This window comes from Pan troglodytes, chromosome 18, assembly GCF_028858775.2.
Source record: "Pan troglodytes isolate AG18354 chromosome 18, NHGRI_mPanTro3-v2.0_pri, whole genome shotgun sequence".
Classification (NCBI taxonomy): domain Eukaryota; kingdom Metazoa; phylum Chordata; class Mammalia; order Primates; family Hominidae; genus Pan; species Pan troglodytes.
In genome coordinates, this window is record NC_072416.2 from 92,392,645 (window position 1) to 92,464,733 (window position 72,089).

Genomic DNA, 72,089 nt, shown 5'->3' on the forward strand with positions numbered 1-72,089 from the left:
AGATGACGGTGTAGATATTTCCATGTTTATAGAGATGGCGGTGTAGATATTTCCATGTTTATAGAGATAGCGGTGTAGATATATCAATGTCCATAGAGATAGCAGTGAGGATATTTCCATGTTTATACAGATAGCAGTGTAGATATTTCCACTTTTATAGAGATAGCGGTTTAGATAGTTCATATTTATACAGAGAGCGGTGTAGACATTTTCATGTTAATACAGATTGCGGTGTCGATATTTCCATGTTTATACAGATAGCGGTGTAGGTATTTCCACGTTTATTCAGATGGCGGTGTAGATATTTCCAACTTTCTACAAATGGCAGTGTAGATATTTCCATGTTTATAGAGATGGCGGTGTAGATATTTCCATGTTTATAGAGATGGCAGTGTAGATATTTTCTTGTTTATGTAGATGGCGTTGTAGATACCTCCATGTTTAAAGAGATGGCGGTGTGTATATTTCCATGTTGATGGAGATAGCAGTGTAGATATTTCCATGTTTATAGAGATAGCGGTGTAGTTATTTCCATGTTTATAGAGATAACGGTGTAGATATTTCCATGTTTCTACAGATGACTGTGTAGATATTTCCATGTTTGTACAGATGGCAGTGTAGATATTTCCATGTTTATAGAGATAGAAGTGTAGAAATTTTCATGTTTATACATATTGCGGTGGAGATTTGTCCATGTTTATACAGATAGCAAAGGAGATATTTCCACGTTAATACACATAGCGGTGTAGATATTTCCATGATTCTACAGATGACTGTGTAGATATTTCCATGTTTGTACAGATGGCAGTGTAGATATTTCCATGTTTATAGAGATAGAAGTGTAGATATTTTCATGTTTATACATATTGCGGTGGAGATTTGTCCATGTTTATAGAGATAGCAAAGGAGATATTTCCACGTTAATACACATAGCGGTGTAGATATTTCCATGTTTATACAGATAGCGTTGTAGATATTTCCATGTTTATACAGATGGCTGTGCCGATATTTCCATGTTTATAGAGAGTTCTCTGTAGATATTTCCATGTTTATATAGATGACAGTGCAGATATTTCCAGGTTTATACAGATGGCTGTGTAGATATTTCCATGTTTATACAGACGGGTGTGTAGATATTTCCATGTTTATACAGATGACTTTGTAGGTATTTCCTTGTTTGTACAGATGGCGGTGTAGATATTTCCATGTTTATAGAGGTAGCTGTGTAGATATTTCCATGTTTACACAGATAGTGGTTTAGATATTTAGATGTTTATACAGATCGCGGTGAAGATATTTCCATGTTTATACAGATCGCGGTGTAGATATTTCCATGTTTATACAGATAGCGGTGTGGATATTTCCATGTTTATACAGATGACGGTGTAGATATTTCCATGTTTATAGAGATGGCGGTGTAGATATTTCCATGTTTATAGAGATAGCGGTGTAGATATATCAATGTGCATAGAGATAGCAGTGAGGATATTTCCATGTTTATACAGATAGCAGTGTAGATATTTCCACTTTTATAGAGATAGCGGTTTAGATATTTCATATTTATACAGAGAGCGGTGTAGATATTTCCATGTTTATACAGATGGCTGTGTAGATATTTCCATGTTTATACAGATGGCTGTGTAGATATTTCCATGTTTATACAGATGACTTTGTAGGTATTTCCATGTTTATACAGATGGCGGTGTATATATTTCCATGTTTATAGAGATAGCTGTGTAGATATTTCCATGTTTACACAGATAGCGGTTTAGATATTTCCATGTTTATACAGATCGCGGTGTAGATATTTCCATGTTTATACAGATCACGGTGTAGATATTTCCATGTTTATAGAGATAGCGGTGTAGATATGTCAATGTTCATAGAGATAGAAGTGAGGATATTTCCATGTTTATACAGATAGCAGTGTAGATATTTCCACTTTTATAGAGATAGCGGTTCAGATATTTCATATTTATACAGAGAGCGGTGTAGATACTTCCATGTTTATACAGATTGCGGTGTAGATATTTCCATGTTTATACAGATAGCGGTGTAGGTATTTCCACGTTTATACAGATGGCGGTGTAGATATTTCCATCTTTCTACAAATGGCAGTGTAGATATTTCCATGTTTATAAAGATGGCGGTGTAGATATTTCCATGTTTATATAGATGGCAGTGTAGATATTTTCTTGTTTATGTAGATGGCGTTGTAGATACCTCCATGTTTAAAGAGATGGCGGTGTGTATATTTCCATGTTGATGGAGATAGCGGTGTAGATATTTCCATGTTTATAGAGATAGCGGTGTAGTTATTTCCATGTTGATGGAGATAGCGGTGTAGATATTTCCATGTTTCTACAGATGACTGTGCAGATATTTCCATGTTTGTACAGATGGCAGTGTAGATATTTCCATGTTTATAGAGATAGAAGTGTAGATATTTTCATGTTTATACATATTGCGGTGGAGATTTGTCCATGTTTATACAGATAGCAATGGAGATGTTTCCACGTTAATACACATAGCGGTGTAGATATTTCCATGTTTATACAGATAGCGTTGTAGATATTTCCAAGTTTATACAGATGGCTGTGCCAATATTTCCATGTTTATACAGAGTTCTCTGTAGATATTTCCATGTTTATATAGATGACAGTGCAGATATTTCCAGGTTTATACAGATGGCTGTGTAGATATTTCCATGTTTATACAGATAGCTGTGTAGATATTACCATGTTTATACATATGACTTTGTAGGTATTTCCATGTTTATACAGATGGCGGTGTAGATATTTCCATGTTTACACAGATAGCGGTTTAGATATTTCCATGTTTATACAGATCGCGGTGTAGTTATTTCCATGTTTATACAGATCGCGGTGTAGATATTTCCATGTTTATACAGATAGCGGTGTAGATATTTCCATGTTTACACAGATGACGGTGTAGATATTTCCATGTTTATAGAGATGGCTGTGTAGATATTTCCATGTTTATAGAGATAGCGGTGTAGATATATCAATGTTCATAGAGATAGCAGTGAGGATATTTCCATGTTTATACAGATAGCAGTGTAGACATTTCCACTTTTATAGAGATAGCGGTTTAGATAGTTCATATTTATACAGAGAGCGGTGTAGATATTTTCATGTTAATACAGATTGCGGTGTAGATATTTCCATGTTTATACAGATAGCGGTGTAGGTATTTCCACGTTTATACAGATGGCGGTGTAGATATTTCCATCTTTCTACAAATGGCAGTGTAGATATTTCCATGTTTATAGAGATGGCGGTGTAGATATTTCCATGTTTATATAGATGGCAGTGTAGATATTTTCTTGTTTATGTAGATGGCGTTGTAGATACCTCCATGCTTAAAGAGATGGCCGTGTGTATATTTCCATGTTGATGGAGATAGCGGTGTAGATATTTCCATGTTTATAGAGATAGCGGTGTAGTTATTTCCATGTTTATAGAGATAGCGGTGTAGTTATCTCCATGTTTCTACAGATGACTTTGTAGATATTTCCATGTTTGTACAGATGGCAGTGTAGATATTTCCATGTTTATAGAGATAGAAGTGTAGATATTTTCATGTTTATACATATTGCGGTGGAGATTTGTCCATGTTTATACAGATAGCAATGGAGATACTTCCACGTTAATACACATAGCGGTGTAGATATTTCCATGTTTATACAGATAGCGTTGTAGATATTTCCATGTTTATACAGATGGCTCTCCCGATATTTCCATGTTTATACAGAGTTCTCTGTAGATATTTCCATGTTTATATAGATGACAGTGCAGATATTTCCAGGTTTATACAGATGGCTGTGTAGATATTTCCATGTTTATACAGATGGCTGTGTAGATATTTCCATGTTTATACAGATGACTTTGTAGGTATTTCCATGTTTATACAGATGGCGGTGTAGATATTTCCATGTTTATAGTGATAGCTGTGTAGATATTTCCATGTTTACACAGATAGCGGTTTACATATTTCCATGTTTATACAGATCGCGGTGTAGATATTTCCATGTTTATACAGATCGCGGTGTAGATATTTCCATGTTTATACAGATAGCGGTTTAGATATTTCCATGTTTATACAGATGACGGTGTAGATATTTCCATGTTTATAGAGATGGCGGTGTAGATATTTCCATGTTTATAGAGATAGCGGTGTAGATATATCAATGTCCATAGAGATAGCAGTGAGGATATTTCCATGTTTATACAGATAGCAGTGTAGATATTTCCACTTTTATAGAGATAGCGGTTTAGATAGTTCATATTTATACAGAGAGCGGTGTAGACATTTTCATGTTAATACAGATTGCGGTGTAGATATTTCCATGTTTATACAGATAGCGGTGTAGGTATTTCCACGTTTATACAGATGGCGGTGTAGATATTTCCAACTTTCTACAAATGGCAGTGTAGATATTTCCATGTTTATAGAGATGGCGGTGTAGATATTTCCATGTTTATATAGATGGCAGTGTAGATATTTTCTTGTTTATGTAGATGGCGTTGTAGATACCTCCATGTTTAAAGAGATGGCAGTGTGTATATTTCCATGTTGATGGAGATAGCGGTGTAGATATTTCCATGTTTATAGAGATAGTGGTGTACTTATTTCCATGTTTATAGAGATAGCGGTGTAGATATCTCCATGTTTCTACAGATGACTGTGTAGATATTTCCATGTTTGTACAGATGGCAGTGTAGATATTTCCATGTATATAGAGATAGAAGTGTAGATATTTTCATGTTTACACATATTGCGGTGGAGATTTGTCCATGTTTATACAGATAGCAATGGAGATATTTCCACGTTAATACACATAGCTGTGTAGATATTTCCATGTTTATACAGATAGCGTTGTAGATATTTCCATGTTTATACAGATGGCTGTGCCGATATTTCCATGTTTATACAGAGTTCTCTGTAGATATTTCCATGTTTATATAGATGACAGTGCAGATATTTCCAGGTTTATACAGATGGCTGTGTAGATATTTCCATGTTTATACAGATGGCTGTGTAGATATTTCCATGTTTATACAGATGACTTTGTAGGTATTTCCATGTTTATACAGATGGCGGTGTAGATATTTCCTTGTTTATAGAGATAGCTGTGTAGATATTTCCATGTTTACAAAGATATTTCCATGTTTATACAGTTCGCGGTTTAGATATTTCCATGTTTATACAGATCGCGGTGTAGATATTTCCATGTTTATACCGATAGCGGTGTGGATATTTCCATGTTTATACAAATGACGGTGTAGATATTTCCATGTTTATAGAGATGGCGGTGTAGATAGTTCCATGTTTATAGAGATAGCGGTGTAGATATGTCAATGTTCATAGAGACAGCAGTGAGGATATTTCCATGTTTATACTGATAGCAGTGTAGATATTTCCAATTTTATAGAGATAGCGGTTTAGATATTTCATATTTGTACAGAGAGCGGTGTACATATTTCCATGTTTATACAGATTGCGGTGTAGATATTTCCATGTTTATACAGATAGCGGTGTAGATATTTCCACGTTTATACAGATGGCGGTGTAGATATTTCCATCTTTCTACAAATGGCAGTGTAGATATTTCCATGTTTATAGAGATGGCGGTGTAGATATTTCCATGTTTATATAGATGGCAGTGTAGATATTTTCTTGTTTATGTAGATGGCGTTGTAGATACCTCCATGTTTAAAGAGATGGCCATGTGTATATTTCCATGTTGATGGAGATAGCGGTGTAGATATTTCCATGTTTATAGAGATAGCGGTGTAGTTATTTCCATGTTTATAGAGATAGCGGTGTAGATATTTCCATGTTTCTACAGATGACTGTGTAGATATTTCCATGTTTGTACAGATGGCAGTGTAGATATTTCCATGTTTATAGAGATAGAAGTGTAGATATTTTCATGTTTATACATATTGCGGTGGAGATTTGTCCATGTTTATACAGATAGCAATGGAGATATTTCCACGTTAACACACATAGCGGTGTAGATATTTCCATGTTTATACAGATAGCGTTGTAGATATTTCCATGTTTATACAGATGGCTGTGCCGATATTTCCATGTTTATACAGAGTTCTCTGTAGATATTTCCATGTTTATATAGATGACAGTGCAGATATTTCCAGGTTTATACAGATGGCTGTGTAGATATTTCCATGTTTATACAGATGGCTGTGTAGATATCTCCATGTTTATACAGATTACTTTGTAGGTATTTCCATGTTTATACAGATGGTGGTGTAGATATTTCCATGTTTATGGAGATAGCTGTGTAGATATTTCCATGTTTACACAGATAGCGGTTTAGATATTTCCATGTTTATACAGATCGCGGTGTAGATATTTCCATGTTTATACAGATCGCGGTGTAGATATTTCCATGTTTATACCGATAGCGGTGTAGATATTTCCATGTTTATACAGATGACGGTGTAGATATTTCCATGTTTATAGAGATGGCGGTGTAGATATTTCCATGTTTATAGAGATAGCGGTGTAGGTATATCAATGTTCATAGAGATAGCAGTGAGGATATTTCCATGTTTATACAGATAGCAGTGTAGATATTTCCACTTTTATAGAGATAGCGGTTCAGATATTTCATATTTATACAGAGAGCAGTGTAGATATTTCCATGTTTATACAGATTGCGGTGTAGATATTTCCATGTTTATACAGATAGCGGTGTAGATATTTCCACGTTTATACAGATGGCGGTGTAGATATTTCCATCTTTCTACAAATGGCAGTGTAGATATTTCCATGTTTATAGAGATGGCGGTGTAGATATTTCCATGTTTATATAGATGGCAGTGTAGATATTTTCTTGTTTATGTAGATGGCGTTGTAGATACCTCCATGTTTAAAGAGATGGCGGTGTGTATATTTCCATGTTGATGGAGATAGCGGTGTAGATATTTCCATGTTTATAGAGATAGCGTTGTAGTTATTTCCATGTTTATAGAGATAGCGGTGTAGATATTTCCATGTTTCTACAGATGACTGTGTAGATATTTCCAAGTTTGTACAGATGGCAGTGTAGATATTTCCATGTTTATAGAGATAGAAGTGTAGTTTTTTTCATGTTTATACATATTGCGGTGGAGATTTGTCCATGTTTATACAGATAGCAATGGAGATACTTCCACGTTAATACACATAGCGGTGTAGATATTTCCATGTTTATACAGATAGCGTTGTAGATATTTCCATGTTTATACAGATGGCTCTCCCGATATTTCCATGTTTATACAGAGTTCTCTGTAGATATTTCCATGTTTATATAGATGACAGTGCAGATATTTCCAGGTTTATACAGATGGCTGTGTAGATATTTCCATGTTTATACAGATGGCTGTGTAGATATCTCCATGTTTATACAGATTACTTTGTAGGTATTTCCATGTTTATACAGATGGTGGTGTAGATATTTCCATGTTTATGGAGATAGCTGTGTAGATATTTCCATGTTTACACAGATAGCGGTTTAGATATTTCCATGTTTATACAGATCGCGGTGTAGATATTTCCATGTTTATACAGATCGCGGTGTAGATATTTCCATGTTTATACCGATAGCGGTGTAGATATTTCCATGTTTATACAGATGACGGTGTAGATATTTCCATGTTTATAGAGATGGCGGTGTAGATATTTCCATGTTTATAGAGATAGCGGTGTAGGTATATCAATGTTCATAGAGATAGCAGTGAGGATATTTCCATGTTTATACAGATAGCAGTGTAGATATTTCCACTTTTATAGAGATAGCGGTTCAGATATTTCATATTTATACAGAGAGCAGTGTAGATATTTCCATGTTTATACAGATTGCGGTGTAGATATTTCCATGTTTATACAGATAGCGGTGTAGATATTTCCACGTTTATACAGATGGCGGTGTAGATATTTCCATCTTTCTACAAATGGCAGTGTAGATATTTCCATGTTTATAGAGATGGCGGTGTAGATATTTCCATGTTTATATAGATGGCAGTGTAGATATTTTCTTGTTTATGTAGATGGCGTTGTAGATACCTCCATGTTTAAAGAGATGGCGGTGTGTATATTTCCATGTTGATGGAGATAGCGGTGTAGATATTTCCATGTTTATAGAGATAGCGTTGTAGTTATTTCCATGTTTATAGAGATAGCGGTGTAGATATTTCCATGTTTCTACAGATGACTGTGTAGATATTTCCAAGTTTGTACAGATGGCAGTGTAGATATTTCCATGTTTATAGAGATAGAAGTGTAGTTTTTTCATGTTTATACATATTGCGGTGGAGATTTGTCCATGTTTATACAGATAGCAATGGAGATACTTCCACGTTAATATACATAGCGGTGTAGATATTTCCATGTTTATACAGATAGCGTTGTAGATATTTCCATGTTTATACAGATGGCTCTCCCGATATTTCCATGTTTATACAGAGTTCTCTGTAGATATTTCCATGTTTATATAGATGACAGTGCAGATATTTCCAGGTTTATACACATGGCTGTGTAGATATTTCCATGTTTATACAGATGGCTGTGTAGATATCTCCATGTTTATACAGATTACTTTGTAGGTATTTCCATGTTTATACAGATGGTGGTGTAGATATTTCCATGTTTATGGAGATAGCTGTGTAGATATTTCCATGTTTACACAGATAGCGGTTTAGATATTTCCATGTTTATACAGATCGCGGTGTAGATATTTCCATGTTTATACAGATCGCGGTGTAGATATTTCCATGTTTATACCGATAGCGGTGTAGATATTTCCATGTTTATACAGATGACGGTGTAGATATTTCCATGTTTATAGAGATGGCGGTGTAGATATTTCCATGTTTATAGAGATAGCGGTGTAGGTATATCAATGTTCATAGAGATAGCAGTGAGGATATTTCCATGTTTATACAGATAGCAGTGTAGATATTTCCACTTTTATAGAGATAGCGGTTCAGATATTTCATATTTATACAGAGAGCAGTGTAGATATTTCCATGTTTATACAGATTGCGGTGTAGATATTTCCATGTTTATACAGATAGCGGTGTAGATATTTCCACGTTTATACAGATGGCGGTGTAGATATTTCCATCTTTCTACAAATGGCAGTGTAGATATTTCCATGTTTATAGAGATGGCGGTGTAGATATTTCCATGTTTATATAGATGGCAGTGTAGATATTTTCTTGTTTATGTAGATGGCGTTGTAGATACCTCCATGTTTAAAGAGATGGCGGTGTGTATATTTCCATGTTGATGGAGATAGCGGTGTAGATATTTCCATGTTTATAGAGATAGCGTTGTAGTTATTTCCATGTTTATAGAGATAGCGGTGTAGATATTTCCATGTTTCTACAGATGACTGTGTAGATATTTCCAAGTTTGTACAGATGGCAGTGTAGATATTTCCATGTTTATAGAGATAGAAGTGTAGATATTTTCATGTTTATACATATTGCGGTGGAGATTTGTCCATGTTTATACAGATAGCAATGGAGATACTTCCACGTTAATACACATAGCGGTGTAGATATTTCCATGTTTATACAGATAGCGTTGTAGATATTTCCATGTTTATACAGATGGCTCTCCCGATATTTCCATGTTTATACAGAGTTCTCTGTAGATATTTCCATGTTTATATAGATGACAGTGCAGATATTTCCAGGTTTATACACATGGCTGTGTAGATATTTCCATGTTTATACAGATGGCTGTGTAGATATTTCCATGTTTATACAGATGACTTTGTAGGTATTTCCATGTTTATACAGATGGCGGTGTAGATATTTCCATGTTTATAGTGATAGCTGTGTAGATATTTCCATGTTTACACAGATAGCGGTTTACATATTTCCATGTTTATACAGATCGCGGTGTAGATATTTCCATGTTTATACAGATCGCGGTGTAGATATTTCCATGTTTATACAGATAGCGGTGTAGATATTTCCATGTTTATACAGATGACGGTGTAGATATTTCCATGTTTATAGAGATGGCGGTGTAGATATTTCCATGTTTATAGAGATAGCGGTGTAGATATATCAATGTTCATAGAGATAGCAGTGAGGATATTTCCATGTTTATACAGATAGCAGTGTAGATATTTCCACTTTTCTGGAGATAGCGGTTTAGATATTTCATATTTATACAGAGAGCGGTGTAGATATTTCCATGTTTATACAGATTGCGGTGTAGATATTTCCATGTTTATACAGATAGCGGTGTAGATATTTCCACGTTTAAACAGATGGCGGTGTAGATATTTCCATCTTTCTACAAATGGCAGTGTAGATATTTCCATGTTTATAGAGATGGCGGTGTAGATATTTCCATGTTTATATAGATGGCAGTGTAGATATTTTCTTGTTTATGTAGATGGCGTTGTAGATTCCTCCATGTTTTAAGAGATGGTGTTGTGTATATTTCCATGTTGATGGAGATAGCGGTGTAGATATTTCCATGTTTATAGAGATAGCGGTGTAGTTATTTCCATGTTTATAGAGATAGCGGTGTAGATATTTCCATGTTTCTACAGATGACTGTGAAGATATTTCCATGTTTGTACAGATGGCAGTGTTGATATTTCCATGTTTATAGAGATAGAAATGTAGATATTTTCATGTTTATACATATTGAGGTGGAGATTTGTCCATGTTTATCCAGATAGCAATGGAGATATTTCCACGTTAATACACATAGCGGTGTAGGTATTTCCATGTTTATACAGATAGCGTTGTAGATATTTCCATGTTTACACAGATGGCTGTGCCGATATTTCCATGTTTATACAGAGTTCTCTGTAGATATTTCCATGTTTATACAGATGACAGTGCAGATATTTCCAGGTTTATACAGATGGCTGTGTAGATATTTCCACGTTTATACAGATGGCTGTGTAGATATTTCCATGTTTATACAGATGACTTTGTAGGTATTTCCATGTTTATACAGATGGCGGTGTAGATATTTCCATGTTTATAGAGATAGCTGTGTAGATATTTCCATGTTTACACAGAGAGCGGTTTAGATATTTCCATGTTTATACAGATCACGGTGTAGATATTTCCATGTTTATACAGATCGCGGTGTAGATATTTCCATGTCTATACAGATAGCGGTGTAGATATTTCCATGTTTATACAGATGACGGTGTAGATATTTCCATGTTTATAGAGATGGCGGTGTAGGTATTTCCATGTTTATAGAGATAGCGGTGTAGATATATCAATGTTCATAGAGATAGCAGTGAGGATATTTCCATGTTTATACAGATAGCAGTGTGGATATTTCCACTTTTATAGAGATAGCGGTTTAGATATTTCATATGTATACAGAGTGCGGTGTAGATATTTCCGTGTTTATACAGATTGCGGTGTATATATTTCCATGTTTATACAGATAGCGGTGTAGATATTTCCACGTTTATACAGATGGCGGTGTAGATATTTCCATCTTTCTACAAATGGCAGTGTAGATATTTCCATGTTTATAGAGATGGCGGTGTAGATATTTCCATGTTTATATAGATGGCAGTGTAGATATTTTCTTGTTTATGTAGATGTTGTTGAAGATACCTCCATGTTTAAAGAGATGGTGGTGTGTATATTTCCATGTTGATGGAGATAGCGGTGTAGATATTTCCATGTTTATAGAGATAGCGGTGTAGTTATTTCCATGTTTATAGAGATAGCGGTGTAGATATTTCCATGTTTCTACAGATGACTGTGTAGATATTTCCATGTTTGTACAGATGGCAGTGTAGATATTTCCATGTTTATAGAGATAGAAGTGTAGATATTTTCATGTTTATACATATTGCGGTGGAGATTTCTCCATGTTTATACAGATAGCAATGGAGATATTTCCACGTTAATACACATAGCGGTGTAGATATTTCCATGTTTATACAGATAGCGTTTTAGATATTTCCATGTTTATACAGAGTTCTCTGTAGATATTTCCATGTTTATATAGATGACAGTGCAGATATTTCCAGGTTTATACAGATGGCTGTGTAGATATTTCCATGTTTATACAAATGGCTGTGTAGATATTTCCATGTTTATACAGATGACTTTGTAGGTATTTCCATGTTTATACAGATGGCGGTGTAGATATTTCCATGTTTATACAGATAGCTGTGTAGATATTTCCATGTTTACACAGAGAGCGGTTTAGATATTTCCATGTTTATACAGATCGCGGTGTTGATATTTCCATGTTTATACAGATCGCCGTGTAGATATTTCCATGTTTATACAGATAGCGGTGTAGATATTTCCATGTTTATACAGATGACGGTGTAGATATTTCCATGTTTATAGAGATGGCGGTGTAGGTATTTCCATGTTTATAGAGATAGCGGTGTAGATATATCAATGTTCATAGAGATAGCAGTGAGGATATTTCCATGTTTATACAGATAGCAGTGTAGATATTTCCACTTTTATAGAGATAGCGGTTTAGATATTTCATATTTATACAGAGAGCGGTCTAGATATTTCCATGTTTATACAGATTGCGGTGTAGATATTTCCATGTTTATAGAGATAGCGGTGTAGATATATCAATGTTCATAGAGATAGCAGTGAGGATATTTCCATGTTTATACAGATAGCAGTGTAGATATTTCCACTTTTATAGAGATAGCGGTTTAGATATTTCATATTTATACAGACAGCGGTCTAGATATTTCCATGTTTATACAGATTGCAGTGTCGATATTTCCATGTTTATACAGATAGCGGTGTAGATATTTCCATGTTTATATAGATGGCAGTGTAGATATTTTCTTGTTTATGTAGATGGCGTTGTAGATACCTCCATGTTTAAAGAGATGGCGGTGTGTATATTTCCATGTTGATAGAGATAGCGGTGTAGATATTTCCATGTTTATAGAGATAGCGGTGTGGTTATTTCCATGTTTATAGAGATAGCGGTGTAGGTATACCAATGTTCACAGAGATAGCAGTGAGGATATTTCCATGTTTACACAGATAGCAGTGTAGATATTTCCGCTTTCATAGAGATAGCGATTTAGATATTTCATATTTATACAGAGAGCGGTGTATATATTTCCATGTTTATACAGATTGCGGTGTAGATATTTCCATGTTTATACAGATAGCGGTGTAGATATTTCCACGTTTATACAGATGGCGGTGTAGATATTTCCGTCTTTCTACAAATGGCAGTGTAGATATTTCCATGTTTATAGAGATGGCGGTGTAGATATTTCCATGTTTATATAGATGGCAGTGTAGATATTTTCTTGTTTATGTAGATGGCGTTGTAGATACCTCCATGTTTAAAGAGATGGCGCTGTGTATATTTCCATGTTGATGGAGATAGCGGTGTAGATATTTCCATGTTTATAGAGATAGCGGTGTAGTTATTTCCATGTTTATAGAGATAGCGGTGTAGATATTTCCATGTTTCTACAAATGACTGTGTAGATATTTCCATGTTTGTACAGATGGCAATTTAGATATTTCCATGTTTATAGAGATAGAAGTGTAGATATTTTCATGTTTATACATATTGCGTTGGAGATTTGTCCATGTTTATACATATTGCGTTGGAGATTTGTCCATGTTTATACAGATAGCAATGGAGATATTTCCACGTTAATACACATAGCGGTGTAGGTATTTACATGTTTATACAGATAGCGTTGTAGATATTTCCATGTTTATACAGATGGCTGTGCCTATATTTCCATGTTTATACAGAGTTCTCTGTAGATATTTCCAAGTTTATATATGACAGTGCAGATATTTCCAGGTTTATACAGATGGCTGTGTAGATATTTCCATGTTTATACAGATGGCTGTGTAGATATTTCCATGTTTATACAGATGAATTTGTAGGTATTTCCATGTTTATACTGATGGCGGTGTAGTTATTTCCATGTTTATAGAGATAGCTGTGTACATATTTCCATGTTTACACAGATAGCGGTTTAGATATTTCCATGTTTATACAGATCACGGTGTAGATATTTCCATGTTTATACAGATCGCGGTGTAGATATTTCCATGTTTATACAGATAGCGGTGTAGATATTTCCATGTTTATACAAATGACGGTGTAGATATTTCCATGTTTATAGAGATGGCGGTGTAGATATTTCCATGTTTATAGAGATAGCGGTGTAGATATATCAATGTTCATAGAGATAGCAGTGAGGATATTTCCATGCTTATACACATAGCAGTGTAGATATTTCCACTTTTATAGAGATAGCGGTTTAGATATTTCATATTTATACAGAGAGCGGTGTAGATATTTCCATGTTTATACAGATTGCGGTGTAGATATTTCCATGTTTATATAGATGGTGGTGTAGATATTACCATGTTTATACAGATAGCGGTGTAGATATTTCCATGTTTATACAGATCGTGGTGAAGGTATTTCCATGTTTATACAGATCGTGGTGTAGATATCTCCATGTTTATACAGATAGCGGTGTAGATATTTATATGTTTACACAGATAGCGGTGTAGATATTTCCATGTTTATAGAGATAGCGGTGTAGATATTTCCATGTTTATAGAGATGGCGGTGTAGATATTTCCATGGTTATATAGATGGCAGTGTAGATATTTTCTTGTTTATGTAGATGGCGTTGTAGATACCTCCATGTTTAAATAGATGGCGGTGTGTATATTTCCATGTTGATGGAGATAGCGGTGTAGATATTTCCATGTTTATAGAGATAGCGGTGTAGTTATTTCCATGCTTATAGAGATAGCGGTGTAGATATTTCCATGTTACTACAGATGACTGTGTAGATATTCCCATGTTTGTACAGATGGCAGTGTAGATATTTCCATGTTTATAGAGATAGAAGTGTAGATATTTTCATGTTTATACATATTGCGGTGGAGATTTGTCCATGTTTATACAGATAGCAATGGAGATATTTCCACGTTAATACACATAGCGGTGTAGATATTTCCATGTTTATACAGATAGCGTTGTAGATATTTCCATGTTTATACAGATGGCTGTGCCGATATTTCCATGTTTATACAGAGTTCTCTGTAGATATTTCCATGTTTATATAGATGACAGTGCAGATATTTCCAGGTTTATACAGATGGCTGTGTAGATATTACCACGTTTATACAGATGGCTGTGTAGATATTTCCATGTTTATACAGATGACTTTGTAGGTATTTCCATGTTTATACAGATGGCGGTGTAGATATTTCCATGTTTATAGAGATAGCTGTGTAGATATTTCCATGTTTACACAGATAGCGGTTTAGATATTTCCATGTTTATACAGATCACGGTGTAGATATTTCCATGTTTATACAGATCGCGGTGTAGATATTTCCATGTCTATACAGATAGCGGTGTAGATATTTCCATGTTTATACAGATGACGGTGTAGATATTTCCATGTTTATAGAGATGGCGGTGTAGATATTTCCATGTTTATAGAGATAGAAGTGTAGATATATCAATGTTCATAGAGATAGCAGTGAGGATATTTCCATGTTTATACAGATAGCAGTGTAGATATTTCCACTTTTATAGAGATAGCGGTTTAGATATTTCATATTTATACAGAGTGCGGTGTAGATATTTTCGTGTTTATACAGATTGAGGTGTATATATTTCCATGTTTATACAGATAGCGGTGTAGATATTTCCACGTTTATACAGATGGCGGTGTAGTTATTTCCACCTTTCTACAAATGGCAGTGTAGATATTTCCATGTTTATAGAGATGGCGGTGTAGGTATTTCCATGTTTATATAGATGGCAGTGTAGATATTTTCTTGTTTATGTAGATGGCGTTGAAGATACCTCCATGTTTAAAGAGATGGCGGTGTGTATATTTCCATGTTGATGGAGATAGCGGTGTAGATATTTCCATGTTTATAGAGATAGCGGTGTAGTTATTTTCATGTTTATAGAGATAGCGGTGTAGATATTTCCATGTTTCTACAGATGACTGTGTAGATATTTCCATGTTTGTACAGATGGCAGTGTAGACATTTCCATGTTTATAGAGATAGAAGTGTAGATATTTTCATGTTTATACATATTGCGGTGGAGATTTGTCCATGTTTATACAGATAGCAATGGAGATATTTCCACGTTAATACACATAGCGGTGTAGATATTTCCATGTTTATACAGATAGCGTTGTAGTTATTTCCATGTTTATACAGAGTTCTCTGTAGATATTTCCATGTTTATATAGATGACAGTGCAGATATTTCCAGGTTTATACAGATGGCTGTGTAGATATTTCCATGTTTATACAAATGGCTGTGTAGATATTTCCATGTTCATACAGATGACTTTGTAGGTATTTCCATGTTTATACAGATGGCGGTGTAGATATTTCCATGCTTATAGAGATAGCTGTCTAGATATTTCCATGTTTACACAGATAGCGGTTTAGATATTTCCATGTTTATACAGATCGCGGTGTTGATATTTCCATGTTTATACAGATCGCGGTGTTGATATTTCCATGTTTATACAGATCGCCGTGTAGATATTTCCATGTTTATACAGATAGCGGTGTAGATATTTCCATGTTTATACAGATGACGGTGTAGATATTTCCATGTTTATAGAGATGGCGGTGTAGATATTTCCATGTTTATAGAGATAGCGGTGTAGATATTTCCATGTTTATACAGATAGCGGTGTAGATATTTCCACGTTTATGCAGATGGCGGTGTAGATATTTCCATCTTTCTACAAATGGCAGTGTAGGTATTTCCATGTTTATAGAGATGGCGGTGTAGATATTTCCATGTTTATATAGATGGCAGTGTAGATATTTTCTTGTTTATGTAAATGGCGTAGATACCTCCATGTTTAAAGAGATGGCGGTGTGTATATTTCCATGTTGATGGAGATAGCGGTGTAGATATTTCCATGTTTATAGAGATAGCGGTGTAGTTATTTCCATGTTGATGGATATAGCGGTGTAGATATTTCCATGTTTCTACAGATGACTGTGCAGATATTTCCATGTTTGTACAGATGGCAGTGTAGATATTTCCATGTTTATAGAGATAGAAGTGTAGATATTTTCATGTTTATACATATTGCGGTGGAGATTTGTCCATGTTTATACAGATAGCAATGGAGATATTTCCACGTTAATACACATAGCGGTGTAGATATTTCCATGTTTATACAGATTGCGTTGTAGATATTTCCATGTTTATACAGATGGCTGTGCCGATATTTCCATGTTTATACAGAGTTCTCTGTAGATATTTCCATGTTTATATAGATGACAGTGCAGATATTTCCAGGTTTATACAGATGGCTGTGTAGATATTTCCATGTTTATACAGATGGCTGTGTAGATATTTCCATGTTTATACAGATGACTTTGTAGGTATTTCCATGTTTATACAGATGGCGGTGTAGATATTTCCATGTTTATAGTGATAGCTGTGTAGATATTTCCATGTTTACACAGATAGCGGTTTAGATATTTCCATGTTTATACAGATCGCGGTGTAGTTATTTCCATGTTTATACAGATCGCGGTGTACGTATTTCCATGTTTATACAGATAGCGGTGTAGATATTTCCATGTTTATACAGATGACGGTGTAGATATTTCCATGTTTATAGAGATGGCTGTGTAGATATTTCCATGTTTATAGAGATAGCGGTGTAGATATATCAATGTTCATAGAGATAGCAGTGAGGATATTTCCATGTTTATACAGATAGCAGTGTAGATATTTCCACTTTTATAGAGATAGCGGTTTAGATAGTTCATATTTATACAGAGAACGGTGTAGATACTTTCATGTTAATACAGATTGCGGTGTAGATATTTCCATGTTTATACAGATAGCGGTGTAGGTATTTCCACGTTTATACAGATGGCGGTGTAGATATTTCCATCTTTCTACAAATGGCAGTGTAGATATTTCCATGTTTGTAGAGATGGCGGTGTATATATTTCCATGTTTATATAGATGGCAGTGTAGATATTTTCTAGTTTATGTAGATGGCGTTGTAGATACCTCCATGTTTAAAGAGATGGCGGTGTGTATAATTCCATGTTGATGGAGATAGCGGTGTAGATATTTCCATGTTTATAGAGATAGCGGTGTAGTTATTTCCATGTTGATGGAGATAGTGGTGTAGATATTTCCATGTTTCTACAGATGACTGTGTAGATATTTCCATGTTTGTACAGATGGCAGTGTAGATATTTCCATGTTTATAGAGATAGAAGTGTAGATATTTTCATGTTTATACATATTGCGGTGGAGATTTGTCCATGTTTATACAGATAGCAATGGAGTTATTTCCACGTTAATACACATAGCGGTGTAGATATTTCCATGTTTATACAGATTGCGTTGTAGATATTTCCATGTTTATACAGATGGCTGTGCCGATATTTCCGTGTTTATACAGAGTTCTCTGTAGATATTTCCATGTTTATATAGATGACAGTGCCGATATTTCCAGGTTTATACAGATGGCTGTGTAGATATTTCCATGTTTATACAGATGGCTGTGTAGATATTTCCATGTTTATACAGATGACTTTGTAGGTATTTCCATGTTTATACAGATGGCGGTGTAGATATTTCCATGTTTATAGTGATAGCTGTGTAGATATTTCCATGTTTACACAGATACCGGTTTAGATATTTCCATGTTTATACAGATCGCGGTGTAGTTATTTCCATGTTTATACAGATCGCGGTGTAGATATTTCCATGTTTATACAGATAGCGGTGTAGATATTTCCATGTTTATACAGATGACGGTGTAGATATTTCCATGTTTATAGAGATGGCTGTGTAGATATTTCCATGTTTATAGAGATAGCGGTGTAGATATATCAATGTTCATAGAGATAGCAGTGAGGATATTTCCATGTTTATACAGATAGCAGTGTAGATATTTCCACTTTTATAGAGATAGCGGTTTAGATAGTTCATATTTATACAGAGAGCGGTGTAGATATTTTTATGTTAATACAGATTGCGGTGTAGATATTTCCATGTTTATACAGATAGCGGTGTAGGTATTTCCACGTTTATACAGATGGCGGTGTAGATATTTCCATCTTTCTACAAATGGCAGTGTAGATATTTCCATGTTTATAGAGATGGCGGTGTAGATATTTCCATGTTTATATAGATGGCAGTGTAGATATTTTCTTGTTTATGTAGATGGCGTTGTAGATACCTCCATGTTTAAAGAGATGGCGGTGTGTATATTTCCATGTTGATGGAGATAGCGGTGTAGATATTTCCATGTTTATAGAGATAGCGGTGTAGATATTTCCATGTTTATAGAGATAGCGGTGTAGTTATTTCCATGTTTATAGAGATAGCCGTGTAGATATTTCCATGTTTCTACAGATGACTGTGTAGATATTTCCATGTTTGTACAGATGGCAGTGTAGATATTTCCATGTTTATAGAGATAGAAGTGTAGATATTTTCATGTTTATACATATTGCGGTGGAGATTTGTCCATGTTTATACAGATAGCAATGGAGATATTTCCACGTTAATACACATAGCGGTGTAGATATTTCCATGTTTATACAGATAGCGTTGTAGATATTTCCATGTTTATACAGATGGCTGTGCCGATATTTCCATGTTTGTAGAGAGTTCTCTGTAGATATTTCCATGTTTATATTGATGACAGTGCAGATATTTCCAGGTTTATACAGATGGCTGTGTAGATATTTCCATGTTTATACAGATGGCGGTGTAGATATTTCCATGTTTATAGAGATAGCTGTGTAGATATTTCCATGTTTACACAGATAGCGGTTTAGATATTTCCATGTTTATACAGATCGCGGTGTAGATATTTCCATGTTTATACAGATCGCGGTGTAGATATTTCCATGTTTATAGAGATAGCGGTGTAGATATATCAATGTTCATAGAGATAGCAGTGAGGATATTTCCATGTTTATACAGACAGCAGTGTAGATATTTCCACTTTTATAGAGATAGCGGTTTAGAGAGTTCATATTTATACAGAGAGCGGTGTAGATATTTTCATGTTAATACAGATTGCGGTGTAGATATTTCCATGTTTATACAGATAGCGGTGTAGATATTTCCACGTTTATACAGATGGCGGTGTAGTTATTTCCACCTTTCTACAAATGGCAGTGTAGATATTTCCATGTTTATAGAGATGGCGGTGTAGGTATTTCCATGTTTATATAGATGGCAGTGTAGATATTTTCTTGTTTATGTAGATGGCGTTGTAGATACCTCCATGTTTAAAGACATGGCGGTGTGTATATTTCCATGTTGATGGAGATAGCAGTGTAGATATTTCCATGTTTATAGAGATAGCGGTGTAGTTATTTCCATGTTTATAGAGATAGCGGTGTAGATATTTCCATGTTTCTACGGATGACTGTGTAGATATTTCCATGTTTGTACAGATGGCAGTGTAGATATTTCCATGTTTATAGAGATAGAAGTGTAGATATTTTCATGTTTATACATATTGCGGTGGAGATTTGTCCATGTTTATACAGATAGCAAAGGAGATATTTCCACGTTAATACACATAGCGGTGTAGATATTTCCATGTTTATACAGATAGCGTTGTAGATATTTCCATGTTTATACAGATGGCTGTGCCGATATTTCCATGTTTATACAGAGTTCTCTGTAGATATTTCCATGTTTATATAGATGACAGTGCTGATATTTCCAGGTTTATACAGATGGCTGTGTAGATATTTCCATGTTTATACAGATGACTTTGTAGGTATTTCCATGTTTATACAGATGGCGCTGTAGATATTTCCATGTTTATAGAGATAGCTGTGTAGATATTTCCATGTTTACACAGATAGCGGTTTAGATATTTCCATGTTTATACAGATCGTGGTGTAGATATTTCCATGTTTATACAGATCGCGGTGAAGGTATTTCCATGTTTATACAGATGACGGTGTAGATATTTCCACGTTTATAGAGATGGCGGTGCAGTTATTTCCATATTTATAGAGATAGCGGTGTAGATATATCAATGTGCATAGGGATAGCAGTGAGGATATTTCCATGTTTATACAGATAGCAATGTAGATATTTCCACTTTTATAGAGATAGCGGTTTAGTTATTTCATATTTATACAGAGAGCGGTGTAGATATTTCCATGTTTATACAGATTCCGGTGTAGATATTTCCATGTTTATACAGATAGCGGTGTAGATATTTCCACGTTTACACAGATGGCGGTGTAGATATTTCCATCTTTCTACAAATGGCAGTGTAGGTATTTCCATGTTTATAGAGACGGCGGTGTAGATATTTCCATGTTTATGTAGATGGCAGTGTAGATATTTTCTTGTTTATGTAGATGGCGTTGTAGATACCTCCATGTTTAAAGAGATGGCGCTGTGTATATTTCCATGTTGATGGAGATAGCGGTGTAGATATTTCCATGTTTATAGAGATAGCGGTGTAGTTATTTCCATGTTTATAGAGATAGCGGTGTAGATATTTCCATGTTTCTACAAATGACTGTGTAGATATTTCCATGTTTGTACAGATGGCAATTTAGATATTTCCATGTTTATAGAGATAGAAGTGTAGATATTTTCATGTTTATACATATTGCGTTGGAGATTTGTCCATGTTTATACAGATAGCAATGGAGATATTTCCACGTTAATACACATAGCGGTGTAGGTATTTACATGTTTATACAGATAGCGTTGTAGATATTTCCATGTTTATACAGATGGCTGTGCCTATATTTCCATGTTTATACAGAGTTCTCTGTAGATATTTCCAAGTTTATATATGACAGTGCAGATATTTCCAGGTTTATACAGATGGCTGTGTAGATATTTCCATGTTTATACAGATGGCTGTGTAGATATTTCCATGTTTATACAGATGAATTTGTAGGTATTTCCATGTTTATACTGTTGGCGGTGTAGTTATTTCCATGTTTATAGAGATAGCTGTGTACATATTTCCATGTTTACACAGATAGCGGTTTAGATATTTCCATGTTTATACAGATCACGGTGTAGATATTTCCATGTTTATACAGATCGCGGTGTAGATATTTCCATGTTTATACAGATAGCGGTGTAGATATTTCCATGTTTATACAAATGACGGTGTAGATATTTCCATGTTTATAGAGATGGCGGTGTAGATATTTCCATGTTTATAGAGATAGCGGTGTAGATATATCAATGTTCATAGAGATAGCAGTGAGGATATTTCCATGCTTATACACATAGCAGTGTAGATATTTCCACTTTTATAGAGATAGCGGTTTAGATATTTCATATTTATACAGAGAGCGGTGTAGATATTTCCATGTTTATACAGATTGCGGTGTAGATATTTCCATGTTTATATAGATGGTGGTGTAGATATTACCATGTTTATACAGATAGCGGTGTAGATATTTCCATGTTTATACAGATCGTGGTGAAGGTATTTCCATGTTTATACAGATCGTGGTGTAGATATCTCCATGTTTATACAGATAGCGGTGTAGATATTTATATGTTTACACAGATAGCGGTGTAGATATTTCCATGTTTATAGAGATAGCGGTGTAGATATTTCCATGTTTATAGAGATGGCGGTGTAGATATTTCCATGGTTATATAGATGGCAGTGTAGATATTTTCTTGTTTATGTAGATGGCGTTGTAGATACCTCCATGTTTAAATAGATGGCGGTGTGTATATTTCCATGTTGATGGAGATAGCGGTGTAGATATTTCCATGTTTATAGAGATAGCGGTGTAGTTATTTCCATGCTTATAGAGATAGCGGTGTAGATATTTCCATGTTACTACAGATGACTGTGTAGATATTCCCATGTTTGTACAGATGGCAGTGTAGATATTTCCATGTTTATAGAGATAGAAGTGTAGATATTTTCATGTTTATACATATTGCGGTGGAGATTTGTCCATGTTTATACAGATAGCAATGGAGATATTTCCACGTTAATACACATAGCGGTGTAGATATTTCCATGTTTATACAGATAGCGTTGTAGATATTTCCATGTTTATACAGATGGCTGTGCCGATATTTCCATGTTTATACAGAGTTCTCTGTAGATATTTCCATGTTTATATAGATGACAGTGCAGATATTTCCAGGTTTATACAGATGGCTGTGTAGATATTACCACGTTTATACAGATGGCTGTGTAGATATTTCCATGTTTATACAGATGACTTTGTAGGTATTTCCATGTTTATACAGATGGCGGTGTAGATATTTCCATGTTTATAGAGATAGCTGTGTAGATATTTCCATGTTTACACAGATAGCGGTTTAGATATTTCCATGTTTATACAGATCGCGGTGTAGATATTTCCATGTTTATACAGATCACGGTGTAGATATTTCCATGTCTATACAGATAGCGGTGTAGATATTTCCATGTTTATACAGATGACGGTGTAGATATTTCCATGTTTATAGAGATGGCGGTGTAGATATTTCCATGTTTATAGAGATAGAAGTGTAGATATATCAATGTTCATAGAGATAGCAGTGAGGATATTTCCATGTTTATACAGATAGCAGTGTAGATATTTCCACTTTTATAGAGATAGCGGTTTAGATATTTCATATTTATACAGAGTGCGGTGTAGATATTTTCGTGTTTATACAGATTGAGGTGTATATATTTCCATGTTTATACAGATAGCGGTGTAGATATTTCCACGTTTATACAGATGGCGGTGTAGTTATTTCCACCTTTCTACAAATGGCAGTGTAGATATTTCCATGTTTATAGAGATGGCGGTGTAGGTATTTCCATGTTTATATAGATGGCAGTGTAGATATTTTCTTGTTTATGTAGATGGCGTTGAAGATACCTCCATGTTTAAAGAGATGGCGGTGTGTATATTTCCATGTTGATGGAGATAGCGGTGTAGATATTTCCATGTTTATAGAGATAGCGGTGTAGTTATTTTCATGTTTATAGAGATAGCGGTGTAGATATTTCCATGTTTCTACAGATGACTGTGTAGATATTTCCATGTTTGTACAGATGGCAGTGTAGACATTTCCATGTTTATAGAGATAGAAGTGTAGATATTTTCATGTTTATACATATTGCGGTGGAGATTTGTCCATGTTTATACAGATAGCAATGGAGATATTTCCACGTTAATACACATAGCGGTGTAGATATTTCCATGTTTATACAGATAGCGTTGTAGTTATTTCCATGTTTATACAGAGTTCTCTGTAGATATTTCCATGTTTATATAGATGACAGTGCAGATATTTCCAGGTTTATACAGATGGCTGTGTAGATATTTCCATGTTTATACAAATGGCTGTGTAGATATTTCCATGTTCATACAGATGACTTTGTAGGTATTTCCATGTTTATACAGATGGCGGTGTAGATATTTCCATGCTTATAGAGATAGCTGTGTAGATATTTCCATGTTTACACAGATAGCGGTTTAGATATTTCCATGTTTATACAGATCGCGGTGTTGATATTTCCATGTTTATACAGATCGCCGTGTAGATATTTCCATGTTTATACAGATAGCGGTGTAGATATTTCCATGTTTATACAGATGACGGTGTAGATATTTCCATGTTTATAGAGATGGCGGTGTAGATATTTCCATGTTTATAGAGATAGCGGTGTAGATATTTCCATGTTTATACAGATAGCGGTGTAGATATTTCCACGTTTATGCAGATGGCGGTGTAGATATTTCCATCTTTCTACAAATGGCAGTGTAGGTATTTCCATGTTTATAGAGATGGCGGTGTAGATATTTCCATGTTTATATAGATGGCAGTGTAGATATTTTCTTGTTTATGTAAATGGCGTAGATACCTCCATGTTTAAAGAGATGGCGGTGTGTATATTTCCATGTTGATGGAGATAGCGGTGTAGATATTTCCATGTTTATAGAGATAGCGGTGTAGTTATTTCCATGTTGATGGATATAGCGGTGTAGATATTTCCATGTTTCTACAGATGACTGTGCAGATATTTCCATGTTTGTACAGATGGCAGTGTAGATATTTCCATGTTTATAGAGATAGAAGTGTAGATATTTTCATGTTTATACATATTGCGGTGGAGATTTGTCCATGTTTATACAGATAGCAATGGAGATATTTCCACGTTAATACACATAGCGGTGTAGATATTTCGATGTTTATACAGATTGCGTTGTAGATATTTCCATGTTTATACAGATGGCTGTGCCGATATTTCCATGTTTATACAGAGTTCTCTGTAGATATTTCCATGTTTATATAGATGACAGTGCAGATATTTCCAGGTTTATACAGATGGCTGTGTAGATATTTCCATGTTTATACAGATGGCTGTGTAGATATTTCCATGTTTATACAGATGACTTTGTAGGTATTTCCATGTTTATACAGATGGCGGTGTAGATATTTCCATGTTTATAGTGATAGCTGTGTAGATATTTCCATGTTTACACAGATAGCGGTTTAGATATTTCCATGTTTATACAGATCGCGGTGTAGTTATTTCCATGTTTATACAGATCGCGGTGTACGTATTTCCATGTTTATACAGATAGCGGTGTAGATATTTCCATGTTTATACAGATGACGGTGTAGATATTTCCATGTTTATAGAGATGGCTGTGTAGATATTTCCATGTTTATAGAGATAGCGGTGTAGATATATCAATGTTCATAGAGATAGCAGTGAGGATATTTCCATGTTTATACAGATAGCAGTGTAGATATTTCCACTTTTATAGAGATAGCGGTTTAGATAGTTCATATTTATACAGAGAACGGTGTAGATACTTTCATGTTAATACAGATTGCGGTGTAGATATTTCCATGTTTATACAGATAGCGGTGTAGGTATTTCCACGTTTATACAGATGGCGGTGTAGATATTTCCATCTTTCTACAAATGGCAGTGTAGATATTTCCATGTTTGTAGAGATGGCGGTGTATATATTTCCATGTTTATATAGATGGCAGTGTAGATATTTTCTAGTTTATGTAGATGGCGTTGTAGATACCTCCATGTTTAAAGAGATGGCGGTGTGTATAATTCCATGTTGATGGAGATAGCGGTGTAGATATTTCCATGTTTATAGAGATAGCGGTGTAGTTATTTCCATGTTGATGGAGATAGTGGTGTAGATATTTCCATGTTTCTACAGATGACTGTGTAGATATTTCCATGTTTGTACAGATGGCAGTGTAGATATTTCCATGTTTATAGAGATAGAAGTGTAGATATTTTCATGTTTATACATATTGCGGTGGAGATTTGTCCATGTTTATACAGATAGCAATGGAGTTATTTCCACGTTAATACACATAGCGGTGTAGATATTTCCATGTTTATACAGATTGCGTTGTAGATATTTCCATGTTTATACAGATGGCTGTGCCGATATTTCCGTGTTTATACAGAGTTCTCTGTAGATATTTCCATGTTTATATAGATGACAGTGCCGATATTTCCAGGTTTATACAGATGGCTGTGTAGATATTTCCATGTTTATACAGATGGCTGTGTAGATATTTCCATGTTTATACAGATGACTTTGTATGTATTTCCATGTTTATACAGATGGCGGTGTAGATATTTCCATGTTTATAGTGATAGCTGTGTAGATATTTCCATGTTTACACAGATACCGGTTTAGATATTTCCATGTTTATACAGATCGCGGTGTAGTTATTTCCATGTTTATACAGATCGCGGTGTAGATATTTCCATGTTTATACAGATAGCGGTGTAGATATTTCCATGTTTATACAGATGACGGTGTAGATATTTCCATGTTTATAGAGATGGCTGTGTAGATATTTCCATGTTTATAGAGATAGCGGTGTAGATATATCAATGTTCATAGAGATAGCAGTGAGGATATTTCCATGTTTATACAGATAGCAGTGTAGATATTTCCACTTTTATAGAGATAGCGGTTTAGATAGTTCATATTTATACAGAGAGCGGTGTAGATATTTTTATGTTAATACAGATTGCGGTGTAGATATTTCCATGTTTATACAGATAGCGGTGTAGGTATTTCCACGTTTATGCAGATGGCGGTGTAGATATTTCCATCTTTCTACAAATGGCAGTGTAGATATTTCCATGTTTATAGAGATGGCGGTGTAGATATTTCCATGTTTATATAGATGGCAGTGTAGATATTTTCTTGTTTATGTAGATGGCGTTGTAGATACCTCCATGTTTAAAGAGATGGCGGTGTGTATATTTCCATGTTGATGGAGATAGCGGTGTAGATATTTCCATGTTTATAGAGATAGCGGTGTAGATATTTCCATGTTTATACAGATAGCGGTGTAGTTATTTCCATGTTTATAGAGATAGCCGTGTAGATATTTCCATGTTTCTACAGATGACTGTGTAGATATTTCCATGTTTGTACAGATGGCAGTGTAGATATTTCCATGTTTATAGAGATAGAAGTGTAGATATTTTCATGTTTATACATATTGCGGTGGAGATTTGTCCATGTTTATACAGATAGCAATGGAGATATTTCCACGTTAATACACATAGCGGTGTAGATATTTCCATGTTTATACAGATAGCGTTGTAGATATTTCCATGTTTATACAGATGGCTGTGCCGATATTTCCATGTTTGTAGAGAGTTCTCTGTAGATATTTCCATGTTTATATTGATGACAGTGCAGATATTTCCAGGTTTATACAGATGGCAGTGTAGATATTTCCATGTTTATACAGATGGCGGTGTAGATATTTCCATGTTTATAGAGATAGCTGTGTAGATATTTCCATGTTTACACAGATAGCGGTTTAGATATTTCCATGTTTATACAGATCGCGGTGTAGATATTTCCATGTTTATACAGATCGCGGTGTAGATATTTCCATGTTTATAGAGATAGCGGTGTAGATATATCAATGTTCATAGAGATAGCAGTGAGGATATTTCCATGTTTATACAGACAGCAGTGTAGATATTTCCACTTTTATAGAGATAGCGGATTAGAGAGTTCATATTTATACAGAGAGCGGTGTAGATATTTTCATGTTAATACAGATTGCGGTGTAGATATTTCCATGTTTATACAGATAGCGGTGTATGTATTTCCACGTTTATACAGATGGCGGTGTAGTTATTTCCATCTTTCTACAAATGGCAGTGTAGATATTTCCATGTTTATAGAGATGGCGGTGTAGATATTTCCATGTTTATATAGATGGCAGTGTAGATATTTTCTTGTTTATGTAGATGGCGTTTTAGATACCTCCATGTTTAAAGAGATGGCGGTGTGTATATTTCCATGTTGATGGAGATAGCGGTGTAGATATTTCCATGTTTATAGAGATAGCGGTGTAGTTATTTCCATGTTTATAGAGATAGCGGTGTAGATATCTCTATGTTTCTACAGATGACTGTGTAGATATTTCCATGTTTGTACAGATGGCAGTGTAGATATTTCCATGTTTATAGAGATAGAAGTGTATATATTTTCATGTGTATACATATTGCGGTGGAGATTTGTCCATGTTTATTCAGATAGCAATGGAGAAATTTCCACGTTAATACACATAGCGGTGTAGATATTTCCATGTTTATACAGATAGCGTTGTAGATATTTCCATGTTTATACAGATGGCTCTGCCGATATTTCCATGTTTATACAGAGTTCTCTGTAGATATTTCCATGTTTATATAGATGACAGTGCAGATATTTCCAGGTTTATACAGATGGCTGTGTAGATATTACCACGTTTATACAGATGGCTGTGTAGATATTTCCATGTTTATACAGATGACTTTGTAGGTATTTCCATGTTTATACAGATGGCGGTGTAGATATTTCCATGTTTATAGAGATAGCTGTGTAGATATTTCCATGTTTACACAGATAGCGGTTTAGATATTTCCATGTTTATACAGATCGCGGTGTAGATATTTCCATGTTTATACAGATCGCGGTGTAGATATTTCCATGTCTATACAGATAGCGGTGTAGATATTTCCATGTTTATACAGATGACGGTGTAGATATTTCCATGTTTATAGAGATGGCGGTGTAGATATTTCCATGTTTATAGAGATAGAAGTGTAGATATATCAATGTTCATAGAGATAGCAGTGAGGATATTTCCATGTTTATACAGATAGCAGTGTAGATATTTCCACTTTTATAGAGATAGCGGTTTAGATATTTCATATTTATACAGAGTGCGGTGTAGATATTTCCGTGTTTATACAGATTGAGGTGTATATATTTCCATGTTTATACAGATAGCAGTGTAGATATTTCCACGTTTATACAGATGGCGGTGTAGTTATTTCCACCTTTCTACAAATGGCAGTGTAGATATTTCCATGTTTATAGAGATGGCGGTGTAGGTATTTCCATGTTTATATAGATGGCAGTGTAGATATTTTCTTGTTTATGTAGATGGCGTTGTAGATACCTCCATGTTTAAAGACATGGCGGTGTGTATATTTCCATGTTGATGGAGATAGCAGTGTAGATATTTCCATGTTTATAGAGATAGCGGTGTAGTTATTTCCATGTTTATAGAGATAGCGGTGTAGATATTTCCATGTTTCTACGGATGACTGTGTAGATATTTCCATGTTTGTACAGATGGCAGTGTAGATATTTCCATGTTTATAGAGATAGAAGTGTAGATATTTTCATGTTTATACATATTGCGGTGGAGATTTGTCCATGTTTATACAGATAGCAAAGGAGATATTTCCACGTTAATACACATAGCGGTGTAGATATTTCCATGTTTATACAGATGGCTGTGCCGATATTTCCATGTTTATACAGAGTTCTCTGTAGATATTTCCATGTTTATATAGATGACAGTGCTGATATTTCCAGGTTTATACAGATGGCTGTGTAGATATTTCCATGTTTATACAGATGACTTTGTAGGTATTTCCATGTTTATACAGATGGCGCTGTAGATATTTCCATGTTTATAGAGATAGCTGTGTAGATATTTCAATGTTTACACAGATAGCGGTTTAGATATTTCCATGTTTATACAGATCGCGGTGTAGATATTTCCATGTTTATACAGATCGCGGTGAAGGTATTTCCATGTTTATACAGATGACGGTGTAGATATTTCCACGTTTATAGAGATGGCGGTGTAGTTATTTCCATATTTATAGAGATAGCGGTGTAGATATATCAATGTGCATAGGGATAGCAGTGAGGATATTTCCATGTTTATACAGATAGCAATGTAGATATTTCCACTTTTATAGAGATAGCGGTTTAGATATTTCATATTTATACAGAGAGCGGTGTAGATATTTCCATGTTTATACAGATTCCGGTGTAGATATTTCCATGTTTATACAGATAGCGGTGTAGATATTTCCACGTTTACACAGATGGCGGTGTAGATATTTCCATCTTTCTACAAATGGCAGTGTAGATATTTCCATGTTTATAGAGACGGCGGTGTAGATATTTCCATGTTTATGTAGATGGCAGTGTAGATATTTTCTTGTTTATGTAGATGGCGTTGTAGATACCTCCATGTTTAAAGAGATGGCGGTGTGTATATTTCCATGTTGATGGAGATAGCTGTGTAGATATTTCCATGTTTATAGAGATAGCGGTGTAGTTATTTCCATGTTTATAGAGATAGCGGTGTAGATATTTCCATGTTTCTACAGATGACTGTGTAGATATTTCCATGTTTGTACAGATGGCAGTGTAGATATTTCCATGTTTATAGAGATAGAAGTGTAGATATTTTCATGTTTATACATATTGCGGTGGAGGTTTGTCCATGTTTATACAGATAGCAATGGAGATATTTCCACGTTAATACACATAGCGGTGTAGATATTTCCATGTTTATACAGATCGCGGTGTAGATATTTCCATGTTTATACAGATCGCGGTGTAGATATTTCCTTGTTTATACAGATCGCAGTGTAGATATTTCCATGTTTATACAGATGGCGGTGTAGATATTTCCATGTTTATAGAGATGGCGGTGTAGATATTTCCATGTTTATACAGATGACGGTGTAGATATTTCCATGTTTATAGAGATGGCTGTGTAGATATTTCCATGTTTATAGAGATAGCGGTGTAGATATATCAAAGTTCATAGAGTTAGCAATGAGGATATTTCCATGTTTACACAGATAGCAGTGTAGATATTTCCACTTTTATAGAGATAGCGGTTTAGATATTTCATATTTATACAGAGAGCGGTGTAGATATTTCCATGTTTATACAGATTGCGGTGTAGATATTTAAATGTTTATACAGATAGCGGTGTAGATATTTCCACGTTTATACTGATGGCGGTGTAGATATTCCCATCTTTCTACAAATGGCAGTGTAGATATTTCCATGTTTATAGAGATGGCGGTGTAGATATTTCCATGTTTATATAGATGGCAGTGTAGATATTTCCTTGTTTATGCAGATGGCGTTGTAGATACCTCCATGTTTAAAGAGATGGCGGTGTGTATATTTCCATGTTGATGGAGATGGCGGTGTAGATATTTCCATGTTTATAGAGATAGCGGTGTAGTTATTTCCATGTTTATAGAGATAGCGGTGTAGATATTTCCATGTTTCTACAGATGACTGTGTAGATATTTCCATGTTTGTACGGATGGCAGTGTAGATATTTCCATGTTTATAGAGATAGAAATGTAGATATTTTCATGTTTATACATATTGCGGTGGAGATTTGTCAATGTTTATACAGATAACAATGGAGATATTTCCACGTTAATACACATAGTGGTGTAGATATTTCCATGTTTATACAGATAGCATTGTAGATATTTCCATGTTTATACAGATGGCTGTGCCGATATTTCCATGTTTATACAGAGTTCTCTGTAGATATTTCCATGTTTATATAGATGACAGTGCAGATATTTCCAGGTTTATACAGATGGCTGTGTAGATATTTCCATGTTTATACAGATGGCTGTGTAGATATTTCCATATTTATACAGATGACTTTGTAGGTATTTCCATGTTTATACAGATGGCGGTGTAGATATTTCCATGTTTATAGAGATAGCTGTGTAGATATTTCCATGTTTACACAGATAGCGGTTTAGATATTTCCATGTTTAAACAGATCGCAGTGTAGATATTTCCATGTTTATACAGATCGCAGTGTAGATATTTCCATGTTTATACAGATAGCGGTGTAGATATTTCCATGTTTATACAGATGACGGTGTAGATATTTCCATGTTTATAGAGATGGCGGTGTAGATATTTCCATGTTTATACAGATCGTGGTGTAGATATTTCCACGTTTATACAGATGGCGGTGTAGATATTTCCATCTTTCTACAAATGGCAGTGTAGATATTTCCATGTTTATAGAGATGGCGGTGTAGATATTTCCATGTTTATACAGATCGTGGTGTAGATATTTCCACGTTTATACAGATGGCGGTGTAGATATTTCCATCTTTCTACAAATGGCAGTGTAGATATTTCCATGTTTATAGAGATGGCGGTGTAGATATTTCCATGTTTATATAGATGGCAGTGTAAATATTTTCTTGTTTATGTAGATGGCGTTGTAGATACATCCATGTTTAAAGAGATGGCGTTGTGTATATTTCCATGTTGATGGAGATAGCGGTGTAGATATTTCCATGTTTATAGAGATAGCGGTGTAGTTATTTCCATGTTTATAGAGATAGCGGTGTAGATATTTCCATGTTTCTACAGATGACTGTGTAGATATTTCCATGTTTGTACAGATGACAGTGTAGATATTTCCATGTTTATAGAGATAGAAGTGTAGATATTTTCATGTTTATACATATTGCGGTGGAGATTTGTCCATGTTTATACAGATAGCAATGGAGATATTTCCACGTTAATACACATAGCGGTGTAGATATTTCCATGTTTATACAGATAGCGTTGTAGATATTTCCATGTTTATACAGATGGCTGTGCCAATATTTCCATGTTTATACAGAGTTCTCTGTAGATATTTCCATGTTTATATAGATGACAGTGCAGATATTTCCAGGTTTATACAGATGGCTGTGTAGATATTTCCATGTTTATACAGATGGCTGTGTAGATATTTCCATGTTTATACAGATGACTTTGTAGATGTTTCCATGTGTATACAGATGGCGGTGTAGATATTTCCATGTTTATAGAGATAGCTGTGTAGATATTTCCATGTTTACACAGATAGCGGTTTAGATATTTCCATGTTTATACAGATCGCGGTGTAGATATTTCCATGTTTATACAGATCGCGGTGTAGATATTTCCATGTTTATACTGATAGCGGTGTAGATATTTCCATGTTTATACAGATGACGGTGTAGATATTTCCATGTTTATAGAGATGGCGGTGTAGATATTTCCATGTTTATAGAGAGAGCGGTGTAGATATATCAATGTTCAAAGAGATAGCAGTGAGGATATTTCCATGTTTATACAGATAGCAGTGTAGATATTTCCACTTTTATAGAGATAGCGGTTTAGATATTTCATATTTATACAGAGAGCGGTGTAGATATATCCATGTTTATACAGATTACTGTGTAGATATTTCCATGTTTATACAGATAGCGGTGTAGATATTTCCACGTTTATACAGATTGCGGTGTAGATATTTCCATCTTTCTACAAATGGCAGTGTAGATATTTCCATGTTTATAGAGACGGCGGTGTAGATATTTCCATGTTTATATAGATGGCAGTGTAGATATTTTCTTGTTTATGTAGATGCCGCTGTAGATACCTCCATGTTTAAAGAGATGGCGGTGTGTATATTTCCATGTTGATGGAGATAGCGGTGTAGATATTTCCATGTTTATAGAGATAGCGGTGTAGATATATCAATATTCAAAGAGATAGCAGTGAGGATATTTCCATGTTTATACAGATAGCAGTGTAGATATTTCCACTTTTATAGAGATAGCGGTTTAGATATTTCATATTTATACAGAGAGCGGTGTAGATATATCCATGTTTATACAGATTGCTGTGTAGATATTTCCATGTTTATACAGATAGCGGTGTAGATATTTCCACGTTTATACAGATGGCGGTGTAGATATTTCCATCTTTCTACAAATGGCAGTGTAGATATTTCCATGTTTATAGAGATGGCGGTGTAGATATTTCCATGTTTATATAGATGGCAGTGTAGATATTTTCTTGTTTATGTAGATGCCGTTGTAGATACCTCCATGTTTAAAGAGATGGCGGTGTGTATATTTCCATGTTGATGGAGATAGCGGTGTAGATATTTCCATGTTTATAGAGATAGCGGTGTAGTTATTTCCATGTTTATAGAGATAGTGGTGTAGATATTTCCATGTTTCTACAGATGACTGTGTAGATAATTCCATGTTCGTACAGATGGCAGTGTAGATATTTCCATATTTATAGAGATAGAAGTGTCGATATTTTCATCTTTATACATATTGCGGTGGACATTTGTCCATGTTTATACAGATAGCAATGGAGATATTTCCACGTTAATATACATAGCGGTGTAGATATTTCCATGTTTATACAGATAGCGTTGTAGATATTTCCATGTTTATACAGATGGCTCTGCCGATATTTCCATGTTTATACAGAGTTCTCTGTAGATATTTCCATGTTTATATAGATGACAGTGCAGATATTTCCAGGTTTATACAGATGGCTGTGTAGATATTTCCATGTTTATACAGATGGCTGTGTAGATATTTCCATGTTTATACAGATGACTTTGTAGGTTTTTCCAAGTTTATACAGATGGCGGTGTTGATATTTCCATGTTTATACAGATCGCGGTGTAGATATTTCCATGTTCATACAGATCGCGGTGTAGATATTTCCATGTTTATACCGATAGCGGTGTAGATATTTCCATGTTTATACAGATGACGGTGTAGATATTTCCATGTTTATACAGATTGCGGTGTCGATATTTCCATGTTTATACAGATGGCGGTGTAGATATTTCCATGTTTATAGAGATAGCAGTGTAGATATTTCCATGTTTACACAGATAGCGGTTTAGATATTTCCATGTTTATACAGATCGCGGTGTAGATATTTCCATGTTTATACAGATCGCGGTGTAGATATTTCCATGTTTATAGAGATAGCTGTGTAGATATTTCCATGTTTACACAGATAGCGGTTTAGATATTTAAATGTTTATACCGATCGCGGTGTAGATATTTCCATGTTTATACAGATCGCGGTGTAGATATTTCCATGTTTATACAGATAGCGGTGTAGATATTTCCATGTTTATACAGATGACGGTGTAGATATTTCCATGTTTATAGAGATGGCGGTGTAGATATTTCCATGTTTATAGAGATAGCGGTGTAGATATATCAATGTTCATAGAGATAGCAGTGAGGATATTTCCATGTTTATACAGATAGCAGTGTAGATATTTCCACTTTTATAGAGATAGCGGTTTAGATATTTCATATTTATACAGAGAGCGGTGTAGATATTTCCATGTTTATACAGATTGCGGTGTAGATATTTCCATGTTTATACAGATAGCGGTGTAGATATTTCCACGTTTATACAGATGGCGGTGTAGATATTTCCATCTTTCTACAAATGGCAGTGTAGATATTTCCATGTTTATAGAGATGGCGGTGTAGATATTTCCATGTTTATATAGATGGCAGTGTAGATATTTTCTTGTTTATGTAGATGGCGTTGTAGATACCTCCATGTTTAAAGAGATGGCGGTTTGTATATTTCCAAGTTGATGGAGATGGCGGTGTAGATATTTCCATGTTTATAGAGATAGCGGTGTAGTTATTTCCATGTTGATGGAGATAGCAGTGTAGATATTTCCATGTTTCTACAGATGACTGTGCAGATATATCCATGTTTGTACAGATGGCAGTGTAGATATTTCCATGTTTATACAGATAGCGTTGTAGATATTTCCATGCTTATACAGATGGCTGTGCCGATATTTGCATGTTTCCACAGAGTTCTCTGTAGATATTTCCATGTTTATATAGATGACAGTGCAGATATTTCCAGGTTTATACAGATGGCTGTGTAGATATTTCCATGTTTATACAGATGGCTGTGTAGATATTTCCATGTTTATGCAGATGACTTTGTAGGTATTTCCATGTTTATACAGATGGCGGTGTAGATATTTCCATGTTTATAGAAATAGCTGTGAAGATATTTCCATGTTTACACAGATAGCGGTTTAGATATTTCCATGTTTATACAGATCGCGGTGTAGATATTTCCATGTTTATACAGATCGCGGTGTAGATATTTCCATGTTTATACAGATAGCGTTGTAGATATTTCCATGTTTATACAGATGACGGTGTAGATATTTCCATGTTTATAGAGATGGCGGTGTAGATATTTCCATGTTTATAGAGATAGCGGTGTGGATATATCAATGTGCATAGAGATAGCAGTGAGGATATTTCCATGTTTATACAGATAGCAGTGTAGATATTTCCACTTTTATAGAGATAGCGGTTTAGATATTTCATATTTATACAGAGAGCGGTGTAGATATTTCCATGTTTATACAGATTGCGGTGTAGATATTTCCATGTTTATACAGATAGCGGTGTAGATATTTCCACGTTTATACAGATGGCGGTGTAGATATTTCCATCTTTCTACAAATGGCAGTGTAGATATTTCCATGTTTATAGAGATGGCGGTGTAGATATTTCCATGTTTATATAGATGGCAGTGTAGATATTTTCTTGTTTATGTAGATGGCGTTGTAGATAACTCCATGTTTAAAGAGATGGTGGTGTGTATATTTCCATGTTGATGGAGATAGCGGTGTAGATATTTCCATGTTTATAGAGATAGCGGTGTTGTTATTACCATGTTTATAGAGATAGCGGTGTAGATATTTCCATGTTTCTACAGATGACTGTGTAGATATTTCCATATTTGTACAGATGGCAGTGTAGATATTTCCATGTTTATAGAGATAGAAGTGTAGATATTTTCATGTTTATACATATTGCGGTGGAGGTTTGTCCATGTTTATAAAGATAGCAATGGAGAAATTTCCACGTTAATACACATAGCGGTGTAGATATTTCCATGTTTATACAGATAGCGTTGTAGATATTTCCATGTTTATAGAGATAGCTGTGTAGATATTTCCATGTTTACACAGATAGCGGTTTAGATATTTAAATGTTTATACATATCGCGGTGTAGATATTTCCATGTTTATACAGATCGCGGTGTAGATATTTCCATGTTTATACAGATAGCGGTGTAGATATTCCCATGTTTATACAGATGACGGTGTAGATATTTCCATGTTTATAGAGATGGCGGTGTAGATATTTCCATGTTTATAGAGATAGCGGTGTAGATATATCAATGTTCATAGATATAGCAGTGAGGATATTTCCATGTTTATACAGACAGCAGTGTAGATATTTCCACTTTTATAGAGATAGCGGTTTAGAGAGTTCTTATTTATACAGAGAGCGGTGTAGATATTTTCATGTTAATACAGATTGCGGTGTAGATATTTCCATGTTTATACAGATAGCGGTGTAGGTATTTCCACGTTTATACAGATGGCGGTGTAGATATTTCCATCTTTCTACAAATGGCAGTGTAGATATTTCCATGTTTATAGAGATGTCGGTGTAGATATTTCCATGTTTATATAGAAGGCAGTGTAGATATTTTCTTGTTTATGTAGATGGCGTTGTAGATACCTCCATGTTTAAAGAGATGGCAGTGTGTATATTTCCATGTTGATGGAGATAGCGGTGTAGATATTTCCATGTTTATAGAGATAGCGGTGTAGTTATTTTCATGTTTATAGAGATAGCGGTGTAGATATCTCCATGTTTCTACAGATGACTGTGTAGATATTTCCATGTTTGTACAGATGGCAGTGTAGATATTTCCATGTTTATAGAGATAGAAGTGTAGATATTTTCATGTTTATACATATTGCGGTGGAGATTTGTCCATGTTTATACAGATGGCAATGGAGATATTTCCACGTTAATACACATAGCGGTGTAGATATTTCCATGTTTATACAGATAGCGTTGTAGATATTTCCATGTTTATACAGATGGCTGTGCCGATATTTCCATGTTTATACAGAGTTCTCTGTAGATATTTCCATATTTATATAGATAGTGCAGATATTTCCAGGTTTATACAGATGGCTGTGTAGATATTTCCGTGTTTATAGAGATGGCTGTGTAGATATTTCCATGTTTATACAGATGACTTTGTAGGTATTTCCATGTTTATACAGATGGCGGTGTAGATATTTCCATGTTTATAGAGATAGCTGTGTAGATATTTCCATGTTTACACAGATAGCGGTTTAGATATTTCCATGTTTATACAGATCGCGGTGTAGATATTTCCATGTTTATACAGATCGCGGTGTAGATATTTCCATGTTTATACCGATAGCGGTGTAGATATTTCCATGTTTATACAGATGACGGTGTACATATTTCCATGTTTATAGAGATGGCGGTGTAGATATTTCCATGTTTATAGAGATAGTGGTGTAGATATATCAATGTTCATAGAGATAGCAGTGATGATATTTCCATGTTTATACAGATAGCAGTGTAGATATTTCCACTTTTATAGAGATAGCGGTTCAGATATTTCATATTTATACAGAGAGCGGTGTAGATATTTCCATGTTTATATAGATTGCTGTGTAGATATTTCCATGTTTATACAGATAGCGGTGTAGAGATTTCCACGTTTATACAGATGGCGGTGTAGATATTTCCATCTTTCTACAAATGGCAGTGTAGATATTTCCATGTTTATAGAGATGGCGGTGTAGATATTTCCATGATTATATACATGGCAGTGTAGATATTTTCTTGTTTGTGTAGATGGCGTTGTAGATACCTCCATGTTTAAAGAGATGGCGGTGTGTATATTTCCATGTTGATGGAGATAGCGGTGTAGATATTTCCATGTTTATACAGATAGCTGTGTAGATATTTCCATATTTACACAGATAGCGGTTTAGATATTTCCATGTTTATACATATCGCGGTGTAGATATTTCCATGTTTATACAGATCGCAGTGAAGATAATTCCATTTTTATACAGATTGCGGTGTAGATATTTCCATGTTTATACAGATAGCGGTGTTGATATTTCCACGTTTATACAGATGGCGGTGTAGATATTTCCATCTTTCAACAAATGGCAGTGTAGATATTTCCATGTTTATAGAGATGGCGGTGTAGATATTTCCATGTTTATACAGATGGCAGTGTAGATATTTTCTTGTTTATGTAGATGGCGTTGTAGATACCTCCATGTTTAAAGAGATGGCGGTGAGTATATTTCCATGTTGATGGAGATAGCAGTGTAGATATTTCCATGTTTATAGAGATAGCGGTGTAGTTATTTCCATGTTTATAGAGATAGCGGTGTAGATATTTCCATGTTTCTACAGATGACTGTGTAGATATTTCCATGTTTGTACAGATGGCAGTGTAGATATTTCCATGTTTATAGAGATAGAAGTGTAGATATTTTCGTGTTTATACATATTGCGGTGGAGATTTGTCCATGTTTATACAGATAGCAAAGGAGATATTTCCACGTTAATACACATAGCGGTGTAGATATTTCCATGTTTCTACAGATGACTGTGTAGATATTTCCATGTTTGTACAGATGGCAGTGTAGATATTTCCATGTTTATAGAGATAGAAGTGTAGATATTTTCATGTTTATACATATTGCGGTGGAGATTTGTCCATGTTTATACAGATAGCAAAGGAGATATTTCCACGTTAATACACATAGCGGTGTAGATATTTCCATGTTTATACAGATAGCGTTGTAGATATTTCCATGTTTATACAGATGGCTGTGCCGATATTTCCATGTTTATAGAGAGTTCTCTGTAGATATTTCCATGTTTATATAGATGACAGTGCAGATATTTCCAGGTTTATACAGATGGCTGTGTAGATATTTCCATGTTTATACAGACGGGTGTGTAGATATTTCCATTTTTATACAGATGACTTTGTAGGTATTTCCATGTTTGTACAGATGGCGGTGTAGATATTTCCATGTTTATAGAGGTAGCTGTGTAGATATTTCCATGTTTACACAGATAGTGGTTTAGATATTTAGATGTTTATACAGATCGCGGTGAAGATATTTCCATGTTTATACAGATCGCGGTGTAGATATTTCCATGTTTATACAGATAGCGATGTGGATATTTCCATGTTTATACAGATGACGGTGTAGATATTTCCATGTTTATAGAGATGGCGGTGTAGATATTTCCATGTTTATAGAGATAGCGGTGTAGATATATCAATGTGCATAGAGATAGCAGTGAGGATATTTCCATGTTTATACAGATAGCAGTGTAGATATTTCCACTTTTATAGAGATAGCGGTTTAGATATTTCATATTTATACAGAGAGCGGTGTAGATATTTCCATGTTTATACAGATGGCTGTGTAGATATTTCCATGTTTATACAGATGGCTGTGTAGATATTTCCATGTTTATACAGATGACTTTGTAGGTATTTCCATGTTTATACAGATGGCGGTGTATATATTTCCATGTTTATAGAGATAGCTGTGTAGATATTTCCATGTTTACACAGATAGCGGTTTAGATATTTCCATGTTTATACAGATCGCGGTGTAGATATTTCCATGTTTATACAGATCACGGTGTAGATATTTCCATGTTTATAGAGATAGCGGTGTAGATATATCAATGTTCATAGAGATAGAAGTGAGGATATTTCCATGTTTATACAGATAGCAGTGTAGATATTTCCACTTTTATAGAGATAGCGGTTCAGATATTTCATATTTATACAGAGAGCGGTGTAGATACTTCCATGTTTATACAGATTGCGGTGTAGATATTTCCATGTTTATACAGATTGCGGTGTAGGTATTTCCACGTTTATACAGATGGCGGTGTAGATATTTCCATCTTTCTACAAATGGCAGTGTAGATATTTCCATGTTTATAAAGATGGCGGTGTAGATATTTCCATGTTTATATAGATGGCAGTGTAGATATTTTCTTGTTTATGTAGATGGCGTTGTAGATACCTCCATGTTTAAAGAGATGGCGGTGTGTATATTTCCATGTTGATGGAGATAGCGGTGTAGATATTTCCATGTTTATAGAGATAGCGGTGTAGTTATTTCCATGTTGATGGAGATAGCGGTGTAGATATCTCCATGTTTCTACAGATGACTGTGCAGATATTTCCATGTTTGTACAGATGGCAGTGTAGATATTTCCATGTTTATAGAGATAGAAGTGTAGATATTTTCATGTTTATACATATTGCGGTGGAGATTTGTCCATGTTTATACAGATAGCAATGGAGATGTTTCCACGTTAATACTCATAGCGGTGTAGATATTTCCATGTTTATACAGATAGCGTTGTAGATATTACCAAGTTTATACAGATGGCTGTGCCAATATTTCCATGTTTATACAGAGTTCTCTGTAGATATTTCCATGTTTATATAGATGACAGTGCAGATATTTCCAGGTTTATACAGATGGCTGTGTAGATATTTCCATGTTTATACAGATAGCTGTGTAGATATTACCATGTTTATACATATGACTTTGTAGGTATTTCCATGTTTATACAGATGGCGGTGTAGATATTTCCATGTTTACACAGATAGCGGTTTAGATATTTCCATGTTTATACAGATCGCGGTGTAGTTATTTCCATGTTTATACAGATCGCGGTGTAGATATTTCCATGTTTGTACAGATAGCGGTGTAGATATTTCCATGTTTACACAGATGACAGTGTAGATATTTCCATGTTTATAGAGATGGCTGTGTAGATATTTCCATGTTTATAGAGATAGCGGTGTAGATATATCAATGTTCATAGAGATAGCTGTGAGGATATTTCCATGTTTATACAGATAGCAGTGTAGACATTTCCACTTTTATAGAGATAGCGGTTTAGATAGTTCATATTTATACAGAGAGCGGTGTAGATATTTTCATGTTAATACAGATTGCGGTGTAGATATTTCCATGTTTATACAGATAGCGGTGTAGGTATTTCCACGTTTATACAGATGGCGGTGTAGATATTTCCATGTTTATAGTGATAGCTGTGTAGATATTTCCATGTTTACACAGATAGCGGTTTACATATTTCCATGTTTATACAGATCGCGGTGTAGATATTTCCATGTTTATACAGATCGCGGTGTAGATATTTCCATGTTTATACAGATAGCGGTGTAGATATTTCCATGTTTATACAGATGACGGTGTAGATATTTCCATGTTTATAGAGATGGCGGTGTAGATATTTCCATGTTTATAGAGATAGCGGTGTAGATATATCAATGTTCATAGAGATAGCAGTGAGGATATTTCCATGTTTATACAGATAGCAGTGTAGATATTTCCACTTTTATAGAGATAGCGGTTTAGATAGTTCATATTTATACAGAGAGCGGTGTAGATATTTTCATGTTAATACAGATTGCGGTGTAGATATTTCCATGTTTATACAGATAGCGGTGTAGGTATTTCCACGTTTATACAGATGGCGGTGTAGATATTTCCAACTTTCTACAAATGGCAGTGTAGATATTTCCATGTTTATAGAGATGGCGGTGTAGATATTTCCATGTTTATATAGATGGCAGTGTAGATATTTTCTTGTTTATGTAGATGGCGTTGTAGATACCTCCATGTTTAAAGAGATGGCAGTGTGTATATTTCCATGTTGATGGAGATAGCGGTGTAGATATTTCCATGTTTATAGAGATAGTGGTGTACTTATTTCCATGTTTATAGAGATAGCGGTGTAGATATCTCCATGTTTCTACAGATGACTGTGTAGATATTTCCATGTTTGTACAGATGGCAGTGTAGATATTTCCATGTTTATAGAGATAGAAGTGTAGATATTTTCATGTTTACACATATTGCGGTGGAGATTTGTCCATGTTTATACAGATAGCAATGGAGATATTTCCACGTTAATACACATAGCTGTGTAGATATTTCCATGTTTATACAGATAGCGTTGTAGATATTTCCATGTTTATACAGATGGCTGTGCCGATATTTCCATGTTTATACAGAGTTCTCTGTAGATATTTCCATGTTTATATAGATGACAGTGCAGATATTTCCAGGTTTATACAGATGGCTGTGTAGATATTTCCATGTTTATACAGATGGCTGTGTAGATATTTCCATGTTTATACAGATGACTTTGTAGGTATTTCCATGTTTATACAGATGGCGGTGTAGATATTTCCTTGTTTATAGAGATAGCTGTGTAGATATTTCCATGTTTACAAAGATATTTCCATGTTTATACAGATCGCGGTTTAGATATTTCCATGTTTATACAGATCGCGGTGTAGATATTTCCATGTTTATACCGATAGCGGTGTAGATATTTCCATGTTTATACAAATGACGGTGTAGATATTTCCATGTTTATAGAGATGGCGGTGTAGATAGTTCCATGTTTATAGAGATAGCGGTGTAGATATATCAATGTTCATAGAGACAGCAGTGAGGATATTTCCATGTTTATACTGATAGCAGTGTAGATATTTCCAATTTTATAGAGATAGCGGTTTAGATATTTCATATTTGTACAGAGAGCGGTGTACATATTTCCATGTTTATACAGATTGCGGTGTAGATATTTCCATGTTTATACAGATAGCGGTGTAGATATTTCCACGTTTATACAGATGGCGGTGTAGATATTTCCATCTTTCTACAAATGGCAGTGTAGATATTTCCATGTTTATAGAGATGGCGGTGTAGATATTTCCATGTTTATATAGATGGCAGTGTAGATATTTTCTTGTTTATGTAGATGGCGTTGTAGATATCTCCATGTTTAAAGAGATGGCCATGTGTATATTTCCATGTTGATGGAGATAGCGGTGTAGATATTTCCATGTTTATAGAGATAGCGGTGTAGTTATTTCCATGTTTATAGAGATAGCGGTGTAGATATTTCCATGTTTCTACAGATGACTGTGTAGATATTTCCATGTTTGTACAGATGGCAGTGTAGATATTTCCATGTTTATAGAGATAGAAGTGTAGATATTTTCATGTTTATACATATTGCGGTGGAGATTTGTCCATGTTTATACAGATAGCAATGGAGATATTTCCACGTTAACACACATAGCGGTGTAGATATTTCCATGTTTATACAGATAGCGTTGTAGATATTTCCATGTTTATACAGATGGCTGTGCCGATATTTCCATGTTTATACAGAGTTCTCTGTAGATATTTCCATGTTTATATAGATGACAGTGCAGATATTTCCAGGTTTATACAGATGGCTGTGTAGATATTTCCATGTTTATACAGATGGCTGTGTAGATATCTCCATGTTTATACAGATTACTTTGTAGGTATTTCCATGTTTATACAGATGGTGGTGTAGATATTTCCATGTTTATAGAGATAGCTGTGTAGATATTTCCATGTTTACACATATAGCGGTTTAGATATTTCCATGTTTATACAGATCGCGGTGTAGATATTTCCATGTTTATACAGATCGCGGTGTAGATATTTCCATGTTTATACCGATAGCGGTGTAGATATTTCCATGTTTATACAGATGACGGTGTAGATATTTCCATGTTTATAGAGATGGCGGTGTAGATATTTCCATGTTTATAGAGATAGCGGTGTAGGTATATCAATGTTCATAGAGATAGCAGTGAGGATATTTCCATGTTTATACAGATAGCAGTGTAGATATTTCCACTTTTATAGAGATAGCGGTTCAGATATTTCATATTTATACAGAGAGCAGTGTAGATATTTCCATGTTTATACAGATTGCGGTGTAGATATTTCCATGTTTATACAGATAGCGGTGTAGATATTTCCACGTTTATACAGATGGCGGTGTAGATATTTCCATCTTTCTACAAATGGCAGTGTAGATATTTCCATGTTTATAGAGATGGCGGTGTAGATATTTCCATGTTTATATAGATGGCAGTGTAGATATTTTCTTGTTTATGTAGATGGCGTTGTAGATACCTCCATGTTTAAAGAGATGGCGGTGTGTATATTTCCATGTTGATGGAGATAGCGGTGTAGATATTTCCATGTTTATAGAGATAGCGTTGTAGTTATTTCCATGTTTATAGAGATAGCGGTGTAGATATTTCCATGTTTCTACAGATGACTGTGTAGATATTTCCAAGTTTGTACAGATGGCAGTGTAGATATTTCCATGTTTATAGAGATAGAAGTGTAGATATTTTCATGTTTATACATATTGCGGTGGAGATTTGTCCATGTTTATACAGATAGCAATGGAGATACTTCCACGTTAATACACATAGCGGTGTAGATATTTCCATGTTTATACAGATAGCGTTGTAGATATTTCCATGTTTATACAGATGGCTGTGCCGATATTTCCATGTTTATACAGAGTTCTCTGTAGATATTTCCATGTTTATATAGATGACAGTGCAGATATTTCCAGGTTTATACACATGGCTGTGTAGATATTTCCATGTTTATACAGATGGCTGTGTAGATATTTCCATGTTTATACAGATGACTTTGTAGGTATTTCCATGTTTATACAGATGGCGGTGTAGATATTTCCATGTTTATAGTGATAGCTGTGTAGATATTTCCATGTTTACACAGATAGCGGTTTACATATTTCCATGTTTATACAGATCGCGGTGTAGATATTTCCATGTTTATACAGATCGCGGTGTAGATATTTCCATGTTTATACAGATAGCGGTGTAGATATTTCCATGTTTATACAGATGACGGTGTAGATATTTCCATGTTTATAGAGATGGCGGTGTAGATATTTCCATGTTTATAGAGATAGCGGTGTAGATATATCAATGTTCATAGAGATAGCAGTGAGGATATTTCCATGTTTATACAGATAGCAGTGTAGATATTTCCACTTTTATAGAGATAGCGGTTTAGATATTTCATATTTATACAGAGAGTGGTGTAGATATTTTCATGTTAATACAGATTGCGGTGTAGATATTTCCATGTTTATAGAGATAGCGGTGTAGGTATTTCCACGTTTATACAGATGGCGGTGTAGATATTTCCAACTTTCTACAAATGGCAGTGTAGATATTTCCATGTTTATAGAGATGGCGGTGTAGATATTTCCATGTTTATATAGATGGCAGTGTAGATATTTTCTTGTTTATGTAGATGGCGTTGTAGATACCTCCATGTTTAAAGAGATGGCAGTGTGTATATTTCCATGTTGATGGAGATAGCGGTGTAGATATTTCCATGTTTATAGAGATAGTGGTGTACTTATTTCCATGTTTATAGAGATAGCGGTGTAGATATCTCCATGTTTCTACAGATGACTGTGTAGATATTTCCATGTTTGTACAGATGGCAGTGTAGATATTTCCATGTTTATAGAGATAGAAGTGTAGATATTTTCGTGTTTATACATATTGCGGTGGAGATTTGTCCATGTTTATACAGATAGCAAAGGAGATATTTCCACGTTAATACACATAGCGGTGTAGATATTTCCATGTTTCTACAGATGACTGTGTAGATATTTCCATGTTTGTACAGATGGCAGTGTAGATATTTCCATGTTTATAGAGATAGAAGTGTAGATATTTTCATGTTTATACATATTGCGGTGGAGATTTGTCCATGTTTATACAGATAGCAAAGGAGATATTTCCACGTTAATACACATAGCGGTGTAGATATTTCCATGTTTATACAGATAGCGTTGTAGATATTTCCATGTTTATACAGATGGCTGTGCCGATATTTCCATGTTTATAGAGAGTTCTCTGTAGATATTTCCATGTTTATATAGATGACAGTGCAGATATTTCCAGGTTTATACAGATGGCTGTGTAGATATTTCCATGTTTATACAGACGGGTGTGTAGATATTTCCATGTTTATACAGATGACTTTGTAGGTATTTCCATGTTTGTACAGATGGCGGTGTAGATATTTCCATGTTTATAGAGGTAGCTGTGTAGATATTTCCATGTTTACACAGATAGTGGTTTAGATATTTAGATGTTTATACAGATCGCGGTGAAGATATTTCCATGTTTATACAGATCGCGGTGTAGATATTTCCATGTTTATACAGATAGCGGTGTGGATATTTCCATGTTTATACAGATGACGGTGTAGATATTTCCATGTTTATAGAGATGGCGGTGTAGATATTTCCATGTTTATAGAGATAGCGGTGTAGATATATCAATGTGCATAGAGATAGCAGTGAGGATATTTCCATGTTTATACAGATAGCAGTGTAGATATTTCCACTTTTATAGAGATAGCGGTTTAGATATTTCATATTTATACAGAGAGCGGTGTAGATATTTCCATGTTTATACAGATGGCTGTGTAGATATTTCCATGTTTATACAGATGGCTGTGTAGATATTTCCATGTTTATACAGATGACTTTGTAGGTATTTCCATGTTTATACAGATGGCGGTGTATATATTTCCATGTTTATAGAGATAGCTGTGTAGATATTTCCATGTTTACACAGATAGCGGTTTAGATATTTCCATGTTTATACAGATCGCGGTGTAGATATTTCCATGTTTATACAGATCACGGTGTAGATATTTGCATGTTTATAGAGATAGCGGTGTAGATATATCAATGTTCATAGAGATAGAAGTGAGGATATTTCCATGTTTATACAGATAGCAGTGTAGATATTTCCACTTTTATAGAGATAGCGGTTCAGATATTTCATATTTATACAGAGAGCGGTGTAGATACTTCCATGTTTATACAGATTGCGGTGTAGATATTTCCATGTTTATACAGATATCGGTGTAGGTATTTCCACGTTTATACAGATGGCGGTGTAGATATTTCCATCTTTCTACAAATGGCAGTGTAGATATTTCCATGTTTATAAAGATGGCGGTGTAGATATTTCCATGTTTATATAGATGGCAGTGTAGATATTTTCTTGTTTATGTAGATGGCGTTGTAGATACCTCCATGTTTAAAGAGATGGCGGTGTGTATATTTCCATGTTGATGGAGATAGCGGTGTAGATATTTCCATGTTTATAGAGATAGCGGTGTAGTTATTTCCATGTTGATGGAGATAGCGGTGTAGATATCTCCATGTTTCTACAGATGACTGTGCAGATATTTCCATGTTTGTACAGATGGCAGTGTAGATATTTCCATGTTTATAGAGATAGAAGTGTAGATATTTTCATGTTTATACATATTGCGGTGGAGATTTGTCCATGTTTATACAGATAGCAATGGAGATGTTTCCACGTTAATACACATAGCGGTGTAGATATTTCCATGTTTATACAGATAGCGTTGTAGATATTTCCAAGTTTATACAGATGGCTGTGCCAATATTTCCATGTTTATACGGAGTTCTCTGTAGATATTTCCATGTTTATATAGATGACAGTGCAGATATTTCCAGGTTTATACAGATGGCTGTGTAGATATTTCCATGTTTATACAGATAGCTGTGTAGATATTACCATGTTTATACATATGACTTTGTAGGTATTTCCATGTTTATACAGATGGCGGTGTAGATATTTCCATGTTTACACAGATAGCGGTTTAGATATTTCCATGTTTATACAGATCGCGGTGTAGTTATTTCCATGTTTATACAGATCGCGGTGTAGATATTTCCATGTTTGTACAGATAGCGGTGTAGATATTTCCATGTTTACACAGATGACGGTGTAGATATTTCCATGTTTATAGAGATGGCTGTGTAGATATTTCCATGTTTATAGAGATAGCGGTGTAGATATATCAATGTTCATAGAGATAGCAGTGAGGATATTTCCATGTTTATACAGATAGCAGTGTAGACATTTCCACTTTTATAGAGATAGCGGTTTAGATAGTTCATATTTATACAGAGAGCGGTGTAGATATTTTCATGTTAATACAGATTGCGGTGTAGATATTTCCATGTTTATACAGATAGCGGTGTAGGTATTTCCACGTTTATACAGATGGCGGTGTAGATATTTCCATGTTTATAGTGATAGCTGTGTAGATATTTCCATGTTTACACAGATAGCGGTTTACATATTTCCATGTTTATACAGATCGCGGTGTAGATATTTCCATGTTTATACAGATCGCGGTGTAGATATTTCCATGTTTATACAGATAGCGGTGTAGATATTTCCATGTTTATACAGATGACGGTGTAGATATTTCCATGTTTATAGAGATGGCGGTGTAGATATTTCCATGTTTATAGAGATAGCGGTGTAGATATATCAATGTTCATAGAGATAGCAGTGAGGATATTTCCATGTTTATACAGATAGCAGTGTAGATATTTCCACTTTTATAGAGATAGCGGTTTAGATAGTTCATATTTATACAGAGAGCGGTGTAGATATTTTCATGTTAATACAGATTGCGGTGTAGATATTTCCATGTTTATACAGATAGCGGTGTAGGTATTTCCACGTTTATACAGATGGCCGTGTAGATATTTCCAACTTTCTACAAATGGCAGTGTAGATATTTCCATGTTTATAGAGATGGCGGTGTAGATATTTCCATGTTTATATAGATGGCAGTGTAGATATTTTCTTGTTTATGTAGATGGCGTTGTAGATACCTCCATGTTTAAAGAGATGGCAGTGTGTATATTTCCATGTTGATGGAGATAGCGGTGTAGATATTTCCATGTTTATAGAGATAGTGGTGTACTTATTTCCATGTTTATAGAGATAGCGGTGTAGATATCTCCATGTTTCTACAGATGACTGTGTAGATATTTCCATGTTTGTACAGATGGCAGTGTAGATATTTCCATGTTTATAGAGATAGAAGTGTAGATATTTTCATGTTTACACATATTGCGGTGGAGATTTGTCCATGTTTATACAGATAGCAATGGAGATATTTCCACGTTTATACACATAGCTGTGTAGATATTTCCATGTTTATACAGATAGCGTTGTAGATATTTCCATGTTTATACAGATGGCTGTGCCGATATTTCCATGTTTATACAGAGTTCTCTGTAGATATTTCCATGTTTATATAGATGACAGTGCAGATATTTCCAGGTTTATACAGATGGCTGTGTAGATATTTCCATGTTTATACAGATGGCTGTGTAGATATTTCCATGTTTATACAGATGACTTTGTAGGTATTTCCATGTTTATACAGATGGCGGTGTAGATATTTCCTTGTTTATAGAGATAGCTGTGTAGATATTTCCATGTTTACAAAGATATTTCCATGTTTATACAGATCGCGGTTTAGATATTTCCATGTTTATACAGATCGCGGTGTAGATATTTCCATGTTTATACCGATAGCGGTGTAGATATTTCCATGTTTATACAAATGACGGTGTAGGTATTTCCATGTTTATAGAGATGGCGGTGTAGATAGTTCCATGTTTATAGAGATAGCGGTGTAGATATATCAATGTTCATAGAGACAGCAGTGAGGATATTTCCATGTTTATACTGATAGCAGTGTAGATATTTCCAATTTTATAGAGATAGCGGTTTAGATATTTCATATTTGTACAGAGAGCGGTGTACATATTTCCATGTTTATACAGATTGCGGTGTAGATATTTCCATGTTTATACAGATAGCGGTGTAGATATTTCCACGTTTATACAGATGGCGGTGTAGATATTTCCATCTTTCTACAAATGGCAGTGTAGATATTTCCATGTTTATAGAGATGGCGGTGTAGATATTTCCATGTTTATATAGATGGCAGTGTAGATATTTTCTTGTTTATGTAGATGGCGTTGTAGATATCTCCATGTTTAAAGAGATGGCCATGTGTATATTTCCATGTTGATGGAGATAGCGGTGTAGATATTTCCATGTTTATAGAGATAGCGGTGTAGTTATTTCCATGTTTATAGAGATAGCGGTGTAGATATTTCCATGTTTCTACAGATGACTGTGTAGATATTTCCATGTTTGTACAGATGGCAGTGTAGATATTTCCATGTTTATAGAGATAGAAGTGTAGATATTTTCATGTTTATACATATTGCGGTGGAGATTTGTCCATGTTTATACAGATAGCAATGGAGATATTTCCACGTTAACACACATAGCGGTGTAGATATTTCCATGTTTATACAGATAGCGTTGTAGATATTTCCATGTTTATACAGATGGCTGTGCCGATATTTCCATGTTTATACAGAGTTCTCTGTAGATATTTCCATGTTTATATAGATGACAGTGCAGATATTTCCAGGTTTATACAGATGGCTGTGTAGATATTTCCATGTTTATACAGATGGCTGTGTAGATATCTCCATGTTTATACAGATTACTTTGTAGGTATTTCCATGTTTATACAGATGGTGGTGTAGATATTTCCATGTTTATAGAGATAGCTGTGTAGATATTTCCATGTTTACACATATAGCGGTTTAGATATTTCCATGTTTATACAGATCGCGGTGTAGATATTTCCATGTTTATACAGATCGCGGTGTAGATATTTCCATGTTTATACCGATAGCGGTGTAGATATTTCCATGTTTATACAGATGACGGTGTAGATATTTCCATGTTTATAGAGATGGCGGTGTAGATATTTCCATGTTTATAGAGATAGCGGTGTAGGTATATCAATGTTCATAGAGATAGCAGTGAGGATATTTCCATGTTTATATAGATAGCAGTGTAGATATTTCCACTTTTATAGAGATAGCGGTTCAGATATTTCATATTTATACAGAGAGCAGTGTAGATATTTCCATGTTTATACAGATTGCGGTGTAGATATTTCCATGTTTATACAGATAGCGGTGTAGATATTTCCACGTTTATACAGATGGCGGTGTAGATATTTCCATCTTTCTACAAATGGCAGTGTAGATATTTCCATGTTTATAGAGATGGCGGTGTAGATATTTCCATGTTTATATAGATGGCAGTGTAGATATTTTCTTGTTTATGTAGATGGCGTTGTAGATACCTCCATGTTTAAAGAGATGGCGGTGTATATATTTCCATGTTGATGGAGATAGCGGTGTAGATATTTCCATGTTTATAGAGATAGCGTTGTAGTTATTTCCATGTTTATAGAGATAGCGGTGTAGATATTTCCATGTTTCTACAGATGACTGTGTAGATATTTCCAAGTTTGTACAGATGGCAGTGTAGATATTTCCATGTTTATAGAGATAGAAGTGTAGATATTTTCATGTTTATACATATTTCGGTGGAGATTTGTCCATGTTTATACAGATAGCAATGGAGATACTTCCACGTTAATACACATAGCGGTGTAGATATTTCCATGTTTATACAGATAGCGTTGTAGATATTTCCATGTTTATACAGATGGCTCTCCCGATATTTCCATGTTTATACAGAGTTCTCTGTAGATATTTCCATGTTTATATAGATGACAGTGCAGATATTTCCAGGTTTATACACATAGCTGTGTAGATATTTCCATGTTTATACAGATGGCTGTGTAGATATTTCCATGTTTATACAGATGACTTTGTAGGTATTTCCATGTTTATACAGATGGCGGTGTAGATATTTCCATGTTTATAGTGATAGCTGTGTAGATATTTCCATGTTTACACAGATAGCGGTTTACATATTTCCATGTTTATACAGATCGCGGTGTAGATATTTCCATGTTTATACAGATCGCGGTGTAGATATTTCCATGTTTATACAGATAGCGGTGTAGATATTTCCATGTTTATACAGATGACGGTGTAGATATTTCCATGTTTATAGAGATGGCGGTGTAGATATTTCCATGTTTATAGAGATAGCGGTATAGATATATCAATGTTCATAGAGATAGCAGTGAGGATATTTCCATGTTTATACAGATAGCAGTGTAGATATTTCCACTTTTATAGAGATAGCGGTTTAGATATTTCATATTTATACAGAGAGCGGTGTAGATATTTTCATGTTAATACAGATTGCGGTGTAGATATTTCCATGTTTATAGAGATAGCGGTGTAGGTATTTCCACGTTTATACAGATGGCGGTGTAGATATTTCCAACTTTCTACAAATGGCAGTGTAGATATTTCCATGTTTATAGAGATGGCGGTGTAGATATTTCCATGTTTATATAGATGGCAGTGTAGATATTTTCTTGTTTATGTAGATGGCGTTGTAGATACCTCCATGTTTAAAGAGATGGCAGTGTGTATATTTCCATGTTGATGGAGATAGCGGTGTAGATATTTCCATGTTTATAGAGATAGTGGTGTACTTATTTCCATGTTTATAGAGATAGCGGTGTAGATATCTCCATGTTTCTACAGATGACTGTGTAGATATTTCCATGTTTGTACAGATGGCAGTGTAGATATTTCCATGTTTATAGAGATTGAAGTGTAGATATTTTCATGTTTACACATATTGCGGTGGAGATTTGTCCATGTTTATACAGATAGCAATGGAGATATTTCCACGTTAATACACATAGCTGTGTAGATATTTCCATGTTTATACAGATAGCGTTGTAGATATTTCCATGTTTATACAGATGGCTGTGCCGATATTTCCATGTTTATACAGAGTTCTCTGTAGATATTTCCATGTTTATATAGATGACAGTGCAGATATTTCCAGGTTTATACAGATGGCTGTGTAGATATTTCCATGTTTATACAGATGGCTGTGTAGATATTTCCATGTTTATACAGATGACTTTGTAGGTATTTCCATGTTTATACAGATGGCGGTGTAGATATTTCCTTGTTTATAGAGATAGCTGTGTAGATATTTCCATGTTTACAAAGATATTTCCATGTTTATACAGATCGCGGTTTAGATATTTCCATGTTTATACTGATCGCGGTGTAGATATTTCCATGTTTATACCGATAGCGGTGTAGATATTTCCATGTTTATACAAATGACGGTGTAGATATTTCCATGTTTATAGAGATGGCGGTGTAGATAGTTCCATGTTTATAGAGATAGCGGTGTAGATATATCAATGTTCATAGAGACAGCAGTGAGGATATTTCCATGTTTATACTGATAGCAGTGTAGATATTTCCAATTTTATAGAGATAGCGGTTTAGATATTTCATATTTGTACAGAGAGCGGTGTACATATTTCCATGTTTATACAGATTGCGGTGTAGATATTTCCATGTTTATACAGATAGCGGTGTAGATATTTCCACGTTTATACAGATGGCGGTGTAGATATTTCCATCTTTCTACAAATGGCAGTGTAGATATTTCCATGTTTATAGAGATGGCGGTGTAGATATTTCCATGTTTATATAGATGGCAGTGTAGATATTTTCTTGTTTATGTAGATGGCGTTGTAGATATCTCCATGTTTAAAGAGATGGCCATGTGTATATTTCCATGTTGATGGAGATAGCGGTGTAGATATTTCCATGTTTATAGAGATAGCGGTGTAGTTATTTCCATGTTTATAGAGATAGCGGTGTAGATATTTCCATGTTTCTACAGATGACTGTGTAGATATTTCCATGTTTGTACAGATGGCAGTGTAGATATTTCCATGTTTATAGAGATAGAAGTGTAGATATTTTCATGTTTATACATATTGCGGTGGAGATTTGTCCATGTTTATACAGATAGCAATGGAGATATTTCCACGTTAACACACATAGCGGTGTAGATATTTCCATGTTTATACAGATAGCGTTGTAGATATTTCCATGTTTATACAGATGGCTGTGCCGATATTTCCATGTTTATACAGAGTTCTCTGTAGATATTTCCATGTTTATATAGATGACAGTGCAGATATTTCCAGGTTTATACAGATGGCTGTGTAGATATTTCCATGTTTATACAGATGGCTGTGTAGATATCTCCATGTTTATACAGATTACTTTGTAGGTATTTCCATGTTTATACAGATGGTGGTGTAGATATTTCCATGTTTATAGAGATAGCTGTGTAGATATTTCCATGTTTACACAGATAGCGGTTTAGATATTTCCATGTTTATACAGATCGCGGTGTAGATATTTCCATGTTTATACAGATCGCGGTGTAGATATTTCCATGTTTATACCGATAGCGGTGTAGATATTTCCATGTTTATACAGATGACGGTGTAGATATTTCCATGTTTATAGAGATGGCGGTGTAGATATTTCCATGTTTATAGAGATAGCGGTGTAGGTATATCAATGTTCATAGAGATAGCAGTGAGGATATTTCCATGTTTATACAGATAGCAGTGTAGATATTTCCACTTTTATAGAGATAGCGGTTCAGATATTTCATATTTATACAGAGAGCAGTGTAGATATTTCCATGTTTATACAGATTGCGGTGTAGATATTTCCATGTTTATACAGATAGCGGTGTAGATATTTCCACGTTTATACAGATGGCGGTGTAGATATTTCCATCTTTCTACAAATGGCAGTGTAGATATTTCCATGTTTATAGAGATGGCGGTGTAGATATTTCCATGTTTATATAGATGGCAGTGTAGATATTTTCTTGTTTATGTAGATGGCGTTGTAGATACCTCCATGTTTAAAGAGATGGCGGTGTGTATATTTCCATGTTGATGGAGATAGCGGTGTAGATATTTCCATGTTTATAGAGATAGCGTTGTAGTTATTTCCATGTTTATAGAGATAGCGGTGTAGATATTTCCATGTTTCTACAGATGACTGTGTAGATATTTCCAAGTTTGTACAGATGGCAGTGTAGATATTTCCATGTTTATAGAGATAGAAGTGTAGATATTTTCATGTTTATACATATTGCGGTGGAGATTTGTCCATGTTTATACAGATAGCAATGGAGATACTTCCACGTTAATACACATAGCGGTGTAGATATTTCCATGTTTATACAGATAGCGTTGTAGATATTTCCATGTTTACACAGATGGCTCTCCCGATATTTCCATGTTTATACAGAGTTCTCTGTAGATATTTCCATGTTTATATAGATGACAGTGCAGATATTTCCAGGTTTATACACATGGCTGTGTAGATATTTCCATGTTTATACAGATGGCTGTGTAGATATTTCCATGTTTATACAGATGACTTTGTAGGTATTTCCATGTTTATACAGATGGCGGTGTAGATATTTCCATGTTTATAGTGATAGCTGTGTAGATATTTCCATGTTTACACAGATAGCGGTTTACATATTTCCATGTTTATACAGATCGCGGTGTAGATATTTCCATGTTTATACAGATCGCGGTGTAGATATTTCCATGTTTATACAGATAGCGGTGTAGATATTTCCATGTTTATACAGATGACGGTGTAGATATTTCCATGTTTATAGAGATGGCGGTGTAGATATTTCCATGTTTATAGAGATAGCGGTGTAGATATATCAATGTTCATAGAGATAGCAGTGAGGATATTTCCATGTTTATACAGATAGCAGTGTAGATATTTCCACTTTTATAGAGATAGCGGTTTAGATATTTCATATTTATACAGAGAGCGGTGTAGATATTTTCATGTTAATACAGATTGCGGTGTAGATATTTCCATGTTTATAGAGATAGCGGTGTAGGTATTTCCACGTTTATACAGATGGCGGTGTAGATATTTCCAACTTTCTACAAATGGCAGTGTAGATATTTCCATGTTTATAGAGATGGCGGTGTAGATATTTCCATGTTTATATAGATGGCAGTGTAGATATTTTCTTGTTTATGTAGATGGCGTTGTAGATACCTCCATGTTTAAAGAGATGGCAGTGTGTATATTTCCATGTTGATGGAGATAGCGGTGTAGATATTTCCATGTTTATAGAGATAGTGGTGTACTTATTTCCATGTTTATAGAGATAGCGGTGTAGATATCTCCATGTTTCTACAGATGACTGTGTAGATATTTCCATGTTTGTACAGATGGCAGTGTAGATATTTCCATGTTTATAGAGATTGAAGTGTAGATATTTTCATGTTTACACATATTGCGGTGGAGATTTGTCCATGTTTATACAGATAGCAATGGAGATATTTCCACGTTAATACACATAGCTGTGTAGATAATTCCATGTTTATACAGATAGCGTTGTAGATATTTCCATGTTTATACAAATGGCTGTGCCGATATTTCCATGTTTATACAGAGTTCTCTGTAGATATTTCCATGTTTATATAGATGACAGTGCAGATATTTCCAGGTTTATACAGATGGCTGTGTAGATATTTCCATGTTTATACAGATGGCTGTGTAGATATTTCCATGTTTATACAGATGACTTTGTAGGTATTTCCATGTTTATACAGATGGCGGTGTAGATATTTCCTTGTTTATAGAGATAGCTGTGTAGATATTTCCATGTTTACAAAGATATTTCCATGTTTATACAGATCGCGGTTTAGATATTTCCATGTTTATACAGATCGCGGTGTAGATATTTCCATGTTTATACCGATAGCGGTGTAGATATTTCCATGTTTATACAAATGACGGTGTAGATATTTCCATGTTTATAGAGATGGCGGTGTAGACAGTTCCATGTTTATAGAGATAGCGGTGTAGATATATCAATGTTCATAGAGACAGCAGTGAGGATATTTCCATGTTTATACTGATAGCAGTGTAGATATTTCCAATTTTATAGAGATAGCGGTTTAGATATTTCATATTTGTACAGAGAGCGGTGTACATATTTCCATGTTTATACAGATTGCGGTGTAGATATTTCCATGTTTATACAGATAGCGGTGTAGATATTTCCACGTTTATACAGATGGCGGTGTAGATATTTCCATCTTTCTACAAATGGCAGTGTAGATATTTCCATGTTTATAGAGATGGCGGTGTAGATATTTCCATGTTTATATAGATGGCAGTGTAGATATTTTCTTGTTTATGTAGATGGCGTTGTAGATACCTCCATGTTTAAAGAGATGGCCATGTGTATATTTCCATGTTGATGGAGATAGCGGTGTAGATATTTCCATGTTTATAGAGATAGCGGTGTAGTTATTTCCATGTTTATAGAGATAGCGGTGTAGATATTTCCATGTTTCTACAGATGACTGTGTAGATATTTCCATGTTTGTACAGATGGCAGTGTAGATATTTCCATGTTTATAGAGATAGAAGTGTAGATATTTTCATGTTTATACATATTGCGGTGGAGATTTGTCCATGTTTATACAGATAGCAATGGAGATATTTCCACATTAACACACATAGCGGTGTAGATATTTCCATGTTTATATAGATAGCGTTGTAGATATTTCCATGTTTATACAGATGGCTGTGCCGATATTTCCATGTTTATACAGAGTTCTCTGTAGATATTTCCATGTTTATATAGATGACAGTGCAGATATTTCCAGGTTTATACAGATGGCTCTGTAGATATTTCCATGTTTATACAGATGGCTGTGTAGATATCTCCATGTTTATACAGATTTCTTTGTAGGTATTTCCATGTTTATACAGATGGTGGTGTAGATATTTCCATGTTTATAGAGATAGCTGTGTAGATATTTCCATGTTTACACAGATAGCGGTTTAGATATTTCCATGTTTATACAGATCGCGGTGTAGATATTTCCATGTTTATACAGATAGCGGTTTAGATATTTCCATGTTTATACAGATGACGGTGTAGATATTTCCATGTTTATAGAGATGGCGGTGTAGATAGTTCCATGTTTATAGAGATAGCGGTGTAGATATATCAATGTTCATAGAGATAGCAGTGAGAATATTTCCATGTTTATACAGATAGCAGTGTAGATATTTCCACTTTTATAGAGATAGCGGTTTAGATATTTCATAATTATACAGAGAGCGGTGTAGATATTTCCATGTTTATACAGATTGCGGTGTAGATATTTCCATGTTTATGCAGATAGCGGTGTAGATATTTCCACGTTTATACAGATGGCGGTGTAGATATTTCCATCTTTCTACAAATGGCAGTGTAGATATTTCCATGTTTACAGAGATGGCGGTGTAGATATTTCCATGTTTATATAGATGGCAGTGTAGATATTTTCTTGTTTATGTACATGGTGTTGTAGATAACTCCATGTTTAAAGAGATGGCGGTGTGTATATTTCCATGTTGATGGAGATAGCGGTGTAGATATTTCCATGTTTATAGAGATAGCGGTGTAGTTATTTCCATGTTTATAGAGATCACGGTGTAGATATTTCCATGTTTCTACAGATGACTGTGTAGATATTTCCATGTTTTTACAGATGGCAGTGTAGATATTTCCATGTTTATAGAGATAGAAGTGTAGGTATTTTCATGTTTATACATATTGCGGTGGAGATTTGTCCATGTTTATGCAGATAGCAATGGAGATATTTCCACGTTAATACACATAGCGGTGTAGATATTTCCATGTTTATACAGATAGCGTTGTAGATATTTCCATGTTTATACAGATGGCTGTGCCGATATTTCCATGTTTATACAGAGATCTCTGTAGATATTTCCATGTTTATATAGATGACAGTGCAGATATTTCCATGTTTATACAGATGGCTGTGTAGATATTTCCATGTTTATACAGATGGCTGTGTAGATATTTCCATGTTTATACAGATGACTTTGTAGGTATTTCCATGTTTATACAGATGGCGGTGTAGATATTTCCATGTTTATAGATATAGCTGTGTAGATATTTCCATGTTTACACAGATAGCGGTTTAGATATTTCCATGTTTATACAGATCACGGTGTAGATATTTCCATGTTTATGCAGATCGCGGTGTAGATATTTCCATGTTTATACAGATAGCGGTTTAGATATTTCCATGTTTATACAGATGACGGTGTAGATATTTCCATGTTTATAGTGATGGCGGTGTAGATAGTTCCATGTTTATAGAGATAGCGGTGTAGATATATCAATGTTCATAGAGATAGCAGTGAGGATATTTCCATGTTTATACAGATAGCAGTGTAGATATTTCCACTTTTATAGAGATAGCGGTTTAGATATTTCATATGTATACAGAGAGCGGTGTAGATATTTCCATGTTTATACAGATTGCGGTGTAGATATTTCCATGTTTATACAGATAGCTGTGTAGATATTTCCACGTTTATACAGATGGCGGTGTAGATATTTCCATCTTTCTACAAATGGCAGTGTAGATATTTCCATGTTTACAGAGATGGCGGTGTAGATATTTCCATGTTTATATAGATGGCAGTATAGATATTTTCTTGTTTATGTACATGGCGTTGTAGATAACTCCATGTTTAAAGAGATGGCGGTGTGTATATTTCCATGTTGATGGAGATAGCGGTGTAGATATTTCCATGTTTATAGAGATAGCGGTGTAGTTATTTCCATGTTTATAGAGATAGCGGTGTAGATATTTCCATGTTTCTACAGATGACTGTGTAGATATTTCCATGTTTGTACAGATGGCAGTGTAGATATTTCCATGTTTATAGACATAGATGTGTAGGTATTTTCATGTTTATACATATTGCGGTGGAGATTTGTCCATGTTTATACAGATAGCAATGGAGATATTTCCACGTTAATACACATAGCGGTGCAGATATTTCCATGTTTATACAGATAGCGTTGTAGATATTTCCATGTTTATACAGATGGCTGTTCCGATATATCCATGTTTATACAGAGTTCTCTGTAGATATTTCCATGTTTATATAGATGACAGTGCAGATATTTCCATGTTTATACAGATGGCTGTGTAGATATTTCCATGTTTATACAGATGACTTTGTAGGTATTTCCATGTTTATACAGATGGCGGTGTAGATATTTCCATGTTTATAGAGATAGCTGTGTAGATATTTCCATGTTTACACAGATAGCGGTTTAGATATTTCCATGTTTATACAGATCGCGGTGTAGATATTTCCATGTTTATACAGATCGCGGGGTAGATATTTCCATGTTTATACCGATAGCGGTGTAGATATTTCCATGTTTATAGAGATGGCGGTGTAGATATTTCCATGTTTATAGAGATGGCGGTGTAGATATTTACATGTTTATAGAGATAGCGGTGTAGATATATCAATGTTCATAGAGATAGCAGTGAGGATATTTCCATGTTTATACAGATAGCAGTGTAGATATTTCCACTTTTATAGAGATAGCGGTTTAGATATTTCATATTTATACAGAGAGCGGTGTAGATATTTCCATGTTTATACAGATTGCGGTGTAGATATTTCCATGTTTATACAGATAGCGGTGTAGGTATTTCCACGTTTATACAGATGGCGGTGTATATATTTCCAACTTTCTACAAATGGCAGTGTAGATATTTCCATGTTTATAGAGATGGTGGTGTAGATATTTCCATGTTTATATAGATGGCAGTGTAGATATTTTCTTGTTTATGTAGATGGCGTTGTAGATACCTCCATGTTTAAAGAGATGGCAGTGTGTATATTTCCATGTTGATGGAGATAGCGGTGTAGATATTTCCATGTTTATAGAGATAGTGGTGTACTTATTTCCATGTTTATAGAGATAGCGGTGTAGATATCTCCATGTTTCTACAGATGACTGTGTAGATATTTCCATGTTTGTACAGATGGCAGTGTAGATATTTCCATGTTTATAGAGATAGAAGTGTAGATATTTTCATGTTTACACATATTGCGGTGGAGATTTGTCCATGTTTATACAGATAGCAATGGAGATATTTCCACGTTAATACACATAGCTGTGTAGATATTTCCATGTTTATACAGATAGCGTTGTAGATATTTCCATGTTTACACAGATGGCTGTGCCGATATTTCCATGTTTATACAGAGTTCTCTGTAGATATTTCCATGTTTATATAGATGACAGTGCAGATATTTCCAGGTTTATACAGATGGCTGTGTAGATATTTCCATGTTTATACAGATGGCTGTGTAGATATTTCCATGTTTATACAGATGACTTTGTAGGTATTTCCATGTTTATACATATGGCGGTGTAGATATTTCCTTGTTTATAGAGATAGCTGAGTAGATATTTCCATGTTTACAAAGATATTTCCATGTTTATACAGATCGCGGTTTAGATATTTCCATGTTTATACAGATCGCGGTGTAGATATTTCCATGTTTATACCGATAGCGGAGTAGATATTTCCATGTTTATACAAATGACGGTGTAGATATTTCCATGTTTATAGAGATGGCGGTGTAGATAGTTCCATGTTTATAGAGATAGCGGTGTAGATATATCAATGTTCATAGAGACAGCAGTGAGGATATTTCCATGTTTATACTGATAGCAGTGTAGATATTTCCAATTTTATAGAGATAGCGGTTTAGATATTTCATATTTGTACAGAGAGCGGTGTACATATTTCCATGTTTATACAGATTGCGGTGTAGATATTTCCATGTTTATACAGATAGCGGTGTAGATATTTCCACGTTTATACAGATGGCGGTGTAGATATTTCCATCTTTCTACAAATGGCAGTGTAGATATTTCCATGTTTATAGAGATGGCGGTGTAGATATTTCCATGTTTATATAGATGGCAGTGTAGATATTTTCTTGTTTATGTAGATGGCGTTGTAGATATCTCCATGTTTAAAGAGATGGCCATGTGTATATTTCCATGTTGATGGAGATAGCGGTGTAGATATTTCCATGTTTATAGAGATAGCGGTGTAGTTATTTCCATGTTTATAGAGATAGCGGTGTAGATATTTCGATGTTTCTACAGATGACTGTGTAGATATTTCCATGTTTGTACAGATGGCAGTGTAGATATTTCCATGTTTATAGAGATAGAAGTGTAGATATTTTCATGTTTATACATATTGCGGTGGAGATTTGTCCATGTTTATACAGATAGCAATGGAGATATTTCCACGTTAACACACATAGCGGTGTAGATATTTCCAAGTTTATACAGATAGCGTTGTAGATATTTCCATGTTTATACAGATGGCTGTGCCGATATTTCCATGTTTATACAGAGTTCTCTGTAGATATTTCCATGTTTATATAGATGACAGTGCAGATATTTCCAGGTTTATACAGATGGCTGTGTAGATATTTCCATGTTTATACAGATGGCTGTGTAGATATCTCCATGTTTATACAGATTACTTTGTAGGTATTTCCATGTTTATACAGATGGTGGTGTAGATATTTCCATGTTTATAGAGATAGCTGTGTAGATATTTCCATGTTTACACATATAGCGGTTTAGATATTTCCATGTTTATACAGATCGCGGTGTAGATATTTCCATGTTTATACAGATCGCGGTGTAGATATTTCCATGTTTATACCGATAGCGGTGTAGATATTTCCATGTTTATACAGATGACGGTGTAGATATTTCCATGTTTATAGAGATGGCGGTGTAGATATTTCCATGTTTATAGAGATAGCGGTGTAGGTATATCAATGTTCATAGAGATAGCAGTGAGGATATTTCCATGTTGATACAGATAGCAGTGTAGATATTTCCACTTTTATAGAGATAGCGGTTCAGATATTTCATATTTATACAGAGAGCAGTGTAGATATTTCCATGTTTATACAGATTGCGGTGTAGATATTTCCATGTTTATACAGATAGCGGTGTAGATATTTCCACGTTTATACAGATGGCGGTGTAGATATTTCCATCTTTCTACAAATGGCAGTGTAGATATTTCCATGTTTATAGAGATGGCGGTGTAGATATTTCCATGTTTATATAGATGGCAGTGTAGATATTTTCTTGTTTATGTAGATGGCGTTGTAGATACCTCCATGTTTAAAGAGATGGCGGTGTGTATATTTCCATGTTGATGGAGATAGCGGTGTAGATATTTCCATGTTTATAGAGATAGCGTTGTAGTTATTTCCATGTTTATAGAGATAGCGGTGTAGATATTTCCATGTTTCTACAGATGACTGTGTAGATATTTCCAAGTTTGTACAGATGGCAGTGTAGATATTTCCATGTTTATAGAGATAGAAGTGTAGATATTTTCATGTTTATACATATTGCGGTGGAGATTTGTCCATGTTTATACAGATAGCAATGGAGATACTTCCACGTTAATACACATAGCGGTGTAGATATTTCCATGTTTATACAGATAGCGTTGTAGATATTTCCATGTTTATACAGATGGCTCTCCCGATATTTCCATGTTTATACAGAGTTCTCTGTAGATATTTCCATGTTTATATAGATGACAGTGCAGATATTTCCAGGTTTATACACATGGCTGTGTAGATATTTCCATGTTTATACAGATGGCTGTTTAGATATTTCCATGTTTATACAGATGACTTTGTAGGTATTTCCATGTTTATACAGATGGCGGTGTAGATATTTCCATGTTTATAGTGATAGCTGTGTAGATATTTCCATGTTTACACAGATATCAGTTTACATATTTCCATGTTTATACAGATCGCGGTGTAGATATTTCCATGTTTATACAGATCGCGGTGTAGATATTTCCATGTTTATACAGATAGCGGTGTAGATATTTCCATGTTTATACAGATGACGGTGTAGATATTTCCATGTTTATAGAGATGGCGGTGTAGATATTTCCATGTTTATAGAGATAGCGGTGTAGATATATCAATGTTCATAGAGATAGCAGTGAGGATATTTCCATGTTTATACAGATAGCAGTGTAGATATTTCCACTTTTATAGAGATAGCGGTTTAGATAGTTCATATTTATACAGAGAGCGGTGTAGATATTTTCATGTTAATACAGATTGCGGTGTAGACATTTCCATGTTTATACAGATAGCGGTGTAGGTATTTCCACGTTTATACAGATGGCGGTGTAGATATTTCCAACTTTCTACAAATGGCAGTGTAGATATTTCCATGTTTATAGAGATGGTGGTGTAGATATTTCCATGTTTATATAGATGGCAGTGTAGATATTTTCTTGTTTATGTAGATGGCGTTGTAGATACCTCCATGTTTAAAGAGATGGCAGTGTGTATATTTCCATGTTGATGGAGATAGCGGTGTAGATATTTCCATGTTTATAGAGATAGTGGTGTACTTATTTCCATGTTTATAGAGATAGCGGTGTAGATATCTGCATGTTTCTACAGATGACTGTGTAGATATTTCCATGTTTGTACAGATGGCAGTGTAGATATTTCCATGTTTATAGAGATTGAAGTGTAGATATTTTCATGTTTACACATATTGCGGTGGAGATTTGTCCATGTTTATACAGATAGCAATGGAGATATTTCCACGTTAATACACATAGCTGTGTAGATATTTCCATGTTTATACAGATAGCGTTGTAGATATTTCCATGTTTATACAGATGGCTGTGCCGATATTTCCATGTTTATACAGAGTTCTCTGTAGATATTTCCATGTTTATATAGATGACAGTGCAGATATTTCCAGGTTTATACAGATGGCTGTGTAGATATTTCCATGTTTATACAGATGGCTGTGTAGATATTTCCATGTTTATACAGATGACTTTGTAGGTATTTCCATGTTTATACAGATGGCGGTGTAGATATTTCCTTGTTTATAGAGATAGCTGTGTAGATATTTCCATGTTTACAAAGATATTTCCATGTTTATACAGATCGCGGTTTAGATATTTCCATGTTTATACAGATCGCGGTGTAGATATTTCCATGTTTATACCGATAGCGGTGTAGATATTTCCATGTTTATACAAATGACGGTGTAGATATTTCCATGTTTATAGAGATGGCGGTGTAGACAGTTCCATGTTTATAGAGATAGCGGTGTAGATATATCAATGTTCATAGAGACAGCAGTGAGGATATTTCCATGTTTATACTGATAGCAGTGTAGATATTTCCAATTTTATAGAGATAGCGGTTTAGATATTTCATATTTGTACAGAGAGCGGTGTACATATTTCCATGTTTATACAGATTGCGGTGTAGATATTTCCATGTTTATACAGATAGCGGTGTAGATATTTCCACGTTTATACAGATGGCGGTGTAGATATTTCCATCTTTCTACAAATGGCAGTGTAGATATTTCCATGTTTATAGAGATGGCGGTGTAGATATTTCCATGTTTATATAGATGGCAGTGTAGATATTTTCTTGTTTATGTAGATGGCGTTGTAGATACCTCCATGTTTAAAGAGATGGCCATGTGTATATTTCCATGTTGATGGAGATAGCGGTGTAGATATTTCCATGTTTATAGAGATAGCGGTGTAGTTATTTCCATGTTTATAGAGATAGCGGTGTAGATATTTCCATGTTTCTACAGATGACTGTGTAGATATTTCCATGTTTGTACAGATGGCAGTGTAGATATTTCCATGTTTATAGAGATAGAAGTGTAGATATTTTCATGTTTATACATATTGCGGTGGAGATTTGTCCATGTTTATACAGATAGCAATGGAGATATTTCCACATTAACACACATAGCGGTGTAGATATTTCCATGTTTATATAGATAGCGTTGTAGATATTTCCATGTTTATACAGATGGCTGTGCCGATATTTCCATGTTTATACAGAGTTCTCTGTAGATATTTCCATGTTTATATAGATGACAGTGCAGATATTTCCAGGTTTATACAGATGGCTCTGTAGATATTTCCATGTTTATACAGATGGCTGTGTAGATATCTCCATGTTTATACAGATTACTTTGTAGGTATTTCCATGTTTATACAGATGGTGGTGTAGATATTTCCATGTTTATAGAGATAGCTGTGTAGATATTTCCATGTTTACACAGATAGCGGTTTAGATATTTCCATGTTTATACAGATCGCGGTGTAGATATTTCCATGTTTATACAGATAGCGGTTTAGATATTTCCATGTTTATACAGATGACGGTGTAGATATTTCCATGTTTATAGAGATGGCGGTGTAGATAGTTCCATGTTTATAGAGATAGCGGTGTAGATATATCAATGTTCATAGAGATAGCAGTGAGAATATTTCCATGTTTATACAGATAGCAGTGTAGATATTTCCACTTTTATAGAGATAGCGGTTTAGATATTTCATAATTATACAGAGAGCGGTGTAGATATTTCCATGTTTATACAGATTGCGGTGTAGATATTTCCATGTTTATGCAGATAGCGGTGTAGATATTTCCACGTTTATACAGATGGCGGTGTAGATATTTCCATCTTTCTACAAATGGCAGTGTAGATATTTCCATGTTTACAGAGATGGCGGTGTAGATATTTCCATGTTTATATAGATGGCAGTGTAGATATTTTCTTGTTTATGTACATGGTGTTGTAGATAACTCCATGTTTAAAGAGATGGCGGTGTGTATATTTCCATGTTGATGGAGATAGCGGTGTAGATATTTCCATGTTTATAGAGATAGCGGTGTAGTTATTTCCATGTTTATAGAGATCACGGTGTAGATATTTCCATGTTTCTACAGATGACTGTGTAGATATTTCCATGTTTTTACAGATGGCAGTGTAGATATTTCCATGTTTATAGAGATAGAAGTGTAGGTATTTTCATGTTTATACATATTGCGGTGGAGATTTGTCCATGTTTATGCAGATAGCAATGGAGATATTTCCACGTTAATACACATAGCGGTGTAGATATTTCCATGTTTATACAGATAGCGTTGTAGATATTTCCATGTTTATACAGATGGCTGTGCCGATATTTCCATGTTTATACAGAGATCTCTGTAGATATTTCCATGTTTATATAGATGACAGTGCAGATATTTCCATGTTTATACAGATGGCTGTGTAGATATTTCCATGTTTATACAGATGGCTGTGTAGATATTTCCATGTTTATACAGATGACTTTGTAGGTATTTCCATGTTTATACAGATGGCGGTGTAGATATTTCCATGTTTATAGATATAGCTGTGTAGATATTTCCATGTTTACACAGATAGCGGTTTAGATATTTCCATGTTTATACAGATCGCGGTGTAGATATTTCCATGTTTATGCAGATCGCGGTGTAGATATTTCCATGTTTATACAGATAGCGGTTTAGATATTTCCATGTTTATACAGATGACGGTGTAGATATTTCCATGTTTATAGTGATGGCGGTGTAGATAGTTCCATGTTTATAGAGATAGCGGTGTAGATATATCAATGTTCATAGAGATAGCAGTGAGGATATTTCCATGTTTATACAGATAGCAGTGTAGATATTTCCACTTTTATAGAGATAGCGGTTTAGATATTTCATATGTATACAGAGAGCGGTGTAGATATTTCCATGTTTATACAGATTGCGGTGTAGATATTTCCATGTTTATACAGATAGCTGTGTAGATATTTCCACGTTTATACAGATGGCGGTGTAGATATTTCCATCTTTCTACAAATGGCAGTGTAGATATTTCCATGTTTACAGAGATGGCGGTGTAGATATTTCCATGTTTATATAGATGGCAGTATAGATATTTTCTTGTTTATGTACATGGCGTTGTAGATAACTCCATGTTTAAAGAGATGGCGGTGTGTATATTTCCATGTTGATGGAGATAGCGGTGTAGATATTTCCATGTTTATAGAGATAGCGGTGTAGTTATTTCCATGTTTATAGAGATAGCGGTGTAGATATTTCCATGTTTCTACAGATGACTGTGTAGATATTTCCATGTTTGTACAGATGGCAGTGTAGATATTTCCATGTTTATAGACATAGATGTGTAGGTATTTTCATGTTTATACATATTGCGGTGGAGATTTGTCCATGTTTATACAGATAGCAATGGAGATATTTCCACGTTAATACACATAGCGGTGCAGATATTTCCATGTTTATACAGATAGCGTTGTAGATATTTCCATGTTTATACAGATGGCTGTTCCGATATATCCATGTTTATACAGAGTTCTCTGTAGATATTTCCATGTTTATATAGATGACAGTGCAGATATTTCCATGTTTATACAGATGGCTGTGTAGATATTTCCATGTTTATACAGATGACTTTGTAGGTATTTCCATGTTTATACAGATGGCGGTGTAGATATTTCCATGTTTATAGAGATAGCTGTGTAGATATTTCCATGTTTACACAGATAGCGGTTTAGATATTTCCATGTTTATACAGATCGCGGTGTAGATATTTCCATGTTTATACAGATCGCGGGGTAGATATTTCCATGTTTATACCGATAGCGGTGTAGATATTTCCATGTTTATAGAGATGGCGGTGTAGATATTTCCATGTTTATAGAGATGGCGGTGTAGATATTTACATGTTTATAGAGATAGCGGTGTAGATATATCAATGTTCATAGAGATAGCAGTGAGGATATTTCCATGTTTATACAGATAGCAGTGTAGATATTTCCACTTTTATAGAGATAGCGGTTTAGATATTTCATATTTATACAGAGAGCGGTGTAGATATTTCCATGTTTATACAGATTGCGGTGTAGATATTTCCATGTTTATACAGATAGCGGTGTAGGTATTTCCACGTTTATACAGATGGCGGTGTATATATTTCCAACTTTCTACAAATGGCAGTGTAGATATTTCCATGTTTATAGAGATGGTGGTGTAGATATTTCCATGTTTATATAGATGGCAGTGTAGATATTTTCTTGTTTATGTAGATGGCGTTGTAGATACCTCCATGTTTAAAGAGATGGCAGTGTGTATATTTCCATGTTGATGGAGATAGCGGTGTAGATATTTCCATGTTTATAGAGATAGTGGTGTACTTATTTCCATGTTTATAGAGATAGCGGTGTAGATATCTCCATGTTTCTACAGATGACTGTGTAGATATTTCCATGTTTGTACAGATGGCAGTGTAGATATTTCCATGTTTATAGAGATAGAAGTGTAGATATTTTCATGTTTACACATATTGCGGTGGAGATTTGTCCATGTTTATACAGATAGCAATGGAGATATTTCCACGTTAATACACATAGCTGTGTAGATATTTCCATGTTTATACAGATAGCGTTGTAGATATTTCCATGTTTACACAGATGGCTGTGCCGATATTTCCATGTTTATACAGAGTTCTCTGTAGATATTTCCATGTTTATATAGATGACAGTGCAGATATTTCCAGGTTTATACAGATGGCTGTGTAGATATTTCCATGTTTATACAGATGGCTGTGTAGATATTTCCATGTTTATACAGATGACTTTGTAGGTATTTCCATGTTTATACATATGGCGGTGTAGATATTTCCTTGTTTATAGAGATAGCTGAGTAGATATTTCCATGTTTACAAAGATATTTCCATGTTTATACAGATCGCGGTTTAGATATTTCCATGTTTATACAGATCGCGGTGTAGATATTTCCATGTTTATACCGATAGCGGTGTAGATATTTCCATGTTTATACAAATGACGGTGTAGATATTTCCATGTTTATAGAGATGGCGGTGTAGATAGTTCCATGTTTATAGAGATAGCGGTGTAGATATATCAATGTTCATAGAGACAGCAGTGAGGATATTTCCATGTTTATACTGATAGCAGTGTAGATATTTCCAATTTTATAGAGATAGCGGTTTAGATATTTCATATTTGTACAGAGAGCGGTGTACATATTTCCATGTTTATACAGATTGCGGTGTAGATATTTCCATGTTTATACAGATAGCGGTGTAGATATTTCCACGTTTATACAGATGGCGGTGTAGATATTTCCATCTTTCTACAAATGGCAGTGTAGATATTTCCATGTTTATAGAGATGGCGGTGTAGATATTTCCATGTTTATATAGATGGCAGTGTAGATATTTTCTTGTTTATGTAGATGGCGTTGTAGATATCTCCATGTTTAAAGAGATGGCCATGTGTATATTTCCATGTTGATGGAGATAGCGGTGTAGATATTTCCATGTTTATAGAGATAGCGGTGTAGTTATTTCCATGTTTATAGAGATAGCGGTGTAGATATTTCGATGTTTCTACAGATGACTGTGTAGATATTTCCATGTTTGTACAGATGGCAGTGTAGATATTTCCATGTTTATAGAGATAGAAGTGTAGATATTTTCATGTTTATACATATTGCGGTGGAGATTTGTCCATGTTTATACAGATAGCAATGGAGATATTTCCACGTTAACACACATAGCGGTGTAGATATTTCCAAGTTTATACAGATAGCGTTGTAGATATTTCCATGTTTATACAGATGGCTGTGCCGATATTTCCATGTTTATACAGAGTTCTCTGTAGATATTTCCATGTTTATATAGATGACAGTGCAGATATTTCCAGGTTTATACAGATGGCTGTGTAGATATTTCCATGTTTATACAGATGGCTGTGTAGATATCTCCATGTTTATACAGATTACTTTGTAGGTATTTCCATGTTTATACAGATGGTGGTGTAGATATTTCCATGTTTATAGAGATAGCTGTGTAGATATTTCCATGTTTACACATATAGCGGTTTAGATATTTCCATGTTTATACAGATCGCGGTGTAGATATTTCCATGTTTATACAGATCGCGGTGTAGATATTTCCATGTTTATACCGATAGCGGTGTAGATATTTCCATGTTTATACAGATGACGGTGTAGATATTTCCATGTTTATAGAGATGGCGGTGTAGATATTTCCATGTTTATAGAGATAGCGGTGTAGGTATATCAATGTTCATAGAGATAGCAGTGAGGATATTTCCATGTTTATACAGATAGCAGTGTAGATATTTCCACTTTTATAGAGATAGCGGTTCAGATATTTCATATTTATACAGAGAGCAGTGTAGATATTTCCATGTTTATACAGATTGCGGTGTAGATATTTCCATGTTTATACAGATAGCGGTGTAGATATTTCCACGTTTATACAGATGGCGGTGTAGATATTTCCATCTTTCTACAAATGGCAGTGTAGATATTTCCATGTTTATAGAGATGGCGGTGTAGATATTTCCATGTTTATATAGATGGCAGTGTAGATATTTTCTTGTTTATGTAGATGGCGTTGTAGATACCTCCATGTTTAAAGAGATGGC